At 34.6% G+C, this 72,089-nt stretch overlaps 1 long non-coding RNA gene, 1 other non-coding gene and 1 pseudogene across 2 annotated transcripts; all 3 read right to left on the bottom strand.

Moving 5' to 3' along the window:
• Positions 1-14,125: 14,125 nt before the first annotated feature.
• On the bottom strand, positions 14,126-20,556 carry LOC120214404 (annotated as a pseudogene).
• Positions 20,557-28,660: 8,104 nt separating this feature from the next.
• LOC120214380 lies at positions 28,661-30,074 on the bottom strand. Its single transcript, XR_005524857.1, has 3 exons — positions 30,025-30,074; positions 29,463-29,775; positions 28,661-28,698 (listed from the first exon to the last, which is right to left on the bottom strand). It is a non-coding gene; the product is annotated as an uncharacterized LOC120214380 (long non-coding RNA).
• An 8,355-nt stretch (positions 30,075-38,429) lies between these two features.
• Positions 38,430-38,597, bottom strand: LOC120214420. The gene has a single exon (XR_005524865.1). It is a non-coding gene; the product is annotated as a U1 spliceosomal RNA (small nuclear RNA).
• Positions 38,598-72,089: the final 33,492 nt, after the last annotated feature.

Genomic DNA, 72,089 nt, shown 5'->3' on the forward strand with positions numbered 1-72,089 from the left:
TAAGGTCTGGATATTATCAACTCAAAGTGAAAGACTCGGATATTCCGAAGACTGCTTTCCGTACCCGGTATGGGCATTATGAGTTTTTAGTGATGTCATTCGGGTTAACAAATGCCCCTGCTGCTTTTATGGATCTGATGCATAGGGTGTTTCGACCTTATTTGGACCAGTTTGTTGTTGTGTTCATTGATGACATACTAATGTATTCTAGAAGTGAAGAAGAACATGAGGAGCATTTAAAGATTGTTCTACAGACTCTAAGGGAGAATAAGCTATACGCTAAGTTGAGCAAGTGTGAGTTCTGGCTCAGCGAAGTGACTTTTCTTGGACATATCGTTTCTGCTGATGGTATTCGGGTGGATCCAAGCAAAGTGGAGGCTATTCTGAACTGGAAGCAACCCAGGAACTTTTCTAAGATTCGTAGCTTAGCTGGTTATTACCGTCGTTTCGTTGAGGGTTTCTCCCTTATTGCAGCTCCTCTGACGAAACTATTGAGGAAGGATGTTCCATTTGTCTGGTCTGAGGACCAACAAGCTAGCTTTGAGAAACTGAAGACTGTTCTAACTCAAGCCCCAGTACTGATTCAACCTGAATCTGGGAAAGATTTTTCTGTCTACAGTGATGCTTCTCACTCTGGATTAGGTTGTGTTTTGATGCAGGATAGGAAGGTTGTCGCTTATGCTTCGCGTCAATTAAAGCCGCATGAGGGTAACTATCCTATTCACGATCTGGAGTTAGCTGCTGTGGTCTTTGCTTTAAAGATCTGGAGACACTACCTCTATGGAGAAAAGTGTTATATCTATACTGATCATAAGAGTCTGAAGTATCTGCTTACTCAGAAAGAATTGAATTTGAGACAACGCCGCTAGTTGGAGCTTCTAAAAGACTATGATTTAGAGATAGAATATCATCCAGGGAAGGCTAATGTAGTGGCAGACGCCTTGAGCCTTAAGGCGATATCAGATCTCAGAGCCTTATTCGCCAACTTGAGTTTATTTGATGATAATAGTCTGTTAGCAGAGTTGCAGGTTAAGCCTACTTTGGTTGAGGAGATTAAGACCAAACAACTTTTGGATAGCTCATTGCTTTCTATTATTGAGCAAGTTAAACAAGGATCGAGTTCAGAGTATACTATGGATCAGGATGGTACTTTGTGTTTTCACGGTCGTTACTGCGTACCTAAAGATGATGATTTGAGGCGAGTTATTCTTTAGGAGGCTCATAGTAGTCCTTATACTATGCATCCTGGCGGAGAAAAAATGTACAATAATCTCAAAGAGTGCTACTTCTGGACTGGTATGAAAAAGAATATTTCAGATTTTTTGGCGAGGTGTTTGACTTGTCAGCAGGTTAAGGCTGAACACCAACATCCATCTGGATTGTTGCAGTCAATTAAGATTCCTGAGTGAAAATGGGAGCGCATTACAATGGACTTCGTTACTGGTCTTCCTCTGACTCCTTCCAAAAAGGATTCTATTTGGGTGATTGTTGATAGACTCACCAAGTCAGCGCACTTTATTCCTATTCGGGTTAATTATTCTCTGGACAAACTGGATAAGTTGTACATTTTTGAGATCGTTAGACTTCATGGTGTTCCGTTGTCTATCATATCTGATCGAGATCCGAGATTCACTTCCAGGTTCTGGAAAGCTTTGCACGAGGCTTTGGGTATTCGTTTGAATTTCAATACATCTTTTCATCCACAGACTGATGGACAGTCTGAGCGAGTTATTCAGGTGTTGGAGGATATGTTACGGGGTTGTGTGATTGATTTCCGTGGTAGTTGGGAAGATTTCTTGCCATTAGCTGAGTTTGTTTACAATAATAGTTACTAGGCAAGTATTTGCATGGCACCGTACGAGGCTCTGTATGGACGTAAATGTCGTACTCCTATATGTTGGACAGAGTTGCATGATAGAAAAATTTTGGGTCCAGACTTGGTTCAAGAGACTGAAGATACTGTCAGATTGATCCGTGATTGCATGAAAGAGGCATTTGATAGGCAGAAATCATACGCAGATAAGCGACGTAAGGATATCGAGTTTGAGGTTGGAGATCATGTTTTTCTCAAAGTATCTCCATGGAAGAAAGTATTGAGATTTGGACGTAAGGGTAAACTGAGTCCGCGATTTATTGGGGCGTATCGTATTTTGAAGAAAGTTGGACCTGTTGCTTATCAGCTCGAGTTGCCTCCCCAGTTCAGTCGTATTCATGATGTTTTTCATGTGTCAATGTTGAGACGATACCGTCCAGATCCAGATCACATCATTCAAGTTGATGAGGTAGAGCTGAGGCCTGATTTGTTATATGATGAGGAGCCTGTTAAGGTTTCAGAGAGAGATGAACGAGTTCTTCGGAATAGATGAATTTCAATGGTCAAAATTCAGTAGAGTAATCGTAGTCCCTCAGAAGCTACTTGGGAGACATTGGAGTCAATGGAGGCTCAATTTCCTTATCTATTTACATAAGGTAAATTTCGAGGACGAAATTTCTTGTAGAGGGGGAGAATTGTAACAACCCGGAAATTTGAAAAAAAAATATTTGTAATTTTAGGATTTAATTAAGTAATTTGGTGAAATTAGGGGACTAAATTGAAAGATTTTAAAAATTCATAACTTGTTTTAGAGTTAATGGAAATTCAGGGACCAAGCCCTGGATTTACCCTAAAATGTTAGATATGTGGTATTATATGCGTGAATTGATTTCTGAAAATCAGAAACCAATTCATCCCAAATTCCCTTCCCAGAGCCCATTTTCCAACCACAATCCCGACGTCGTCCGAATTCCGATCGTCGTTTTGAAACCACCATCGTGTTCGTTATCAAGTGAGGAACAATTCCCTTAAATTAATTGAAGCGAAACGCTGCCAAACGCCAGGAATTTCCAGTCAAAGCCTCGACGTTTTTTTTAGCTCAATCACCGAGAAAATCTTAAATTCATAGCCGATCGTTGCTCCGTTTACGACACCTCCGGCACCATCGTGTTCCTTGTGCCGTTCCGAGTCCACCGGTATCCTCCTTTTTCTCCAACGGCGACGGCACGTGTGGTGGTGAAGCGGTCAAAGTTTCCGATTTGATGAAACCGAGCTCTCTGCCGTTCAAAAATTTGAACCGATCTTTGTAAGTATCTCGAAATCGCTCAAAATAATTTTTAGAAATTTTTTCGTGAATTTTACGTAGCCAGAAGAGCCCCCACGCGCCTTTACGCGCCGCCACCGGTTTAACCGGTTTTCAATGGGTTTGATCGGTTTGACTGGTTCCGACCCGACCCGTTGACAGTTTGTTGATTATTTTGGTAATTATTTTAAAAAGGGTGTTATTTCTGTAAAATGGTTGACAGTTTGTTGACCTCCTTTGACCAGAACTTTGACCGGAACTTTGACCGGCTTTGACTGACCATTAAACAACCGTTAATCTTTTCCGATAATACCTATCCTAACATTTTTCGACGTTCAAAATTCGTTTTTGGTGTCGGTTTCACAAAATTCAAACCCGAAAGTCTTTGAATCGTCAGTCAAACCCGTTGAATTTGATTTTGACTAAGAATTTAGAATTTTGGAAGGTCATACTTTATGTTTTTCGACGTCCTGAATCTGATTTCGAAGTCCGTTTTATCAAATTCTGACCCGAAATCCCCGAATCAAGCATGTTAACCCAAAAAGGCTTAGTATTTTAGTATTTTGATTATTTATTTGAGAATTGGTTAAGGAATTGATTCAGTAAAATATTTTATGAAGGTACCCGTGTTTCACCTGAACGAAGATCAGTTAGGTCTGGAGTTGTTCGTTCGTCAGATCAGATTGAATCGCGTACTACAAGAATTACCCGTAGGTTTCCGTATATTATTTAAATAAAGATTATTTATATTAGGATTCCAATATGGATTTTTCCAATTCGTAGGATCTAGCGCTGCAGCAGAGCGTGATCGACAAACCCAGTGATAGGCTTCCCTATCTGATTTATCATACTGTTACAGGTGTGTTTCCTGATAGTGTTATATTACTGTTTTAAAGTATATAAATATATGAATATTTTGTATCTGATTTCTGATTTACTGTATATTTCTGATATGATTTCTGGTTACAGTATTTTATACCGTTTTTTTGAATACTGATTACCCAACATCTGAATTACCATACATTACTGATTTGATTTTTGATTTATGTATTTCTGTTTATGGTTTTCAAGCTTGAAACATTCTTATGTTTTTAAAGAATTATTCATTGTTTTACGCGCATACATTCATGTTCATTAGTATCATTAGGGGGAATATTATTGGAGGAAGATTATCTGCAGGCTCCTCGGTTGTGTGCTCAGGGCCTTACTGGTTGTGCGGGGTGTTTGGTTCTGGGGAACATACACAAACAGATTGTGAAAGGATGAGGGTAGTGTTCATGTTTTTAAAACATATTGCATAAACAAATTTTATTAAAATATTTTGTTAATATGTTTTTATACACTGTATGGAGCACACTGAACTTTTTAGCTCATTATATAGTTTTTACCATTTTTTAGATAACATCAGTCCGTAAGCTAGCAGATTTGGCATCAGGGGAGATCAATTACTTATTTTGTACGAACATATATCTCTATATGTTTTCCGTTGTATCTGGTGACATGTATTTTCTATCGTTTTGGATATATCTGTATTATTACTATTTTGGTTTGTATTAATATAATGTATTGTAAGAAAAAAACCTCTAAATGGGATATGTGACCACTTAAGTTTGGGTTTAACTTACAGACCGAGTCTGGGGGGTTACATGTTGAGATTTTGAATGGAAGCTGCATCAGTATTCTACAATAGCAAAAGAACATGTGATTTAAATTTGAGAGTATGAATACATAGAAATTCTTGAAGTGAGATCCATTAAATATTATGTTAGATTCAGAATTTTACGTTAGGTGTAAATTTTTAAGGATACAACGATACTCTTAACATCTTTCATCCGCACTTAAGGTAGATGGAGTAATGGCTACGTGGATCCAGGCATTGTAAATCATGAAAACTCTAATGTACTATTTTTCAACAAATTACACTAATTTGTAAATCATTTTCAGTATGTGTATATATATATGAGAAAGAACGTACAATATTACGTACCTCTTGCTTGGGCTGAACTGGCTGGTTCTTTTCTCTCTGGAAACTTGGAAGATTTTGCCGGGAAAGTGTTGGTGAAATTTTCTTGAGAAGAAAATGGTGGGAATTACCGTTAAAGGATGAGGAAACTTAGTGTATCTAATAATACATTTTACAGTCAACGTTGTTGTCAATGAGTGTTAACTTGGTTGAGATTCAGAAATTTGAGTTTGTAAGGCCAAGTTCGAATCCTACCATCGTCACTCTTGGTGAACAATCTGTAAATTCCTATATAAATTCCAAATGAGTCTTAGATATACCCTGACACTGAACTAAGAGAGTCACCATTGACCTCAACTTTATTCTTTAAAAAAAAAACACACACACACACACACATAGTCAATGCTGTTATACGATGAGGAACTTCATTTCTCTTCCCATAAGTATGTTGTTTAATGTATATTGCGCATGGTTTTAAACACGATGAAGTCTTTCCCTGACTCTGGTTGGGTTAAAACTAGGGATTGAGTTAGAATGAGCTTCAACTGTTCAAATCTCCTTTGTTGCTTCTCACCCTACACAAATGATATTCTCTTATGAAGTATCTTAGTCATTGGGGCAGCTATTGTAACACCCCAACCCGTATCCGACCCAGATACGAGTCTAAGATGTTACATTAACTTTTAAAAACGATATTCTTGCAAATTATCAAAACATTTGAACTCTTTTTAAGAAAATTCTATTAAATTATGTTTCAGTATAAAAATTCAAGTCAAAAACGTATTTATGAACAATAAAATACAGTATGAACATTAATGAACAGTGTCATGAACAGTGCCATGAACAGTGAAATATTTCGAATATGAATTGTGTATCGATGAACTGCTACAATACTGCTATAGTAACTTTCGTAAAAATGCGTATAAATTCATAAAAACTTAAGCTTTCATCCGTATAAATTACCATTTACATATACACGTTTAAAACCTTACAAACTCATCATATAATTTTACAAATCCAATTAGAGTATATCAGATTCAAATCTTTTATATTACATGCCAACTCAATTCTATATAACCAAATACGTGTAATTCAACTACATTCCTGATCTGATCTTCGGTAAGGAGAACTGACCTGTCTTGTTCCTCTTTACTTCTCTTTTTGCTTTCCAAACCTACGTGTGAAATAATCACACGCTAAGTCGATGACTTAGTGAGGCATATAAAACATATAATGGAAACTATAAACGTTTCATAAAGAAATACGTTTAACATTATATAATTCATACCAAATGCATGAACATTTATTATTATCATATCATAACAAAAACATATATAATTTCTGTAACATATACCCACATGCACATATATCCTTATCAACACGTTTAACATTTCATATTCAATATACTTATTAAATTTCTTTGTTAGCCCATGTACACTGTTGAGAACTCAAGGTATACAAATACGATAAGGTTGTGTACACTTATGTTGTCACCACATCTCATATAAAATCCACTAAGTTACATATGAAATCTGTATCCCAAAGAACCTATCTATATGTTCCTAAGAACATAGGTAACTGTCCATATGTCCCGAAAGACATATGTAATTCTGTCCATATGTCCCAAAAGACATAGAAAATAATGTTCATATGTCCCGAAAGACATAGGTAATACTGTCCATATGTCCCGAAACACATAGGTAATACTGTCCATATGTCCCGAAAGACAGGTAAAATTTGTTCATATGTCTCAAAGGACATCGGTAACCATCGACTCTTGGCATGCCAACTATACTTATAGCTCTCGTATCACATAACATAGGCATTCTCTTGTATATCATTTCACATATTACCATTCCTATCACATATTCATATAGGCTTACGATTTTTATCACCTATCATGTCATTTCGCATACACACTTTTATATTACATAAATCTATATCTTTTTATCACATAGCTTCTTATTATATCATTCCCGTCACAAAACTTATCTTTTGTGATCATGAAATCACATAACTTTGAATCATATTTTTCATATAACTCATATAATCCTTTCATATACTTCATATCTTATTGTAACAAATTGCATAACACATATACTATATTCACATACTTCACTATCATTGGACTTATTTCCCTCTATTACATTAAAACATAGACATGAAATCTTATGTGCCATATCAATACTATTTGTTCATATAATCTCCTTTATTTCATCCAAATTCTTAAGGCTAAGAATCATACCAAATTTTCCATGTAATCCAAACTTATTTCTAACACTTATAACTTATTATTCACACTTATGACAAGTCAAATCCAACTTTATTATTATGAACATTATTTCAAGATTTCATCTAAGAACCCCTAATATTTATTCTCTCATATACCTTTCATCTTGTTGTTTTAGAACAAATTAAGCTTTCCTTAAGCTTAATTAACACCTAAAGAACCAAAACCCTCTTGAAATTTCCAGAAATTAACCATAAGAAAATCAACTCACCTTGGCTATGAGGCTTCCCTATTGGAAGAAGAAAAGAAATTGAAGAAGATAAGCTGGAAATTTATCTCCTCAATTATGATTCACATGGGTATTATAATACCCACTAACCATTATTTAATTATTTCCTTGTTAAATGACCATTTTTCCCTTTCATTCTTTTAATAATTACCAATAACCCTTCAGATATTATTTTAAATAAGTCATTGAACTATTCAACTTTTCCACTTTAAATCACCAAATTCTGAAATTTTATAATTTAGTTACTAACCCGGTATTGAGGATATTACAGCTATCATCGAAAAACCCTTTACAAACTGACGATAGTACTTAATAAGACCCAAGAAGCTATGTACTTCAGTTACATTCTTAGGTGGTTCTCATTCTAGCACTACCTGAGTTTTCTAAGGGTCAACTCGAATACAATCTATTGTTATTACATGGCCAAAAATGAAACCTTGGTCAACTAGAACTCATATTTCCCAAACTTTGCAAACAATTGTCGGTCTCGAAGGGTATACAGAACTATGTGGAGGTGTCATTCATGTTCTTCCTATGATCACGAGTAAACTAAGATATCGTCTATGAAAACCACCATAAATGGTCCAAGTACGGATGAAACACTCGATTCACTAAGTCCATGAATATTGTCGGGGTATTGGTGAGACCAAACATCATCACAAGGAACTCATAGTGTTCATACTTTGTCCTAAATGACGTCTTTACAATATTAGCATCCTTGACCTTTGGCTAGTAGTACCCTGACCTCAAGTCTATATTGGAGAACACACACGCTCACTTAAACTGGTCGAAAGGGTTATCGATTATAGGGAGGGGATAACAATTCTTGATGGTTAATTTATTCAGTTGATGGTAGTTGATATACAACCTCATCGACTCATCATTATTCTTCAAAAAAAAAAAAAAAACTGAAGCTCCCAAAGGAGAAATACTTGGTCGGATGAAGCATTTCTTTAATAACCCTTGGAGTTGGACTTTTAACTCCTTGAGCTTCGTCGATGCCATACGATAAGGAGCAATGGACATCGGAGCGAGACCCAACAACACCTCAATAGAAAATTCTAGCTCTCAATCTGGGGGCTATCCTGATAACTCCTCCGGTAACACGTCTAAAAAGTCTCGAACAATTCAGATGTTCTCAAGTGTCAGAATTGCAACTCGGGTGTTGACCACATAAGCCACGAAGGCTTAACAACCTGCTCTATCATCCTATGTACCCTTACGTCCGATAAAATCCTTGAACATCCCGGCTTCTCGCTAACCATCATAACCTTGGTTCTGTCAACCTTCCTTCTAGTCATAGTCCTTTATTATTTTTCATTTTTCCAAATCATTCATTAAAGTTTTACAAAAAAATGGAAATAAAAGATTAACCCTGATGAGCGGGACGAAATATGAAGATAGTCTCTTTTACTTAAAAAATTGTGTATGATTAGAGGGCATGCGGCTATGAAAGAAAGGGATATATAGGCTCAAACATGTGTTTATGAGTGATTGAACCAAGGATTAATAAATTCATTCATTTTTATTAAATCTACTTCATCATTTGTTTTTCTTATCTCTTTTTTTGTTTTTTATTCATCTAGAATGCCCATTTGTGGGTTTTCACCTTAGAAGTTTTTCCACTGACAAGCTAGATTTAGAAACTTCAATTGACCAATGTCGTGGTATGAGATCATTTCATTTGTGGGAGTCTTTTCACATGCCCCTTTTTATCCTTTTTGTTCAAATTCGAGATCTTAACTTTTCGAGCACAGGTTATTCTTTTGAATCCTCAAACCTATTGTATCAGGTTAACCTAGAGATGTTTTATCTTATCATATTGAATTATCTTTACTCAAGTAAGAAAATTTTCTTTTGCCTTGCTCCCCAGTGTGGGGGAGTAATCCTTGGTCAGGGTTAAATACAAAGAAAGAATATTTAAGGCTCAAAAGAGGACATCAATGGATATATTTTCCCTTTTGTGAAAGGGATAATAAAACAATATCGTTCATCATCTCATACATAAAAAATCCTCGTGAAAGAGATATCCTCAGGGGATAGATGTTCAGAATTAAAATTTTATTTAAAAGAGTCATTATTGCATGATGTGTAACACTGTAATCCAGTCTGACCTGAAGATCAAAAGATTATAACGACACAAGGACCACCAAAGTGGCTAACCCAAAAATTCTTTTTAAAACAAATGGAAAGCATCATTTTAAACCATTCATAGAAAAAAATAAAATAGAACATAATAATTTGAGATTACAAAATATGAGGAGCTCCCAAACATCCAAATAATAAAAATACTAAGTTTAACAAAACAAAGTTACTACTGAATACATAAGGGTTTATAAACAGTACATGCCCTCTAAGAATAACTCGAGACGTACTATGGTGCCTAGGCTGGTCTAGAACTACTGGCGACGATAATACTCCTCGACTAGTCTCTTAGGAACCTGAGCACGAAACCACATTCCAAACGATGGGCATACAAGCTTAGTGGCACAATAATAATTGTATTGTACTACATGCATTCACTAAATGAGTATGCTAGTGGCATAGGTATGAAGACATGAGAAATTGTTGTTATGAACTGTTGAAGTAGGTATCATGGTGTGGCTAAGGGTTCTGCATCTCAGAGAACACACCCCTCTAACCTTCCTAGAAATATTATCGGTATTTGGGGTAAGATTCGGAACTGCATCGAAAATGTACACTCGACCCACTTACTCTGTCGAGTCTTAAGGCATCTGTGCCCATTCGGCAACTAAAGTGCCTTGGCACTGACTAGGATATATCTACTGAGACGATCATATTCTACTAAAGGAACTCAGGTGTCCTGATTGTTTCTTGTGCATCCAACAAAGCTAGTTTTATGTCATCCTAGCTATTATTGTTTCTCGTTGTTCTATACTTATTACTATTCTCACTTGTAGTATTATTCCATGGTAATATGATTATTGGGCCCATCAAACCTAGCTTTTAACCTAATGGATTTCTTATCCAAAACTATTCGTGGGTACCGATACTAAGCCCTTTAGTATCAGTACTAACCTCTGGGTATCGATACCGACTTCTGGGTATTGATACTAACTGGCTATCATGAACTGAGAATGAAGGGTAGTATTGATACTCCTAAACTAAGCTTCCTTGTTTTAAACCACTTTACGAACAATATTAGTATTGTTCTCCATGTACCGATACTCGTGCCTAGAAATACCCTATTTTAGGCACTAAAAAGATAACTTTCTTCCCCAAAGACCCTACTGAGGTTTCCAATTATTATTAAAGATTTATGTAAGTTAAGAGGGATTATAATAGGTCTGATAACATGCTGAAAACATTAAAGATGCAAACTACCATAAACATGTTTCATAACTCATGCAACTTACCAAAACTCATCAATGATCTACATGTGGCAGAGTTAAGTTAGAAGTTTGTTACCTTAAGTTCTAAGCTATTGAGAACTCTAAAAATTCAACCAAGAGCTAGATTCTCCTTTCCCTTGGCCTTGAAGCTTTCTCCAGCTTCTGTTACTAGACAAAACCAAGCATATAGGTTACTAGCATTGTTGTGAAGCTTAGGAAAGAGTTTAGAACATTTCTTGAGGCTTAAATCTTTCATAAACGAGCTGGTTTGCTATGGGTTTCTAAAACCCCCCACTAAACCCTTCTCTATGGACACTATGACCAAAACTTGTAAAAGTGGGTTCGAATGGAAGCTTGGAATGAGGGTTTTATGATTCTTACCTTAATATTCCCTTGCTAAACCTAGAAGACTCTAAAGTTTCCCCCTTTCTATCTTTGGCTTGAGGAATAAGATGAAGAGATGAGATGAAGTCTTTTGGTGAAAAAAATGACAAAGGATGGGGGAATGTAAAACCCAAATCTAATCCGACCGAAGCCCAATACGTTTAGATATTACAAACCACTAAAGTGGCTAGCTCAAATTTTCTGGAAACATTTTAATTTCATAATGTAAACATCCCATCAAATAAAGTAAGAACAAAATAGTTAAGTTTACAAAACTGGGGAGCTCTCAAAATAAATTTGGAATTCAAATAAAATGTCAAGAGTTATGACTCGATTTATACAAGGGTCTATGAAATGCATGCCTACAAAGAAAATCAAAACATACTTTACAATGCTGATATTTGAAATCAATTGTCTGGCGATAAGCTCCCGATATGGCACCTACTAACCTGTGAATGGAAACAATTTCGAACGCTGAGTTGCGAGCTCAGGTCACATAAACGACTCCACTATACTACATGCATCCATTAGCTACGAATGCTTAACAAGCCAAATCATGCTGCAAGGAAATGAATCAAACATAAATCATGGGAAAATATCGTGTATCACACATCGTACGAAAACATATCATGGCCTTTCCATTTTATTACGGAAATGCCTTAGCACTAATACAAAAGTACCTTAGCACTGATACGGAAGTGTATACGCACTGATACTTTTTTTTGCTCGATAAAAATATGATTTTATTAAAATTTAAAGACCGAGATAGGGGCCTCATTAAAAACCTTTCTAACCCTAAGTGAAGTAAAAAAGTGCACCCTATCAAGGCAAGAGAACAACACAACTCGAGATACAAAAACCCCACAACACAAGACACGAAAACCCTACAACGAAGGCCAATAACAAACACTATCAGAATCTGTTAAACATCCTCAAGGCAAACACTGGAGCACGTGAACACCACCACAACTCCTAACAAGTCATCCCTTAATTCGCTAAATGATCCGCTAACCCGTAACCTTCTCTTGGGATATACACGACCTTCACCCTAGAAATTTAAAATAACAACATATCAATCCCCTCGAAATAATCCTATCAATGCCAAGGCCTCAAAGAAGGTTTTCAAACCATTTCAAACGTTACTTGGGATTCTGAATCAATTTCCTTATCATTAAAATAAACCAAGAATAAAGATAACTTCTCCTTAAAACCTTCAAGACACACCTTCAATTTGCTCCTGCAGCCATATAGTACCAACGTGGAGAAATAACCAAAGAAAAGCATCAAACCTTAGCAACCTCCAAAATATGACAAACCAGCATATAAATATCAATCCCTCCAGATAAAATAAACCAAGAAAGACAACCTCAAATCTCTAAGAAAAAAAATCAGTCTAACAAAGTACCTACCCACCTTTTCTTCGCTTATCCTCCCAAAAAATCAATACCTATGATTGGCAAACTAAAATAAAGAAAATCAGCCCTACTTTAAACCATTCCAGGAAAACAAACACTCAACTGAGATATGCTATGAAACAAAGAAGAAAATGCATCCCAACAGTTATAACTAAAACACATCGGAACCTATAGAAGAGCTAACCTTATAAACCTCAACAACTCCCACTATATGTCAAGTTGAAACACTGTTAGAGGCTAACCTTGCTTTCAATTTATGAATCCTCTGAAGGTCCAAGACCACACAATACACCTTCCATCCCGTAGCTTAGAATGAAATCCAAATGCAATAGGAACCTACACATCCTAAAGCTATTATAGAGTTTCAAGCTGCACGAAATCCGCTATAATCTATTTTCTTTGTCATTTCCTGCATCATCACAACCAACAAACAACATTTCTCCTCAACAGCATCAGTTTAGCCAAATAAACTTTGCCTCGACAAAACCTAACAACACATGAAAATATGTCCTAAATGCAACTATATGCAGCTAAAATGCTATGTCAATGACTTTTAGGAAATTAATAACTTAAGTAAAAAGACATAAAATATAGTATTTTTTATGGGGTTATCACGATACTATAGACGTTCTTACTACACTTTCCCTCAATTCACCCTCGAATTAGAGGACAACTGCACGCTCAACATCCACTGATATTTTTACAGTACATGGCTCCACAATTTCGTAATCTGATAGATTCGTCATACTGCTTGTCAGTACATCTTCTACAACGGTCCCTCATTCTTAGATACTTGCTATGTGTTCGGTTGAAGAAACTTAAACGTATTACGCCTACTATGGTTACTTTGGTTATAACTCACTCGTACGTATGTTTTTAGGCCCCTTTGGCCACTAACGTTCCTCAAGGACTAAGTTTCACCATTTCAGATCATTCTTAGCTCTTATAAGCCTTGAAAAGGTCAAATCTAACCATCCAAAGTGACCCACTACTTATATGAGTCACAAGTCGAACCTTGGGTCGTAATTTCTAATTCGTCAAGTTGACGTATACCTAGTTCTCTTTCTTATTTTAATATTAAATTTTTCATTCCCAAATTTTAAATTACTTCATCATAACATTTTAAGTTCTTAAATTTTTTAAATTATTTTATCATAACAAATACCCTTAAGCAAACCAACACCATTCACCCAATGATCGTGCCGAAAGGGCAAATGCCATTCTTAACGTCCTCCCAAACCAAACCAAGCCCTCGCCAAAGGCAATAACAATTAGACAATATCTACAATCTATGAGAATGCAACCAAGTCGTCTACAGTTCAAAAGTAAATCTACCACTGATATTATTAATTTTATTCCGAGTTGAAAGAGCGAATGAAGAACATGAGAAACGGAAACAGATTGTAATTATATTACAATATCCTGTGGCTGTGGATGTGAATAAATTACAACAAAGTTACATTACATGAGACTCGACTCGAGCATTATGGCATCACAAAATTGGGGGGTCCCGTCACAGGGCTTTTAAAAACGTGGCCGTATATTTAAACTATACGTAATAGAATGGCAAAGATTTATCATAATATATGGTACACTAAAAAATAATACAATAAATAAAAACAAGGCACCCTTGGCCCTATACCTCATCTCAAACACCTTTTAGGAACCTTAATGAACCCTAAATTACTGACCTCAATATTAATCAGAGGCTGTTCGATCAACATCACCACCAAGCTTTTTAATTTGTCTGTTTGTTTCAAACCCTTCACTTTCTGTTGTTGGCCAATGCTTTATTTAATTGTTTCTCTAACTGCAACACAAGAAAATCAACTCAATCTCCACTCACTGATACATACATATATATATATATATATTGTAATCAATATGTGAACCAAAACTCTTTATTTTCTATGTAGTAATTGTGTAACAGTTGTATCCGGAACATCTTAAGAAATAAGTACGAGAATACGAATGTATGATAAGCTAGAAAACATTGAGACACCGGGTTTTGACACATACATGCGTGCAAGTAACATGGACTGAAACAACAAAAGTGATTGGGTATACATGAAAAATCCTTTGAGTTCATTAATTTCAGAACATGAAACCTATGTAACCCAACCCAAGGGTGAATGCCGGATACAACTATGCGTTAGAAATATGTATGCCGAAATTTGTCCTATTTGGGAGATCATACCATCATAGTCTCATACCCATATCTTAATGAGCAAGACACGTCAAAACAGACTTTCAAGGAAAAAGCACAAACCAGCATGTTCTTCACTTTCTGTCTCTGCAACTCCTCAACTAGATTCCCAATACTGACAAAAGAAATTAAGTTTTAAGTAACATGTGCATGAGGAAAGAAAATCCATACTGTGTGCTTCATTTCATACCTCTGTTGCAGCTGAAGAACCTGAGATTGCAGCTCTCTTTCTCTTGCAGAAGGTGGCGGTATCTGGAAATACAATTAGATAACTTGATTATTAATTAAGATTTAAGAAAAATAAAATCTTTAATAATGATATTCCTATACAAGAACCCGAGCATAGCTCAGTCCATTCTATCACATTGAAGTGGTGGTATTTAGCAGCGCTTGGATTCAAATCCCAGAATCCGCAATCTCCTCTCCTATCCCTAGGTCGAGACCTCTTTTATACCAGAAAAAAGGTTGCCTTTATGAGAGAATAAATCTCTGCATGAGCAAAATCCAACATTGGCATAACCGGAACCCATGTCATAAGAAAGGTCATATGGTTACTGAGAAGTTAGGGTTGATTAATTACCTGCAAAAGGTTATTGGTGCCTACCTCTGACAAGTCCCCGAGCTTACCTGTTTAAGATTTAGAATTTAACATCTGAATTTCTTGAAACACACACTCCCCACCCCCACCCAAAGCAAAAGGTAGAGGCACTACCAGAATTTTGCTCCATATACTTGAACAGTCTAATGATTTCTTCCTGTCAACAATCATCGACAAAGGAATTTGTTAATAGGATAGGCACTCTCTATGACATGAGATGAAAGGTAAGAAAACAAACATACCCTTTGCATGGTGTTATGTTGCAAAATGCCTTGTAGAGATGGGAGAACTGCACTTGCTCTAAGGTTTGGAGATGTTGGACAGGTTGAACCTCCAGTGGTCGGGTTAAACATGCAGTTAGTAGGTCCCTGAACGAGAGAAAATAATGGCAATGGTTACAAAGCCATTGCCTAATGATAAATTGCTAAGTTTCATCCTTCTTGTTCAAAGGTATAAGCACAAAATTTTCAAAGGTAGCAATCCAGATATTAATGGAGAGACTTAACCAAAAGCAATGAAGCCTTACACGAGAAACAGAATTTAAAAAGATTACACATATCCACAAGGATAAGAACACGAAATAGATAACCAACACAAGTCAACCATACATAAAGAAACAAAAAAGATATGAACTAACGTCTGCGGAGGAATCATTTAGAATATAGTCATAGCTCTTAAGTGGAAGTATGATTTATAAACAGATGATTGCATTAGATGCATGCCAGTATGTAACATGATGCCAAATAAATGGTGGTCAGTTGTGTAGATAATTATCAAGACAGAAGTTTCACTCGGAAAATTATAACAGGCACGGAGAGATATACTCTCCATATATGAGTATATTGCCAACTGTGCCATATATTTCAAGTAGAGACGGTTTATTAGTACAAAGTTGCATGTTATTGGCTTATAGCATAATATAGTAGAAGATTGTAACCAAACTGCTGCAAAGTTTCTTTACACAAAAGAGGTAAAAGTTTCAATGCATAGCAAATGTACCTTGGGACTGAGATCGGCTGAAGTCACCTTAAATCGTCCCCGCTGAACAACTGCTCCTTCTGAAGCATCCTCTGATACGCAAGAAGCAAAGATAACAAACAGAGTTCATTTGCGTACAAATAAGTAGCATCCCTTCTAAGCAGAAATGAAAGGTAATAAAACCAGGATATACCAGATGAAGTGTTATTTGCTTCTCTCCTCTGGCGGTACAATGGACCACTGTAGTTGCGTTCAGATGGAAATTTAGGCTGTGGGAAGTCCCTGCAAAACAAAGTTGATAAAATTTAATATAAATTGGCATACAAAGCTTTGCCAGTAAAATTAATGGTAATGATGACAGACAAATGTTCCTTTTAACTACAGAATATAGGAACAATAACCAAGTAGGAAAGTCCCAGTGTACCACATTATACATCTAGGATTCCTCTAGACTTGCAATCCACAAAATCCAGAGACTCATCATATCTAAAGCATGATAATGGGGAAAGAACATCCTCTATTTCACGAAAAGTCATTTCAAGCAATGTATGTTTGGTGATAACAGTTTAGGGTTCAAGGTAACTTCACTTAGAAGAAAGCTTACCTGTCCCCATCTCCAGTAACCTTGTTAGGAGAAAAGGCACTATCAGGTATTAGTGAACCGCTCAAGTACTTTTTAAGCTCTGGAATAACCTGACATGTGAAAGAGCCACTTTGCCCTGAATTCTCACCCTCATGTCTTCCAGCATCTTGGTCCATGGGTCTTGATGATTTTGTATCACTTTCCAATGGCATAACACCTTTACAATTTGGACCATTTGCACCCTCACCTTCACCAATGTCAAAACAGCCTCTGCACCAATTAAAAAGTTGCAAAAAGAGAAACTAATTACCCAAAAAAATTACACTGGCAACCTTTCCTTTTCAGAAAAAAATAGTTTAGTCTAATAGATAACACATATGTTCTTAAAATATATAAAAAGGATATGGCAAAAAGCAGATAATTTTAAAATTAAATGACACTTGTAACAAGACACTGCTTTCTATTTGAGGCAATTACAACTCGAAGGTCCTTTTGTGTGACAAACGCTAATAAAAATGTCCTCTTAATTATGTTATAATAATGAATTGTTTGCATCGTAAGGTCATGCAAGCTTAAAAATGTCATACCTGAGTGCCTGAAGTGGCTTAATAGGAAATGAAGCAAGTGAACTCTCCAGATCATGAAGATCATTAAGCCCATCCTGAAACAAGTATAAGGGGATGTAAATCTGAAGTACAGGCTTAAACAGAGCATCAAGTAACAATGGAAAGGCTGACAACTTAATTATATAGAAAGCATTTTAGGTTATAACTGGTACCTCCTGGCTGCTTGCAGCAATGGAATTAGTAGTTTCAGAAGACATCTTATCAACTGATAATCCAACGACATCATGCTGTTCCCTTTGTTTTCTGCTCCCATCTTGATATTCTGCATTTGGCGCATCATCATATTCTTGAATCTGCAGGTAAAACAGTAGGTAATTACGATGAGATTAAGATTATAGAGAAGTTCTATGACTACATTAAGATAATAATAACAAAAACTTGCATGGGTAATTGAAACTACTTACAAGTGCAGCCTGACTTTTTAAGTCCTCTAGGTTGAAATTCCAAGCACTGATCCCTTTTATATACTCTTGCTGCAAGGTGAAAGGAATTCTTATTCAATATGGTACCATGTAATCATGTAGTTTTTTATATACCATGGGTATTCACTAGTCAAAGTAAAGCTAGCTACAATAATTTCTTTTAATCTTAAGTATTGAGATGGATGTTGAATGAGGAAGACATGAAGGAAAGAAGATAGCACTATCAGCTTTTGTTGAGGAATGTGAAAGGCTCCATTATTCACCTGTGATAATTGCTCCTTGTCCTCGTAGAGAGCTTTATTCTGTACAAGAAGATCAGCTTCTTTTGTCTGAAACATAGAGGACCAGATCAGGGTTCCAAATTAGTTCCTCATCTTAACTGATGTCATAAGTTAAACAAAATGGGCAAGTAAGAGACCTTTAGCACCCTAAAACGTTCACCTAATGGAGGAAGGCTATCAAGAATGGTACGAGCTAGATAATCATATGAGCGTGCATGCTTAAAGAAATGATGCTTCAGAAGCTTCTCTGAAGTTGGACGTTTCTTTGGGTCCTTCACCAAGCAAGCAGCTACCAACTCCTTGAAAGACTAGAGAATTATAAAGCTCTCACAATGTTAATATCAGATACTACAAGTGATACCAGTCAGTAAGACACAACTGAAGAGCACAAACCTTTGAGAACCTCTTGTCCCTTTCATAGTCTAGACCAGGAGGAGAGTTTTGCAAGGTCATCAACAAAACCTGCAGAAGAAATGGGATTAAACAACCATACAAAGAACTAAAAAAGGGTAACATAATACTTATACATACAATAATCAACAGATATAACTATCAAGAAACTATGATATTTACTTTCATTGGTGGATACTTGGAAAATGGAGCATGGCCATGAGCCAGTTCAAGAGCTGTTATTCCAAAAGACCAGATCTGCTCTGTAAACAAGATGAAGAGGAAACAGAGTGATTTAAAGGGTATAACAAAGCAAAATAATTAAAACAAATGAAAAGGTACAATCAGAGAGGTAATCAACTCACTTGAAGTCATAACCATGCAACTGCTGCATAACTTCTGGAGCCATCCTGATATAGAAACAAGGAGACACATCGTGGTCATCATTAACTCTCGAAAATTGAATTTCAACAATAAAAATACATAAATAAGTAAAACCTCAAAGTTGCAGGCCAAGGGAAACAAATACCAGCAAGGAGTTCCAACAAAAGTATTTCTGGAACGCTGTCTGTCTCCAGTATCAAACATGCATGCTGATACTCCAAAGTCTGCCAACTTGACACTACCATTAGAATCAATTAGGATATTCCCAGCCTGAAAATAGAAGTTATAAATATAGATAAGAAAAATGAGAATTTCTGGGCCTGAGTAGGAAGAAAAACAACAACAGAATAACAGGCACTAAGCTATTGATACATGTAGCATAATTGGCATCCTACTTGTCAACCAAACAACAAGATATAATACTGAACTAATAGACTACCATTTATTTTAACCTCAATGCTACATGATACAATCTCATTAGAGCTAACCTCACCACCCATCTAAAAGGGCCTAAGGGATTCAAAAGTATGCTAACAGTAGCATAAGGTTTCACTACAGAATGAAGATGCAAGTTTTCCTGCAGTTCTCATACATTCTCAATTACATTATAACAACCACAAGTTATTCATCTTGATAGTTAAAAAAATATAGCTTAAGCTGCGTCTTTACTGAAGGCAGTCCAAACCTAAATGGCTTGGTGTCAGAAAACAAAATATTTGCAAAAGTAAACAAGAAAAAAATGACATAAAAATAAAAAGGGGCAATTAGAAACCTTCACATCTCTGTGAATGTGCCCATGAGCATGAAGATACACAAGAGCTTTAAGAACTTCACGCAACAAAGTAGCAATGACAGGCTCTTCAAAACCTTCAGGATAAGAAGATTTCATTATATGCAGGCAGGACCCCCCAGCCATGTATGGCATCACAACCCAAAGGTTGTGACCGCTAGCAAATGAACAATGTGACCGTAATAAATTTGGATGATCAATCAAACTCATGGTCTGGACCTCTCTTCGAATGCCATCCTGCATAATTCAAGAGCAGAAATTTTATGTTGATTTAAATATTTATGCCATAGAGTTGCAGGGACTTGCAAGAGAAATGCATAAGTAAATAAAATCCCCAAGCAATAGATTGTGAAATACCGTACTTACCAGGTCATTATTGCACCTTTCCAAATCAAGAACCTTGATTGCAACAATCTCATTAAGTGGAACGCATAAAGCTCTGTACACAGTGGCGCTGACACCTTCTCCAACTTCTTCATATAACTTATATCATTCGCATTGACTGGAAATCGTTTCTCTAGAGAATGCTCCATGACTTGTTTTCACAGCATATCATTACCAACCTCCCTCTTTACTCCTATATGTTCCGATTAACAAAAGCACACATTCAACTGAAGACTTGACTGTCAATCTATCGTGGAGCTTCTTCCAATCAGGTAGCATATTTTTTTTCTTTAAAACGCAGCAGTATACAAGTTCACTGACTTCAACAAGGTAATAGGCTTACCAAGTCTGTTTTCATGAACGCAGAAACAATTTAAACCCAAATCCCAGATAATAGCAGAGAAGACCTTGCATATCACACCAAGTACTCTGTCAGAGAAATATGAATGAGCAGAGGCTAGTTAGCAAAGCTTATGAGAAAAGTGACTTTCCCCCATATGGCAAATGAAACCTAAAGACTAGCAAATTTTGTATGGCACAAAACTAGATGCAGTCAAAATCTAATCAATAATCAAAATGCATGGAAGCTAGCTGGTAGGGTAGTTTTAAGTTTAACCGGTACAAACCCCAATAAAGAATTGAATTAATTCTTCTTTACAAAAAGACCCCCTTTTCCCCTTAAAGAATTAAAACAAATAAGCAAAAAATATCTTTCTACAGAAATCAAAACTATTAGATGCTATAGAAGAAAAATTCCAATAAAAAAACATGGAAATTTAACACCAATCTTTACAAAAATTAATTTTATGAATCAGTATAACAACTAATTCCTTTTTTCAGATTTTAAACAACAATTCAAAAATATCCTAAATTGTAGCTATCACAGCAAATTCTAACTGATTAACCTATAAAATAACATCACATTCAAAGAAAGAAAAAAAACCCTACAAAGCTTCCACATTTTCTCTACAGAACAACTAATTTAATACTAAAAACACAACCAAAACTCATCAAGTCAAAACAGCTAACTAAAATTTCATAAATATATATACATATATAAGTGAGGTTAACTTATTCACAGATTTGATACAAACCTAGGGTTTCAGCAGATTCAAATCAGAGCTGAATCGGAAAACACGAATACAAAATTTGCATTAAACAAATCGAAACTCAATCACCACAACCTCAAGTCGATTTAGGACTCCCTTCAATTTTCTTCTTCTTTCTCTTTCTCCACTCCTCCTTCAAAGACGACTCCAACAATGACGATTTGGCGATGATAATTATTGGTCGACAAATATTATAAACTAATAAATAATTATATTAATATTTATTTTTTAAAAAAAATGGGAGTGAAACAAGAAGAGAAGCTGATTAAAGGAAGAGAAATATTAGTAAGAGAGAAGAAGGTCAAGTTCAATCATGGTTTTCATAATCGGATCGGTCAACGAACTGGTCGTGCTACTTAGGGATGTAAATGAGTCGAGTCGAGCTCGAGTATTGTCGAGCTCGACTCGAACTCGAAAACTTTATATGTAAGCTCGACTCGACTCGAAAACTGGCGAGCCTAAAATTTTTAAGCTCGACTCGAACTCGAAAGAAAATATTGAAACTCGACTCGAACTCGAAAAAGCTCGAACTCAAAAAAAATTTAAGAGCTCGATTCAAACTCGATTTTGAGCTCGATTGAAAAACTCGATGCAAGCTCGATTGAGAAGCTCGATTAAAAAGCTCGATTTTAAACTCGATTCAAGCTCGTTTCAAGCTCGATTCAAACTCGTTTCAAGCTCGATTCAAGCTCGAAAACGGGTTAATTTTCATTTGTTGAAACTCATCCCCTTTTATACACACACTTTACCCCTTATTCCCCAAACACCACCGATGTGGGATATCAACTCACATGACCAACTGGCATCCCCCTAAACGAAGTCGAAAAGCTTCATCTCTCTGTGCTCAATACCAATGTATTGCCTTTCGGACAAGCCACTCTTTACATAACCATTATTGCTCAGGTATTGTACGATTTACAGGTTAAAACCCTTGACTTAAACCTCAAATATTCCATGGTAATTAACTTATTATCGTCGACTCGTCGTCTGCAAATGGAAGCTGAGTTTTCGATGACAGTGAAGGATCTCGTGAAATGCCTACAACTGGCTTTGCTTAAGTTCATCTGATATGAACAACTGCAAAACAAGATTTTTACATATTTTTTTTGGATCAGTGATGATTTTATATAGTTTATATTTGTTGGTGTTTTTTTCCTCAAACCTTAAAGAGAGAAACAATAACCAGTGACCTGCAATTATATTCAATAGCTCGGAGGATCAAGGTTTTGAAGCAAATGAGGGTTTCCATGTGTTTAGTAACTATATTTTTTTCGTGGAGCTCACCACGTTTAATTTTTCCCTACTTGGCTTGGCTGTATTTGGATTTTCCACCATAGCTATTTAGCTTCAAGAGGTTTTTGAGGGGTTTTGACCTGAAATTATGTAAATGACCCCTCTTTCCCCTTGCTCTTCTTCTTCTTCTTCTTCTTCTTCTTTACTTGATGAGCTGAATAACAAGCTTCTTCTTCTTTTCCCTTTCTCTTCACTTAGATATCAATATATATTCTTCGGGAGATAACAAAGATGAACCAAAGTAGGATAATAATGAACCGAGTCTTAAAAATTTGAAATTATCAAAATTAGTATTGTTGGACAATCGTTAGAATGGATCGAAGTATTAGTATATCAAAATTTTAAATGAATTTTCATCGATTTTGAGTGAATTTCAAAGAAAATATTTCCATGAGAATAAAGAAGAGTAAAATACGAATATTTTGACACCGATGGCGATTGTATGATATTGATGTTAACCTCTTGACTAGGGTATGATAAAATATGATCCCATCGTTTTAGTTGTATTTGTACATCAAATCTCCGTTTACATTATGTCGTCAAGTCAGCTCTTGAAATATTGTGTTGGTGAGTCAGTGTTTGAAAGCAATGACAGTGTCGATAATCATCATTAAGATATGATAAAATCATGTCTTAATCAACAAGTTGTGTATATTTATTTTGCATGTTGATATGTTTATGTATAAGTACGTGAATAATTTATTTAGGAGTCACATAACATCATTTTGCATAATTTGTATGTTACCTTCATGTGCATAATTTAATCTCTATCACATAATCGGATTTAGGGTTTAGGATTTAGGGTTCATTACAAATACATTAATTAATAGACTTGGTACCGATTTATGAGGTAAGTACAATATAGTATATTGATATTAAATACTCAAACCCTTAATATTTATGATATTTGAACTCGAAACCTGAAAATACAACAACAATTTTAAAAATTAGTTATTTAAAATATTATCATTAGAAATATATTAAATATTTGTCATTAGATAAATATTTTTTTATTAATTTAAAATAAATATAAAAATAATTTTTAATCATTTTCAATTCAAGAATATTTTATTCATCAATAATGTATTTTTAATATATTTTTAATAATGTAATTTTAAAAAATCAAAAATATAATATAATATTTTTTCGAGCTGCTCACGAGTTTTTCGAGTCGAGTATCGAGTAGCTCGTTTCTGCTCGTTAAAAACTCGAGTCGAGTTCGAGCTCGAGTCGAGTCCATTCGATCCGAGTATTTATCGAGCCAAGATCGAGTCGATCTCGAGTAGCTCGTCTCATTTACAGCCCTAGTGCTACCGAATTACTGGTTTAATCGGTCGAATCGATCAGATCGATCGTAAGAATCAGACGACGTTATAATTATTTAAAAAATTAAAAAAAATATTAAAAATATTTAATAAAAAATCAAAAAAATTTAGGTTGAACCGGTTCATGGTCCAGTCCGATTCGAGAGGTTCAAAACCGATTCCTTACGGTTCACTAGAATCGATTCAACTGGAGTAGAATGGACCGGACAAGACAACAGTTTCTAATTAAACCGACCGATCCGATCCGATTTTCAAAACGCCGAGTTCAATGCAAATTGAAGTGGGACCGACCCGAGTGGTTTGAGATTTTTGTTTCAGTAGGTGAAAATATCGTTATAGGGCGGGTCGTAATTTTATCGGATCAATTTATAATTTAATAAATTTAATTTAATTTTATTAATTTTAGTCTTAAGTTAATGTAAGAGTATAGGTATTTAAGTTTAAATTTTTATTATATAAAATATCATAATGTGTGAATTTTAATTTTATTGAATATATATTTTAATTATTAGTTTGATTGTGTTTCGTAACGCTTAATTCTAATGATAGTATATTTTGATATATAATTTTTGTGCAATTATTCTCATGATTGTTATTTGAATATGTATTATTTATATTTATGATTATGATGACAATTTATATATACTTTTATAATTTTTAAAATATTAAAAGACAAATTTAATTCTATATAAAATTTAACATTTCAATCGTATACCTCAATATGTGACTTCAACTTCTACAAGAACAAGCGTAATGAACTTATAATTTCATCAGGGTTGGGTAATAATAATGTCAGGGTACCTTGACACCCCAAGTTTTAGGAAATTTATATTAAGCCCTTCAAATATTTTAAAACTTTTAAAGATATTATCTTAAAATTTTTAAAAGTTCTACAAGTTTTGAATATTTTCTAACTAAGCCCCTCAAAATTATCAAATGAAATTTTTAATTTTTTTTGAAAAAAATAATAATTAGACTCTCGTATTAAAAAAAAATCTAATTAAGTCCCTTAAAAGTGTTCTTTTTGACTTTTAAGTTTTAATTAAATATTAATTATATTAAACTCTTAAATTATATTAAAAACGTACGTACATACTCAGTAATAGAATTATTTAAAGAAATTAATATCAATAATTTAATATATTGATAATATAAATTAAGTAATACAATTTAATAAAATTAAACAAAAATTTCAAAAAGGATAAATTATATGTTTAGTATCACAACTATTATTTTTCTTCCATTTTGGTTACTCAATTATTTTTTTTATTTCAAAATATACTTAACGTTTATTTTATTTTGGTCACCTAACGTTAAAAAATTAATGATGATACCAATGTGTCACCATAAGATAATGTTATGTCATCATTGAAAAACTAAAAATACCATGTCTTCAGTTATATTAATTTTTTAACGATAGGTTACTCAAATGAAACTAAAGTTAAGCTTTTAAGTATGATTTGAAACAAAAAAATAGCTTGGTTACTAAAATAGAATAAAAATGATAGTTGGGGTCGTAAACTTGTAGTTTACCCTAAAAATGACTAAAAATGAAATGGTCACTAAAATTAAGGAACTACATGTTTAGTACTTAAACTATCAGTTTTGGTCGTTTTAATACCTAAATTATCAATTTTTTACAAAATCATACCTAAAGTTTAGTTTTTGTTTAATTTTAGTACTCCACTATTAAAAAAAATTAGTTTTTTTTTTTCATTTTAGTATATGTTCAAAATTTAAAAGTTTTGAAAAATGTTAAGTTTAGGTATTGAAACGGACCAAAATTTATAGTTTAGGTACTAAACGTGTTAATTTTTTAACAACATGTACTAAAATGAAAACTAAATTTTAGGTATTATTTTTAAAAAATTGAAAGTTTAAGTATTAAAATTAACTAAAACTAATAGTTTAGATACTAAATATGTAGTTTACCCCTAAAATTAACTGCTCTTAACTGGAGTGTTAGGCATTTTTAATGGGCTAATTTTGTACCAACTTCAACTAAATCTCCACGGCAAAATTAGCCCAATTGGCTAGAAGGAGAAAAAATTAACCAATTAAGTCATCTTCAAAATTAATTTAGAATCTACTACAAATGATATAGTGTAGGATATATTCGTCACGTTCATATGACGATTTTGCTCAAATAATATTTTTTTTATTCTAACCGTCATGTCAAAATGCCAAATTCTAATAAAATACAATTTTTATTAATTTTGTCATGTCGAAGTGATAAGTTCCAATGAAAAATATATTTTATTGGAACTCGTCATATCCATGTGACGAGTATCAAGTGACTATAACAAGTGTCGTAGTTCCTAAAATAAAATATATGGTGTCATATTGGACGAAATTATTAGTCCGCCTACACTATGGGGTCATTTTTACCAAATCTTCACGAATGATTATTGGGCTGCATTCATTAGTCCGTCAAAGTTTGAGATAAATAATTTTTTCCTTTTATTTTATATATATAATAAAAGGAATAATTACTAAATTAGAAATATATATAATTAATTAAATAATTATAATGAATTATTTCATATTTAATTTTATATTTTTTTATTAAGCTAAGACGATTATAAAATTGTATTTGTTCTAAATATTCTCAATCGTTTGAGAATGAAGGCTCAATCACTTATACTACAGCCGTCGATGTTCGAATTCAAAACCTTTAGGAATAATAAATATTCCCTTAATCACTGAGTTAATTTGGTTCGTGTATATTTAATTTTATATTAAAATTTAGTCAATTAAAATCACTCATACTGCAGTCGTTCGAATTCGAAACATTTAAGAATAATAACTATTCTCTTAACTGTTGAGTTAATTTGATTTGTATATTTAATTTTAGTATTAAATTTAATCAATTAAATATACACAAATTAATGGGTCCATCCAATTTAAATAATTAAAAGCGACAATCAAATCATATTAATTGTCTAAAACGAATAAAAAATAATAAAACTTAAATTAAATCATTTTAACTCAGTCATTTAATTTGGTTTAACCTATTTTTTTTTTGTCCACCTCTAACTAAACGTATCAAACTCAACATATTATCAACATATCCTCTATGACGGGTGTTATACATATATATTAAAGTATAAATATATTTTAATTTTCAAACATCCATTGACAACACATATATACTCTACAAACACAACTGCTCGAACCTAAAACTTCTGAGAAAACAATATTCAATTTACTATTGAGGTTACTTGATAAGTTCACATATTTGTATATGTTAAATTTATATTTCTCTACTATAATATTAAATTATATGAACCAATATTATTACGTTCCATCCACGCTTTGCTACATAATATCCACAATACTGGGTCGCCCCGGATTCCTTAGAACCTTGAACATTGGAGGGATCAATATCGATGCCTCGGTTGATTTCTGAGACGGTCGACGACCATACAAGAATCTTGGTTATCATGGTCTAACAGGAAAGAATCTTGATTTTAATGGGGGAAAAGAACCATAATTATAGACGTTTCTCTTGTTTTCATGAGTTAGATTGTCGATCGGGTCACTATCGTACATTCCGAAACCACAAATCCCGGAAGTCGAAAGATGTGCTTAGGAACCAGTAAAGAACTCGCGTGCTTCCTGGTAGCGATCTGATACGACATTATAGAGGGGATGGATGGGTTCCAGAAGATTTGAATACGGACCTAACAAGGCACGAGGCAAAGGCGGAGAATCCTCGCTTTCCGACCAGCTACGTTGACACACGCAAATGCCACTTAAACAGTAACATGTGTGATAATGGTCTCTCGACTTACCGGGTTTGTCTCTCAGTCCACCATTCAGATCCTGATTTCACAAACAACAGGTACATGTGAATGAGGCTTAAGTTGATTCCATGTTCAAGGACTAAAGTTTTGACAAAATAGAAATGAGAGATTGTGCCTCACAATCCCTACACTACAATGAAGTTTTGGATTTAGTCCCTTCACTTCAAAAGTTCCTTTACATATTCGATTCAAAAATCACAGTCCAATCACAGACGATATTAGTTTTTTTTTCGTAGAAAGTTGCCACCACGCATGTGTAATCATACCAGCTTCAGAAGCAAAATTATTACAAGCTCGGCAAGCATATCTTAAAGCAAACAAATTAAAAGAGGAATAGAATATCACCCACCAGAGTAACAACCATCAACCAGTTTATTAGTTCTGCCCTGAAATCCACCCTCTACTCCTCGTCGGAAAACCTCCCAATCCTATAGAAGAGCTCGGATTACAGAATGCTACCAAAATTTGTATGAAGGTAATAAACTTGATGAATTGCAGTGAAATGGCCTTACAATTAGGCTAGACAAATCCAGACGATAGACCTCTTTGATTAGAATCATTGTAGCCAACCCACAAAAGGTGTACCTGACAAACAAATTAACAGAACTTCAGGAGGCTCTCATACTGGATATCGACAATTCCAGAGCAACATATTAGTATATAGTATACATGAAGTACACAAAGAATCAAATTTCAAGGAAAGGTACTAAATTTATAATTTGAGAGCTTCAGAATCAGGTTCCCCAGAAATGCCACCTTCGTAAGTCTGGCAACTTCAAAGAGATGAAAAAACAATTTCAGTCGCATGGATGACACAACAGGAATCAAGACACAGCTCGGCTATACATTAAGAATATGCATTCAGACCAAGGCCAATGTATTCCATGATATTATTTTAACTTTTATGCCGAAGACCAAGTCCAGTGATGCCATTGAAGCAGAGTGACAATGGTGTACTAATAAGGACACTAAGAGCTTTCTTTTTTCTTTCTGGTATTTAAGGTTTTGAGGAATGGACCCTGGTCACTGAAAAAAGTGGCTAGCACTCTATGAACAGACAACACAGCTATTGCCAACACTAAGAGAGTATGAATTTTCCTTGGTAATAACAGTATATTCACCCTAAACGAAGCACATCACTCAGTCCCGAGAAGCATCCAGGTTTACCACAACTTCAGAACAACAGCAAGTGAAGAATACAACAAAAACACATTGAGGCTCTAGTCTCTCTTTGCACTATTAAAGATTATGAGACCTGACTCATTGATTCTTTCCTGAGATGTTCAGATAAAGCAGTGGTACTGGAGAATGAGGAATATGAGTAGAGCTTCCAACCAACCTTGAAGCACCTAAGACGAGGGTTTAACAAATTTTACGCATGCCACATCCATAAATGCTCTTTCTAGCAGCAACAAACCTTAGAAAATGGACATTGAAAACAATTAAACCTAAAACAGATTTTAAGACGAAGAATTGGAAATAAAAATTAGCTACCTTAAATAAGTACCTCTATAAAAGGTGGAAGCTAGATACTGACCATAAGATGTAATTTCCAACATTTTCACCAAGTTCATCATCCAAAATATTCGGAAGACTTACAACCTGGTCAAGAAAAGATGCTGGCTTACCGCAAAGACAGAATAACGTTGAAAAAAGTGGCATATAATTTATAAACAGAAACAGGTTACATATATCATAAATGCAACCCAAAGGAAACAATAGATCTATAATAATTAATGGAGTTTTCCAAACAAAAAATAGTGATAGTATTAACTTTTCAACATCACTGCATACTTACTGAGATGGCTGTATAACATGCTCGAACATCAATTTCTCCACCATCATGCCTTCTGCGAAAAAAATGATCAAGAAAACTTAAAATTACAATCTGAACAGTGTTTCAAGGAAAAGGATGGGAAAAAAGTTGCATTTTCCTCATAGAAAGAACTTGATGCCATGTACTTAAATGTAAGTAGATTCAACTGTAAAGAACATGAACCTCCAAATACAAAATCATTCTTAACAGAGTAACTTCAAAGACGAAAGCAAATTACAATAAATCTGTTAGAAGGTGGCTTCAAAAAAAGATAAAATCAAACCTGAAACCCCCACTATCATCTTTCATTTGCCGCATAAATGAGTATAGCTTTTTCTCTGAAGGAAATTATAAATTTCTGTTAAATAACTTTCAATAAAAACAAATGAAGGAATATTAGAGCTTGTTTTAAGAAAAACAATCTCTAGAGTGGTAAGTTTCTAAAGAAATCACAGATTTAGTCTCACTAGAGATTGTTTTTCTTAAAATGAATATTATCTCATTTAAGATTGTTTTTTCTCAAAACAAATTTTGTCTTTTATGAGATAGTTTCCTTCGAAACATAAATATTAAGATCATTTCACAGGAGATTATTACTAATGAAACATTTTTCCTCACTCATAATATTTTTTTTAGCTTTTCCTGAAATCCCTTCTTGTGAAAATCAAATTATATCTCCCTTGATATAAAAAGATCATTATCAGCCTTACATGGGGCCATCATTTCTAACAAAAAGTAATAAGTAATAGAAAAAAATATTCATACGTGTTAATCAAGGACAATTGTGTCTTTTGCAGGTTAAAACCCATCATAGAAGAAGATGTATCAATATTTCTAACGAGGAGTTCATAATGAGAAGAACTCTTCCTAATTGGAAGGAGAAGTTCATGATGAGAAGAACTTATTCAACCTGCCCGATTCTATCGCAGAATAAGGTGGATCACTATTTCCATTAAAAGAGTTCATAATAAGAAGAACTCACCCATAAAAGGAGACGAAGTTCATAATGAGAAGAACTTGTTCAACTTGTCTAAATACATCACATAAGGATATGGATCAGCATTTCCAATGGAAGGGTTCATAATGAGAAGAACTCGTCTGATAAGGGAAAAGTTCATAATGAAAAGAACTTACCCAACCTTTGTTCGATTTAATCACAGAAAGAGGTGGATCATTATTTCTACCAGAGAGTTCATAATGAGAAGAACTCATCCGATGAGGGAGAAGAAATTCATAATGAGAAGAACTTGTTCAACCTTTACTCGATTTCATCACAGAAGGAGTTGGATGAGCATTTCTGGCAGATAGTTCATATGAGAATAACTCATCCAATAAGGAAAAGAAGTTCATAATAATAAGAACTTGTAACTCAAGAATTCCAGCAAAAGCCGGATAAAAATTATGCTTATTATCTTTGCTTCATTCCTGTTACACAACAATAACCAAAGAGGGGCAACTGTAATCACCATTTTTATCCTCTAAAATTATTTATTATTATTATTATTACAATAAACCAATCCAAGCATAAAAATTAATTAAAATTACAATAAGGCCAAATAATAGCCCACATGTGAAAGGCAAAGAGAACTGGGGTTTCACCCTTTAGCTCTGGCGCCACCACATATCTCTGTCGTTGGATTAGATTTAATCCAACGACCCAGATCGACCCATAATAGAGTTTTACCCTAACCCTTGGTGTAGCCACTTGTCAAATTCGTTTGTTCACACGCCCAAGCGCCAAACTGATAAACTATCCATGACTCATTATCGGTTCCCCATACAAGATGCTGACATCACCACCTTCAGATCCTTCGTCTGATTTGTCGTCGGTCACTGCAGGAAATGACAAGAAAGGCCTCGGGTAAAAAATTTTACCCACCTCTTCCTCGCATCACCACCCCTCGATCAGAGATCCCATAAGTAAAAAAGGGAAAAAAAGAAAAAAATTAAGATTTGACGCTTTCCATTTGCACGCAACACCAAAGGTAAAAAGGGGGCAATCTTTTATTATAAAATGAACAAAAAACCGATGCTAAGGGGAGGCCTTTTTTTTACGGAAATAAAGAAAAAAGAGGGGAGCCATTTTCAGAAAGAGAAGAACGAAAAGAAAGAAAGAAAAAATGAGAAGGTTACATTGTCTATAATCGGAAAGTCTAAACTTTACCGAAAGGTGGTGTAAATCCCTAGATCTAGGGTTTCCGTGGGTTTTTAGGCTTGAAGAGGTTCAAATTTGGGTCCAGGAGAAGGAGTAGGTCCTTTATTGGTCTCGATTTGAATGGTGGATAGAGGCTCTGTATCTCTTTCAGTGAGAAGAAGATAAGAGAGAGTTGAGAGAAAACTTGTTTCTCTCTTTGGCAAAAAATGGAACATATGAGAAAAATGACCATTTTCGGCCATATTTTAGGGTTTTATACCCATGTCTTTCAGGAATGGGAATCATGTATTTTAGGGTTGGGTTAATAGCAGTTTTGGTCCTTAGGCATTTGTAGACTTTTCATTTTGATCCTTAATTAAAGTTATTTCTCTTTATGATTTGTGCGTTGTACTTATTTGTTTGTTCATTTTAGTCACTACATATGGTCGTACATGCTTTGGTCGAATGTTTAATATGGTCCTTAAATTTTAGATTTGATGCATTTTAATCCTTAGTTTATTTCAAGTAATATTTATGCCTTGGACCCTTCTAGATTTATTATGTATTTATTTGGATCATTATTTCAACTAGGTTATATGAATAAAATATGGATTTATTGACGATAGGTCCCTAAAGTTCTAGTTTAGTCTTGATTTAGTCTTTTGATTTATTTATTTAGTATCCATGTTTGTTTTAATTTATTAAGTATTAATATGACCCATGTGCCCTAAATATTTTATTAAAATGGTAAAAATGTTCTTATACTAAGTAATAATGATCATTAGATTATATATATATATATATATATAAAAGTTCCTATCAATTTTCAAGAACACATTTTGTAGAATATGCGTGAAAAGTGCAACCTATCGAGGTAGTACAATTCAATAAGAGACGAAAGCGAACTTGAAAATAATCGAGTATACTTTGATAAAAATGAAATAATAATTGTTTTATTTTAATGACAACAATGTCTTTTTGAAGGCATGCTGCTTAAATATTTTATTTTGTATTTGATTCATGACCTTGAATAGATAATAAGGGATATTCCCATATAAAGAGAAGATAAATGGGGTAGCCTTCCCTTTGGAGAACGTGTAAATCCATAGATCTCTTCTCAAAACAGAGAATGTTCCTTTACAAATAATTCAAATATAAATTAGTAAATGTTCAATAAAAAGATTATATTTTAAATTTTGACTCTAATCTACAAGTTCCACTCACTATGACAACATATAAGTGATGGGGAACCAATTTTTGGCGTTGTGGGCGTGCTAATCATTCCTCACACGTAACCGACTATCGAGCCCTTAAAAATGAATCTTTGGTTGTCGTAGACTAATTTTCGTCTTCTTTAAAATGATTTTTCTTAAAATAATTTTTCTTAAAATAATTTAAAAGACGTTTCTAGGTCGACCTATCTAACCCAAAGGTTGATGGTGACTCCCATCATTATTTTAAAAATGTCAAACTATATTTTTTATCTGGTAAAAAAATGGTGTCGACAATCATAATTTCTTAACAAAAGATAGAATTTGACCCACATTTGATCAAACTAAAACTGACTATGAAAAATATGAAACTTAGTTGAATTGAAAGTAGTAGTTTATTTTCTTTTATGTTGATTAATAGTAAAAAATCTAATTTGAGTATATTTAAGTTTCTTTTGTAATTAAATAACTATCTCTAGAGTAAATATGGACGATTAAGGTTAGATGAGAAGTTGTTTCTCTAAATTCCTTTTGTATTCTTCTACTTTCGATATTTGTAAAAACTATCCTCTTTTGTCCATAGTTTTTCTCGAAATAATTTTTCATGTAAAATCTTGATGTCTATTTTATTGTGTGATCATTATATTTTTGTTATTCTTTTACAAATCATGTCAAAGGGATTATGGTTTCTTGTGGTGTATAATGACAAAAGGGTATGTGAGACCTACTTTCCAAAAAATCAATGTGGCCCTCGTTTTTTTTACATCCAATTTGGCCTTCAAACTTAGAAAACAAACCTAATGTGTCCCTTTGACCAATGGTTTCCGTTGTTGACCATAATATATTTTTAATTTTTTTATTAAACATACTTCTATTGGAAATGAGTTATAATATTCTTTTTAAGAAAAAACAATCTCTAGAGTGGTAAGTCTTGTTCTTGTGCACGAAATCGAGAAATGAAGTCTTTTGAATTCATGTCGAACATTTAAGACTTTGTAAAAGAATAAATGTTTATGCTCCTATTGTGAAAATGCCTAAATATGCATAAATGATGTCATTCTAGTGTTGCGGTCTCCACTGTCTTGTAAATCTTTACTTTATTCTCGTTGTCAAGTTATTTACCTTTACTTGGGCCTTTTATCCTTTTTGAATCCTGAACTTGCTTCTCAAAGTTTTACTTCTAATTTCTGGTTAACATTTTGAACATCGTATGAAAACATCATGCCCGAATGTCTTACAGATAGCTCGAAGGACTTATCAAGTAAGGAATTTTGAAAATCACTTTCTTACTTTTCAAAATTTCTTTTTCAGAAAAGGTTCAATGAGAATTTTTAAAAATTATCTTATCATTGTCTCAAAAATCATATGAAAACATCCTGACCGAAGGTCTTACAGATGGCCCGAAAGACTTATCGCCTTGCTCGAAAGACTTATAGATGGCTTGAAGGGTTTAATAATCTTGCTCAAAATACTTTCTGATGGCTCGGAGGACTTAGCACTCTACTCTAAAGACTTACAGAGGACCCGAAGGATTTAAGCATCATGATCGAGAGACTTATTGATTGCCTGAAGGACTTATCAAGTAAGGAACTTTGAAAATAGATTTCTTCATTTTCAAAAAAATATTTTTCAGAAAAGGATTACTGAGAAACTTTGAAAAGCGTTTTCTCCTTCTTTCATATAAAAAATATCATAACAAAACATCATATATCTCGGGAAAAATGACTCACTTCAAAGTAATGATTCTTCTTGATTGTGTTCCTCGATACTTAAGGCTTAGCCACTTTGAACATAATTCCCTTCATTCGAGGCTTGAAATATTCTCTTTCTTCACTCTCTTCTTTTTCTGTAAAAGATCTATAAAAATATGCATGAAATGTGAATGCAATTGTAATGCATGGGGTTTTTGTATACAGAGATGTTGATCATCAATATTTTTCTAGCTTTCAAGTGGAGACCTTAATCTTCCTTTACTCTATCATTCTTGAATATATCCTGCCCCAATATCAATGTGGCAACTTCTCAGCTCAAGCTTGTAATCTTCAGGAGAACAATTTGATTATCTTGTACAATCATGTTTTTCATACCTTCTATCCCATGGTTTCCTCATTAAATCCTTAGAATGAATATTCTCTTTTGAATTTTTCTTCAGTCAGGCATAAGGTCTTGACATCCTTTCTGTCCCTGATTCAATTTCTCAATAAGGATTATTTCTTATGACCCCTTAACCATATGAAGCATGAATGGTTTACCCTCTGAGGTAAGTTTTCCTTATCTTTATATCCTTCCCATACACTATAAGTGGTGAAGCTCATTCTCAATGTTTTCTTGATTTGATTTATAGCTTCTAAGCCTAAGCGACCTTTGCCAATGATTTATTCCCCTAGAGAGAATATCTTATTTGAAAATGTTTTTTCTTCCTCTTTCATTCTCCAAAATGTGAAAAATTTTGATGAAGAAGTTTTGAAAACAAAATGCCACTTATTTTGAGCTCACAATTGAAGCAAATTTTAAAACAAGATTCTATTGAATATCAAGTAAGTCAACTACTCTTTTTAATCATTCAAAAATTATAACCCTTTGACAATTATCAAGATTGAGGCTAATTTTGAGGCTTAGGTTGATTCGGGGAGGTAAAATGTTTCAGGTTGGATTATTTGATTAAAATCCATCATTTTTTGCTTCCGGTGTTCTGATGAAGTAGTCACTATGCTCATTTTTTAGAAATGCACTGGTGCCTAGCTCTTGTGAGTATTTCCAAGTGGTATGACGACTTATCAAAAGATATATAAGATCACCTACTATGCAACACCTGCATAATGTTCATATTCGAGCCACCTTTTCAGGTTTTTAACTCGAATTCTCCTTTTATTTCAAGACATCTTTTACAATTTACGTCTTGAACCCCCTTTATTATTTTTTCCTATCATGCATTAAAGATTTTAGAAAATCCTTTTTGTGAATAAAAAGATTAAATCTGAGAGGCGAAATGAAATCTAAAGATAGTATCTTCCACTTAGAAATCCATGTATAATTAGAAAGGATTTTTCAGGCACGTAATATAGGCCAGGGCTCACGGTTATGAAAGAAATAGATAAATATGCCCAAACAAGTGTTTAAGGGAGATCGAACTAAGGATCAATTCATTCTAATGCCTTTAATCTTGTCTTTCCCGATTTGAATCTGCTTGCAACTTTTTTTTGGATCACTCTAGACTGCCCATTTATGGGTTTTCTCCCTAGAGTTCTTGACCTTTCCAAAAATATCACATCTAAAACTCTGAACAAGTTGAATGTTTAATTTTGAAGATAACCAAACACAAGAGACTTCATGCACATTCTTCTCATTCTATTTCTTTTTCTTATTTTCTTTTCATTTTTTTTCTTTTCATTTTTTTTCTTCTCATTTTTTCTTTTTCTTTCTTTTTATGAAATCAGAACCTCAATGTCTTACAAGCAGAAGTCACTTCCTATTTATTGAAACATGTATTCTCGTTCCTTGCCTATAGTTTACAAGGCTTCATCCTCGTATTTCGATCAAAATTCACTTTCCATGTGAGCAAACGTTTTCTTCATCTATGCCCCTAGTGTCTAATAAAATCTAGAATGATTTTATTTACTCATACGAGCATATTTCCTTCACCTTTCCCCATAGTGTAAAAAGTGATCCTTGCTTAGAGTTGAATCAGAAAAAGAAAAATAATTTAGGCTCAAGTGAGGATAACAAGGGATATATATTTATTTTTTTGTGAAGGGATAATGAAAAAAACCATTCATCAGTTCATACATAGTAATCCTTGCAAAAGAGGTATCCCAGGGGGATAATTATTCAGGATTAAATTTTTTTCACATGAAAACAATGTAATTAATGCATAATTGAATTATTTCAATTATTCCCTTTATTTCTTCTTTTTCTTCTTCTTCTTCTCATTCCTGGTATGCCCGATTATTCAATCTTATCTTAAAAACTTGATCTAGGAGGCTCCATTTCATTTTTCTTGAAGGAAGATTCACACATGGATAGATGTCTTGTATTCAATATCTTTGGGGTTTTATTGAGGTTGATTTTACGTCTAAAAATGTGAGAGTGTGACTTTGAAGTCATATCTTTGGAAAAAGGTAATGTTATGGAAAAATCAGCTCTACTTGAGAAGGTAATAGTATAAACTTGTTGCCTCAAAAAAGAATAGAGTATGGCTTCGGGATCTGGGAGAGATGTCACCTCAAGATTCAGCCTTTTGGTAGTGATCATAAATTATTTGAGGTAAAAAGTCAAGTGATTGTACTTTTGGCTTTGAACAAGATACGAGAGGTTTAATCTTGCCACATACCAAAGATCTATAATTCTTGAAGAATTAAAAGAATATTTAACTTATTCGATATTTAAAGAACTGCAAGATTAAAATGTTTTATTGCTTATAACCTTAGAAAGTGACATATGTTCGATCATCAAACATTTTTATAAATATTTATGTAAATAGAGAAAGAAAAGGCAAAAAAAAGTTCAAACAAAATGAAATGCATTTTCATGAAAGTGCGGCAAAACTTCATGGTGGAGGAAATAACTACTTTTTGGTTCGCCTCAAGATGCCCCCATTATTCGTCAGTGGTGTATGCCCTTAAATTAATTAAGTTTTGGACCTTGTGCTTAAGTACCCCATAATTCTTTGTAGTGTGAATAAGATAGCACGATTAGAACCACTAGCAAAGAGTCCTTCATAGTTTAACTCTATGTTTTCATGATCGAATACATGTAAAAAATGCTTAAATAAATGGTAGTGCATAATGTATAGATACAAATACAAAGATGCAAATGCGGGATACAAATGAAAATGAAAATGGAGTTAATCCCAACGATGAATATCATAGAAAAAGTTTCATTGGAGATCAAAGTACTCGCTTTACAAAGTAGTCTGTTTTACAGAGATGCCTTTGCCTGAGCGCTTGGTCTAAAATACAATGATGTTTTATCTTGGTGCTTTGTTCTCAAAGACTCGATATCTCAAGTGCTCCATGATCCTTTGAGCTTATGTAAAGGCTTTCTTAAAAGTATTGATCATATCGGATGATGTCCCTTTGATACCCTTTAATCTCAACTGACATGCCATTGATTAACTTTGATGCATGATTCTTCGAGCTAGGGGTGTAAACGAGCCGAGTCGAGCTCGAGTATTGCTGAGCTCAATTCGAACTAGAAAACTTTAAACGTAAGCTCGAATCGACTCGAAAACTCAAGAGCTAAAAATTATCAAGACTCGAACTTGAAAATGAATATTAAAACTCGACTCGAACTCGAAAAGGCTCGAACTCAAAAGAATTTCAAGAGCTCGATTAAAGCTCGAGAGTCGAGCTCGATTGAAGCTTGATTCAAGCTCGAACTCACCAACTACGTCTCTCCTATAGTGGGGGACTGGGGAGACCTTAGGTGAGCGCCCCTCCCAAGTGCAATGGAGATCGCTTACCTAAGCCATGAACCTTGATGATCGTCCATTGACTCCGTCCAGGTAAGTATGTTGAAAGGAGGTAGGTGCTTTTTATTTATAATTCCAAATAAATGGTCCACTCATGTACTTCCCCAATGTGTGATATTGCTTCAGGGTATAGTAGCTTCACTTAAAGAGCTTCGTGCAGATTATAACCGGCTCATAGCAGTTGAGACGATAGAAATGTTGGAGGTTTTATCCATGCGCTATAATAACATCAAACAATTGCCTACAACGATGACATCTTTGACAAACCTGAAGGAACTAGATGCCAATTTCAACGAGCTGGAGTATTTGCGTCAGAGTTTATGTTTTGCCACCACACACGTGAAGATGAACATAGGCAACAATTTTGCTGATCTCCGATCCCTACCAAGGTCTATTGGGAACCTTGAGATGCTTGAGGAGTTGAACATTAGCAATAATCAGATCTGGGTCCTCCCAGATTCTTTTAGGATGCTAACACGCCTTCAAGTTCTACGTATGGAAGAAAATCCCCTGGAAGTGCCTCCTAGGTCTGGGTCTCTACTCCACGCTCCATGTTTGTAAAAGAACGAGTAATGGTAGATACGAAGGGGACATGGACAACTGTCAAGGCCAACACTTATATTCCAATCTCAACTAATATATTGTTATACTCAATTAATATAATTTTTTCTAACGATGGACATATATTAACAATACAAGCTTTTATGTGAGTAGACATAAATGGGTTTATGTGTTAGGGTTTAGGGTTTATGATTTAGGGTTTATAGTTTAAGGTTTAAGGTTCATTACAAAGACATTAATTAATCGACTTGGTACCGATTTATGAGGTAAGTACAATATAGTATCTTGATATTAAATGCTCAAACTCTTGATATTTTTGATATTTGAACCCGAAACCTCAAAATATAACAACAATTTAAAAAATTAGTTATTAAAAATATTATCATTAGAACTATATTAAATATTTGTCATTAGATAAATAATTTTTTTTATTAATTTAAAATAAATATAAGAATATTTATTCAAAAATAATTTTTGAGGGTAGTTGTATTATAGAATTTTTAATATATTTTAAAAATTTTATAATTATCAATAGTGTATTTTTAATACATTTTTTAATAATGTAATTTTAAAAAATCTAAAATTATAATATAACATTTTTTTTCGAGCTGCTCACGAGCTTTTCGAGTTGAATATCGAGTAGCTCGTTTCGGCTCGTTAAGAACTCGAGTCAAGCTCGAGTCGAGTCCATTCAATCTAAGTATTTATCGAACCTTGATCGAGTCGATCTCGAGTAGCTCACGATCTGTCTCGTCTCATTTACAGCCCTACTTCGAGCGAGCTTTCTACTTATTTTCTTTGAGCTTCTCCAAGCAGTCGATGCATGTCCGTGTATGATACTACTTGATTGAAAACTTTTTTCTCCTTTGAAACATTTCCACTTTGATATTTAATTGTATATTAACATCTTTTCATTATGTCGTGATGATGTGATGCAAAAAGATGAAAATATCATAAAACAATAAGAAATGAGTCAGTACAAGTAAGGTAATTGATGAAGGTAAAATATGTTATTCAGATATGATTTTAGCACCTACTTCATCATTGTATCGACCCAACGTGTTTTTATTAGATACCAATCCTACCCAGACATGCTTTGTACCCGACATGCTTTATTTCAAGAAATTAAACCTAACTGCATGGTATCTAGTTCGAATGCTTTCATTCTAAAAGAAATATATTCTATTAATTAAAAAGAAAAGGGTAAAAGTTTAGAGTCGTTCCTCTTTTTTGAACACCTATTTTGGTACCTATTGACAGACAAAGGTTCAGTATGACTCTATATAGGGTGACCAGTCTATGGTTCACTACATACATAGTTTTGGCTTTATGGGAAAAGGGTACTCAAATTATCCTTGATGTTAGTCCCCCTTGGGTTGTCGAACCCTCGATCCTCACCCATTACATGCTTCAAATGGAACGAGTTCAATTCAAGGAGATCTCATCCCTGTATCTATACGAGGAAATAAATTCCCACAGAGGTACAAGGCATGTATCTTAGAGGCTAGTAGCTATATCTCATATGGGGAATAAATTCACAATGAAAGCATAGTGTTCACCCTTACTTAAAAAGGACAGAGCTCGGGTAAAGAGCTTATGTCATGCTAGTGCACATGATGTGCGTGAGAAGGAACTCACAAACCTTAGACCAGACACAAAACAATGATAAATACTTTCGGAAAAGAAAATTCAATGAAGCTGCAAAAATAAATTCAAATATTAGTATAACAATTTACATGAAGAATGAAAAATAAACTAATCAATGTTCAATAAAAAGGACCACAAGTTAATTTTGGACTCGAATCAACAATTTCTATCACTAAGATGACATATAAGCGACCAACATCCTGACTCTCTAATTTATCCTCAACAGAGTTGTCAAGCTATTGATACCATTTTTTACAAGATAAAAAACTATAGTTCGACATTTTGAAATGATGATGGGAGTCTCATCGACCTTTGGGTTAGGTCGGTTGAATACTTAGAAATTTCTTTTAAACTAATTTTAAGAAAAATAATTTTAAAGACGAAAATTAGTTTACATCAACCAAATATTCATTTTTAAGGGCTCGGGAGTCGGTTACATATAGGGAAGAATTAGTACCCCACAACGCCCAAAATTAGTATCTGATCGCTTATATATTGTCATAGTGGTGGAAGTTGTAGATTAGAGTCGAAATGTAAAATATAATTCTCTTATTAAACATTGACTAAGTTATATATAATTATTTGTAACGGAACATTCTCTATTTTGAGAAAATATCACAAGATTTACACGTCCTTCAATGGGAAGGTCACCACAAAAACAAATACATTGTCATCTTTAAAATAAAATAATTATTATTTCATTTTTTTCAAATTATACTCGATTATTTTCAAGTTTACTTTCGTTCGAACGTTGTACTGAATTATACTACCTCAATAGGTTGCACTTTTCATGCCCATTCTACAAAATGTGTTCTTGAAAATTGATATGAACATATATATATATATATATATATATATATATATATATATATATATATTAACTAATGATCATTATTACTTAGTATAAGAATATTATTACCATTTTAATAAAATATTAGGGCATATGGGTCATATTAATACGTAATAAATTAAAACAAACATGAATACTACATAAAAAAAAATCAATATACTAAATCAAGACTAAACTAGAACTTCAGGGACCTATCGTCAATAAATCCATATTTTATTCATATAACCTAGTTGAAATAATGATCCAAATAAATATGTAATAAGTCTAGAAGGGTCTAAGGCATAAATATTACCTAAAATAAACTAAGGATTAAAAGTCATCAAATATGAAATTTAAGGACCATATTAAACATTTGGCCAAAGCATGTAAGACCATATGTAGTGACTAAAATGAACAAAAAAATAAGTACAGTGCGTAAATCATAAAGATATATATATATATATATATATATATATATATATATATATTAACTAATGATCATTATTACTTAGTATAAGAATATTATTACCATTTTAATAAAATATTTAGGGCATATGGGTCATATTAATACGTAATAAATTAAAACAAACATGAATACTACATAAAAAAAAATCAATATACTAAATCAAGACTAAACTAGAACTTCAGGGACCTATCGTCAATAAATCCATATTTTATTCATATAACCTAGTTGAAATAATGATCCAAATAAATATGTAATAAGTCTAGAAGGGTCTAAGGCATAAATATTACCTAAAATAAACTAAGGATTAAAAGTCATCAAATATGAAATTTAAGGACCATATTAAACATTTGGCCAAAGCATGTAAGACCATATGTAGTGACTAAAATGAACAAAAAAATAAGAACAGTGCGTAAATCATAAAGAGATAAAACTTCAATTAAGGATCAAAATAAAATGTCTACAAATTCTCGATGACCAAAATTGCTATTAACCCAACACCAAAATACATGATTCCCCCCTTTTAAATGATGTGGTTTGGAATAGAGTATAAAACCCTAAAATATGGCAAAAATGGCCATTTTCTCTCCTTTGTTTCCTTCTTGTTTTTTTTTTGCTAAAGAGAGAAACAAGTTTTTTCTCAACTCTCTCTTCTCTTCTCCTCACCGAAGGAGGCACAAAGCCTTTGGCTGTCGCACGCCAGTCCTGCCGCCGCCCGTCCACGATGTCCGACACTTAATCGAAACTTGAAAAGGACCTACTCCCCTCCTAGACCCAAATCCAAACACCTTCAAGCGTAAAAACCCACAAAACCCTAGATCTAGGAATTTATCTTCGGAAAACACCACCTTCTGGTGACGTTTATACTTTCTGGTTATAGACGAGGTAAGTTTCTCCTTTCTTATTCCTTCATTCTTTCTTTTGTCATTCTCTTTATGAAAATGGCTCCCCTCTCTTTTCTTTCTTTTCTAAAAAAACCCTTCCATTAGCTTCATTTTTTTGTTTATTTATAACAAATAATTGTCCCCTCTTTACCTTTGGTATTGCATGTTAGATCTTTTCCCCTATTTTGGTTATGGTCTCTCTAACTGAAGGGGCGATGATGGGAGGAAGAGATGAGTAAATTTTTTTACTCAATGCCTCTCTTGTCGTTTCCTGCAGTGATCGAAGACAAATCCAATGAAGGATCTGAAGGCGACAATGTTAGCAGCTTGTATGGGGAACCGACAATGAGTTACAAATGACTTCTCGATTTGGCGCGTGGACACGTGAACGAACAGAGGCAACATGTGGCTACACCATGAGTTAGGGAAAAACCCTAATCTGGGTCGATCTTGATCCAACGACAGGGAGAAGTGGTTGTGCCAGAGCTAAAGGGTGAAACCCTAGTCCCTTTTCCTTTTCACACATGGGCCATTATTGGGCCTCATTGTAATTTTAATTATTATTTTTTGGCTAGGATTGGTTTATTGTAATAATAATACTAATAATAATAATAATAATTTTAGGGGATAAAAATGGTGATTACAACAACCAAAGAGAAATCAACGTAAAATAAGACATGCAAAAAGATAAGATTTAATGTCGTTCAACCTTGTCTACCTCCACGGATGAGAAGAATAATAATCCACTACAAATATAGAGATCACGAATTGTAAAAATATATGATACCTCATGTATTCTAAAATTTGGTATCTATATTAAAACCTAGAGTATCCTAAATCACCCTCTCATTATTGTTAGAAAACTAGACCCGAAATTGACTACCTAAATCGATTTACCCGATCTAATACTTGATATTAACCTGAACATGATGATCAATTTTGATCAAAAAATCGAACCATACCTGACTCGAACCATACCCTATTCAAAATTTAGTTGACCCATTATGGACCCATATCCAATTTGACCCGAATCGAAAACAAATCGAACCGAAATTAACCCAAATCGAAAATAATCCGAACCGAAAGCAACTCGAACTGAAAGTAACACGAATAAAATTTAACCCGATCCGAAAGTTACCTAAACCGAAATTAATCTGAAGTGAAAGCAATATGAACCGAAAGTCTATATATGCTTGATTAGATTTATAACTAAATTAAGCCTAAATGATAAAATTAACAAACAATAAGATTTTTTTTGCAAGAATATATTAATAATTCTATATATATTTGATTAGACTCATAATAAATTCAAATCGATTAACCTTATCTAAAGGTTAACACAAACATAAAATCATCCGATCTGATATTGATCACACTTTGTATTCACCATCAACCACACTTGCATTTTAGGGTGTAAGACTATGACAACTGTTGAGGCAACTTTCAATTGACGGGAACAAAAACAAATGAATGAAAGGATCTTTTTATGAATATTCTGGAATTAATCTTCCTAATCCAAATCCGGAATACATAATATTCGAGTTTAAATGTGAGTTTTTAATACGATTATTTTAATCCAATTAATATCATTATTATTATTATTATTATTATTATATTTCTTTGATATAAAGCACTTATTTTCTCATAAAAGGTTTGACTTTGAGTGGGACCAATTGGCAGTTAATATGGCTATTAATTGGTAGTAATTTACTTTTATGTTTTGCTGTTTTTTTTCAACAAGTTTCAACTTTTTTACAGTCTTAATTACAGTTAAAGCTTAGACTACTATGTTATCCTATGAGGTCCAAAAAGTCACTGGTCCCAATTCTAAGTCTATTCTTTTTATAATTATTAACAATTAATTTATCAATTATTTAATTTAAATCAAAACATCATAAAATTAATTATAAAAATATTTTTTATTTTTTCATTCAGGAAATAAAATTTAAACCTCTTATCTTATCTTGATATTTCATTAAATATGATATTATTTAAACTTGAGCAAATTTAAAATATTGATACCCATCAAGAATAAAATTTCATTTTTTTGGTTCCCTAAATAAATATTTTTTCAAAAAAGTATCTATACAATAAATAAATATATTTATCTTTCTATATAAAAATATATATTCACATATTATAATCACATATTTATATTTAAACATGTGGATAAAATATAAATATTTCAAGGAAAAAATGGAGTAAATATAATGTGATTCATAAAGCTAATGCTCATAGACATGTCATCACTCTCACTCCTCCTAAGGGGTGGAAACATACAGTGTAAGTACGGATATTTACGGATATTTGAACTTTTTTTTTTTAATTTAGAGGTTGTAAATTCAAATAATATTTGGACTTAAATATTTTACATTATTATCCATAGGATGGGAAACGGATAGGGGTGCATATACCTATTTCTCTATATCTATATTTATCTAATATTTTTGTATTCATCATTTACCCACCATCTACGTTGAATACAATTTTTAAATTCACGCTCACTCACGCAAGTATATTTTTAAATTCATCCCCCCACACTACTAACTAAATATCACAACTCATCCCCTATCTGATTGTAACCGCCCATACTCACCAATTTGAGATATGATAAATGTCTTCAATTCTAAAAATGTTTATACCCTAACATCTGGTTAAATTACAAGTAATATCCTATAAAATCTTAAGATTTACATAATAATCTTTGAAATTATACTTAAATTTATAATGATCCAAAATTTACATGGTGGCTAGTTAGTAGGCGGACAGATAAAGTCTCAAACTTATCACCCACCCACTACCCACGGTAGATATGACTTTTTACATCCATATTGGCTCACTACTCACTAAACTTATATCCATCCCCGCCTCAATTGAAGCGAATACTGTACAAAGTCCATGAAATTTTACCATTTGTTATCCTTAATTATTCATAATAAATTTTATACAGTTAAGGATGATAATCAATATATGCCTATTATTTAAATTTACTTAACTATTAAAGATAAATATTCTGGTCTGGATATTTATTGCTCTTGTATTACTTTATAAATAATGAATTCTGATATCTCTTTGTATATAGTTGAATTAATTTCTACCTCCAAGATTTGCGTATATCAATATCAGGTGATGAAGTGGAGAAGAGAGATGTAAAGTAACCACAAGCAAAGAGTTCAATTTCATTTTCTCCCTCAACTCGATCTCAAACCGCAGATTTTAAATAATATATCTGATTTTGCCGCTTTCAATGAGACAAAGCGAAAAAAAAAAAACTCGTGTTGTTATCTTCATTTCATAATCAGTTCGCCAGAACTCTCTGCTCTCGGTAAAGTTCAAATCTATCAACTTCTAGATTCAAAAGTAATTTTGCATCAATAATCTTACCCAGCACGCCATCATTGGGCTCCAATTCTACTAACGCACCCAGCTTCTGTTTCGATTCAAAGGATGTCATTCGTCGATCTCTACAGAGCTTTTGAAACCACACATCAAACCCCTCACTCACAAAACATAATTTATCTGGGACTAAATCAGAGGACTCATGACAAAGTTTAAGATCAAATATTTAGATATCTAAATCTGAATATAAAATTTAATTTGACAAAAAATTATGTTTTATATTTTGCGATTTAATGTAACTTATTCGACACCTTTACTATATTATATATATATATATATATATAATTACTCACATATAATAAATAATTAAATATCCTAATTTTTATTGGGTTAGAACTTTAATGAGTAAGCAAATTACTTATTTATTGAGCTAAAGGGTATCTAAAATTTAAAAGCCCAATTTTTTTTCATATTTTTAGATAATCCGAAATTAAAATTTATTCGATCTGTATTTGATCTGATTATCTGAAATTTTTTCAGATATCCAATCAAATTATTCAAAAATAATAAAAAAATTGAATGTCCGAATTTTCGGATTAGGACACCAGATTAATGGATCGAATCGACCAATTTAGATCTTTTTGCACACTCTTAAAAGGCCCACTAGGAGCAGAATTCTCAGTGGAGGAAACAAACACCCTCGAGGTAACTCGTAAACGTTTCGCACCATCAGATTTATTCATGGGATTCTCCTCACCAACAACAATCATGGTCACATCCTCCCCAACTTGTCAATTGCCATGGTCCCTACCCAATTGTAGAGCCCCTTGCGCTCGTGGTGCAACTCAATCGCCATTAATCCCAGAACCGTAATCCCTTACGCTACCTCTTTCCTCTTATCGGAGCCCTTGAGCCCTATATGCACCATTAACACCGTATGAACTAGGGTTGTTTATGGACGATTATGAAATTTTTCTAACTGTAATTTAATAATTAAGAAACGACTAATCGTTAATGGTTAATCATTATTAAAGGTTTGGTTACGGTAATCTATTACAATTATTTGTCAAAAAATTTCATAATTCGTACTACAAAAAAAGTGCATCACTTAACACATATTTATATCTGTGTAAGTGAATAAAATAAAAAAAGTGTAACACTTAACACATACTTACACAAGTGTAAGTTTGTACATTTCCCAATATTTTGGTACCTAACGATAAACACATAATTATATTGGTGTAAGTATGTTTATGTATTTTCAAAGAAATAAAAAATTAAAAATAATAAGAAGTATATATTAAGTTATTTGTGTACAAATTTTATTAATATACATGTATATATATATTAGAAATAATAAAAATATATATATTAAGTTATTAGTGTAAAAATATAATACATTAGAAATATAATTATAAATTTAATTTATTAATGGTTAACCGATGGTTAACCGTTTATCAAAATTTTGTAACTGTGGCCTTAACCGTTAATCATCATTTTTAGCAGTTCGGTTAACCAGAGCTGTTTAGTGTTAACAATTTGGTTAATTAAACGATTAAATATACGGTTATACTGGTCATCGATTACGGTTAACTATTACGGGGTTTTTTTTACACCCCTGTTGAACTAATATTTTTGATATAACATTATTGCAAAATTGATTTTGGACTCAATTGAATTTGTCAAAAATTTATCAAAAATAATTCAAAGTCCAAATTAACTTGAAAAACATGTTTTTAAATATTTTCGAACTTAGTCGAACACTTTCAAAAACATACTCGATCCTTTTCGTGCTTTAAAGTTAACTTTCCAAGGATTTTTGGTACAAAGGATCAATCCTCTAGCAAAAGGATTGATCCCTTTGACCAAAGGATCAATCCCCTTGAAAAGGATCGATCCCTTGGATTCCAGTGATGATTGATTCCTTCACCAAAAGGATCGATCTCTCGATGAAAATGATCAATCTATTTCCTTAAAGGATCTATCACTTTCTTGCAATGGTCGAATTATTTAAAAAATGATTGATCCCTTTCACCAAAGGATCGATCCCTTGTGAATTAAGTGTTGTTTTTGGTTGTAGGTAATGGCTATAATGATCCTCAATTGCTCCAAACGGCTAGAATTAATGGAGAAAGTATAAATTGAAGGTCAAAGCTTCCCAAGGTCAACAAGAATCATATTGAACCAACCTACCAATGTCAAAGTTTTTGTTTTGTGCTTAATTTGTCAAATTCATTGTTGTAAACACACTTGTGATCTACATTATTTATTTTGCTCAAGTGTGCATTGAGTGAGTGCTTAAATTGTGCAAACTTATTTGCCTTTGTGAGGTTTTTCTTTAGTTTTCTAAATTTGTAATTACTCTTTGGAATAGTGTGTACTCAAAGGTTTTGGGGCATAAACCTTGAAGTGTTTGTAAGGTTACACATTATCCTTGAAGGTAAGAAAATCTAGCGGATTTGAGAAATCCTTAGTGTGGATGCTAAGGTAGTGGATGTAGACTTGGTTTAGAAGTCAAACCACTCTAAATCGTTGTGCAATTCTTTTAATTTTTCGATTGCTGCCACCAAATTTTTTAAAAGGCTAATTTACCCTCTCTTGGCATATTTCAGTTGTTCATAAGAGCTAAAAATTGGAATCAGAGCGGGTCTATATCGATGGTTTAACAACCTTTAGAAGGTCTTAGAAGAGCTCTATTAACTTATTAAATCAACTGATAAAGATGGCTTCAACCTTCGACTCCTACTATATTGAAGATTCTTAACCGATCAATAAACCACCTTATTTCAATGGAGCAAATTATGCCTATTGGAAGAATAGGATGATGATTTTTATTCAAGCAAGTGATATAGAGGCTTGGGAATTTATAATGATGGGTCACTCTACTCCAACCAATAGGATGGAAGATTGGAGTGAATAAGAGAAGAAGAAGTTCCAACAAAATGCCAAGGCCATGCACATTCTATTTTTTGCATTAGGCCCAGATGAATTTGGAACAATCTCCTCTTGTTTAAATGCCAAGGAGATTTGGGACAAGTTTCAAGTCACTCATGGAGGAATCGGTGAAGTAAGGGAAACGAAAATCGGTCTTCTCAACCATATCTATAAAGATTTCAAGATAAAACCAGATGAAGACATCAAAGCTATGACAAATAGATTTTCCGTGATTGTCAATGGCCTCAAGGGATATGGAGAGATCATCCCTATTGAAAAACTTATGAGGAAGATGATTTATTCTTTTCCAAAATCTTGGCAATCGTAGGATACACCAATTATTGAAGTGAAGAACCTAAAGTCTCTTACTATTGATGATTTTATTGGTTCCTTGCTCACTCATGAGTTGATGGTAAAAGAAGAAGGGAAAGAAAAAGAAAAGAAAGAGAAAAAGAAAAAGATAAAAGATGTAGGCATCACTCTCAAGTCCACCAATAAATATATAGAAAATTCAAGTAAAGAGGTGGATGAAGAAAATGAGATGGCTAAGCTCTTTAAAAGATTCACAAGATTAATGTTTTCCAAAGGAAAATAAATGAAGCATGAATTAAACAAGAAAAAGGGTCCCTCGGTGTGCTATGAATTCCAAAGAATGGGACATTTTAAATATGAATGCCATCTTCTAAAGAAAAAAGGATCAAGTAAAAGAAGGCTTTTATTGCTACTTGGAGTAATGAGGATATTACCAATGATGAAGAGGATGAAGTAGCCAACCTTTGCCTTATGGCTATCGAAGAAGATTCATAGGTATCTTTTAACTCAAATGAATTAAATTCATATTCTTTTGATGAGTTACAAGATACTTATGAGAAATTGATTTTGGAATTTGAGACCATGAATTCCAAATACAAGAAAATAATTTTTAAATTTAAAAACGAAAATGATTCTTTTTAAAAATTAAATTGGATTTTGAAAGCAAAAATGAAATTTTGAAAAAGGATTTGGAGCTTTCAAAATTGAAAAATGAAAATTTTGAAAAAGAATTTTTTGATTTGAAAATTAAGATTGATAGCTTAATAAAAGAGAAAGAAATTATTTATAACAATTCATTAAAGTCAATAATGGCAAAATGTTCACATTGTCATTATTATGGTCATAATTCCAATACTTTTCCTATAAAGAAAAGAAAATCTTATAAAATAAGGCAAGTATGAGTTCCTAAGGGAACTAGAGGCATTGAAACTAACAATTAAGAACCCAAAGCAATTTGGGTACCAAAAATCAAGTAAGTGTCTCTTATAGGAGTGTTAGAGCAATGGTGAGTAATGTCAACCTATTTGGAGGCTCTAAAACACACAAGGAATATCACTTGAAGAAAAGGAAACAACCTTAATTCAAGTGGTAACAAGTTTTAATTTCATGCAATTATGTTCTTTATATGATTTTATATGTTTATATGCATGATTAAGTGTCCCCATATAGTGCTTAACTACAATTAGTTAAGGGGAGTTAGTTTTTGCATGGGTTGCAATTTTATTGCCTTATATGCTTATGATGATGATTTTGGCCTTAAATTTGCAATACTTGATTGTTGTGATAAAATCATGTTCTCTATGCTTTGTATTGATTATATATGTTGATTTTGAGAACATGATGTTTAAATGTAGCAAAAATTAAAGATATGCATGTTTAGGATCTTTAGAGCCATTGTATGTTTGTGTGACTTGATTTGGACTTTAGTTGTGCAAATTATGGACTAAATTGATCAATAATAAAAATTTTGCATATTTTGATGTATCAAGTTGACATTCATGCACATTTAGTATTATCTAGATCATTAAAATTAATTTACTATTATTAATATGACTTAGGTTGCATCTAATTCGAGTCTCATGTCATCAAATTTGATCATTGGAATAAAAATGCAATTTTCCTGAAAAAGGATCAGTCCCTTTAATAAAGGATCAATCCCTTGCATATTCCTGAAAAATGATCGATCCCTTTTTGTGATAGATCGACCCCTTTAGGCCAAATTTACGTAGAAATACCATTTTAAGTCTGTTTGGCCGTATTTCAATTGCATCTAGCATATATTTCGAACCAAAAGCACTAAAAAAAACCTCTCAAATCCAATTCTCTTCAAAAATCTTCAATCCAAATATATTTCAAGTGGGTTTTGTGCGAAATCTATCCTTTAAGCTTTCATTCAACGAATCATAAAAAATATTAAAGGAATCATCACATTTTGGTAAGATTTTTCAAAAACCCTAACTTTTCAATTTTTTAAGTTTGGAAAAATTGGGTTGAATTAGGTGGTTAAAGAACAAATTTAAAACTTTTTATAACTTGTTTTGTTGCAGTGAGCTTTACCCATAACCAATTTCTATCTTACACCTACAAGGTGTTCGATAAAAGTCCCCAACCAAAACCACCATTAAAACCATTCGGCCATACCATCCTTTTAAGCTTAAAATTGGTTTTTAATAAATTATTTTTGAGCATCCTTTAAACATTCTTTTTAGGTCAAAATCACTTCCTCGACATTTTTTTTCAAAATGCCAAAAAGAAAAACCATGGCGTCAAATGGGCCATCCTCGAGCAATCTTACCATTAACTCTTGGATGGACCAATGTTTTCGAAACAAAAAAGCTCGTGAGCATTTTGATTCGATCTTTGCATATTGTCCTTCTAAAGAAATACAAAAATTTTATTTTGAATTTTTAAACAATTTGAGTTTTCCTTACGAATAAAATTTGAAAGATATGAAGCTTTTTACTTTTTTTAAACTTCAATGGTCCTACTTATCATTCATTGGTCTGAGTTTTTTACTCAAATGTTCATGTGTCATCCGCTTCTTGTGATTGCACTATCTTTCGGACCATAGTTTCATATCTTATAGGTCATATTGTCATTATTATCGTTGATTTCATTGTCCAATCTTTTGACCTTCCTCTTACCGGCGATGATAATGAAAAAGGCCATTTTCCTACAGAGATACACCTCAAAAACATTAGATCTACCCTTTTCTCCCTAAACAACCGATTGCTCCATCTTATTGTCTCTCATTGTAGATATGTTCGTGGCACAAAATTCTCCACCGTTTGTGAGAGAGACTATTGGTGGATGTTTTACATCCAACAAAGTCACAAACTTCACCTTGAAAGTATTATCTTCAAAGAAATCGTGAACATTATCAAATCAAAGGCTTGACCGAACCTTGTCTATGGGATGTACCTAAGTCACTTGTTCAATCTTCTTGACGTCAATACCTCACACGAGCCCTGTACGTACCCTTCCGATGAGAGGACTATTGGTTGAGGCACCATGGCAAAGATTGGTTACTCGGAAGAGCCCGAGGGATCTATGCATTGGGTTTGTCTTCGCCATAGAGAGTACATAGAGGATGAGCACGATAGAGATGAGCACATGGATGATGCAAGTGATGACGACACTGGCGAGGAGCCCAAGAGAGTGCCTCATATAGACCCGACAACTCCCACGGATTCCTTCCGAGGCTTTGAGGAGATGATACTTCAGTCTCTCAATTCTCTCCAAGCTCATGTCGATTCCCGCTTTGATGCGATAGAGAGTCATCAGGATGCTATGATAGAGGAGGTTTAAGCGATCCAACATTAGCTTGACGAATTTTCCTTCCATCTTTCATCACCATATTAGATCATACATATCATATCATTTTTATTGCATCTTTAGACTTTGCTACATTTTGGATATTTGACTTTGAATGTTTAGTATTATGAACCTATGTTGATTTGCCATTTGGTCGATTTTAATGGATATTTGAACTTATATGAATATGATATTTTGGGGTAATCATACTTTTAGTACCTTAATATTCTTATTGTTGATTCTAGTTTATTTTAATTACTTTTTTCTATTGTTATATGATACTAATATTGTTAACTTACTTTTTATATAACAAAACGGGGGAGAAGTAAGTATAAAATGGAAAATAATTTTTCAAAATTAAAATTAGAGCTTAAAATTTTTCACAAATTCTTAAATTGTTTTATTATTTTTCAAAGGGGGACATTTTTCAAAAACAATTTTTCAAAGAGTTTTGTTATATCAAAAAGGGGAGATTGCTGAATTAAGTTTTTTATATAACGTTAAATTGCAAAATTGATTTTGGACTTAATTGAATTTGTCAAAAATTTATCAAAAATAATTCAAATTCCAAATTAACTTGAAAAATATGTTTTAAATGTTTTCCAACTTAGTCGAACCTTTTCAAAAACATACTCGATCGTTTTCATGCTTTAAATTTAAGTTTCCAAGGATTTTGGCTCAAATGATCGATCCACTTGAAAAAGGATCGATCCCTTGGATTCCAGTGAGTTTGGGATCGATCCCTCTAGGAAAAGGATTAATCCCTTGACCAAAAAGATCAATCCATCGATGAAAATGATCGATCCGTTCCCTTAAAGGATCGATCTCTTTCTTGTAACAAACGAATTATTTGAAAAGGGAACGATCTCTTATGCATTAAATGCAATTTTTTGTTGTAAGTAATGGATATATATAATGATTCCCAACAGCTCCAAACCACTAGAATTAATAGAGAATGTATAAATTAAAGGTTAAATTTTCCCAAGGTCAACAAGAATCATGTTGAACCAACCTACCAACATCAAAGTTTTGTTTTGTGCTTAATATGTCAAATTATTTGTTGTAAACACACTTGTGAGCTACATTGTTTATTTTTCTCAAGTATGCATTGGGTGAGTGCTTAAATTGTGCAAACTTATTTTCCTTTATGAGGTTTTTCTTTAGTTTGTTAAATTTGTAATTACTCTTTGGGAGAGTGTGCATTCAAGGTTTTTGGGCCTAAACCATGAAGTGTTTGTAAGGTCCTTTCCTTAAAGGTAAGTAAATCTAGTGAATTTGAGAAATACTTAGTGTGGATTCTAAGGTAGTGGATGTAGACTTAATTTAGAAGTCAAACCACTCTAATTTGTTGTGCAATTCTTTCAATTTTTCTATTGTTTTCACCAAATTTTTTAAAAGACCAACTCACCTCCCTCTTGGCATATTTCAGTTGTTCATAAGAGCTAACAACCCTAATATGAATTATCCCTAATAGGGGAGGAATTACCAATAGTAGTATCTATAGTCATCGCACTACATGCTTCCTCCCCCCTCAACCAAGGAGTAGATGATATCCCTCTTCTACGAGGTGGAGCCTGAATTGAAGCATCCTATTGTAGAACAAAGTCTTGTTTTTCTTGTAACACACACAACGAATAAAAATTCTCTCCATGACCTAATTTTTTACATAGAAAACAAAACTTTAACTTTTCATATTGAAAAATAACATAAGTGTGCTTACCATTGGGGAGAGCCAATATTTTCAATGTTTAGGCTTCCAAATGTCCACTCCCACTCGGATGTGCATTCTTCAACTATAGCCCAAGGTAATTGTTAAAATTGCAATTACTAGATTGAATAATACCTCATATTGATATGAATAGGAATATTACAAATATATATACAACTCTAATCGAACTAACTAACTGATAATTAGTTATAACTGAAAAACAGAAATAACAAACTTAACTTCTTAACACCCCCTTCAAGTTAGTGGGTAGAAGATATCCTTTACCCCCAACTTGGATACAAGATATTCATGTTGTTGTACTCCTAAAGCTTTAGTAAAAATGTCTGTTAATTGTTCTGCAGAAGATACAAACTTAGTCTTGATAAACACTTCTTGTATTTTCTCCCTTACAAAGTGACAATAAATTTCTATGTGTTTTGTACGCTCATGAGAAACTGGATTTGCTACAATCTGAAGAGCAGCCTTGTTATCACAGTATACCTTGACTGGACATTTTCTTTCTAATCCAAGCTCATTGGCTAAACCATTCAACCATGTCAATTCTGCAGTTGTAACAACCATGCTTTTGTATTCTGCTTTAGCAGATAATCTGGCTATGACATTCTGCTTCTTAGATTTCCATGAAATCAATGAATTTCCAAGCTTAAAGCAAAAACCAGAAACATATCTTCTTGAAATAGGACATGCATCCCAGTCTAAATCACAGTATGCTTTGAGTTCACTGCTGCCGTTTGAGTCCATCAGAATCCCTTGACCAGGATTCCCTTTTATATACCTCACTATCCTCAATGCAAAATGTAAATGAGACTCATTTGGCTGTTGCATAAATTAGCTCAAGTAATGCACAACAAAGGTTATATCAGGTATGGTATGTGTGAGGTAAATAAGTCTTCCAATGAGCCTTTGATAGACACTCTTGTTAACTAACAACTTATCATTTTCTTTACTCCCTTTTGTGCACATCTCATCATACTCTATTGTAGTAAGCCTAAAATTTTTCTCAAGAGGAGTTCTTGCAGGTTTTGAACCACTCATTCTTGATTCCTCAATCAATTCTAGAGCATACTTATGTTGATTAATCAATATCCCTTCTTTTGATCTCATAACCTCAAACCCTAAAAAATACTTCAACTCACCAAGATCCTTCATCTTAAACTTTTTGTTCAAAAGATTCTTCAAATAATTAATCAAACAACTATCATTGCCAGTAATTAACAAGTCATCAACATAAATCAATAAAACTACAATATTTTCATCCTTTCTAATTGTGAACAAAGAATAATAAAATTTACTTTGTTCATAACCAACCCCTAAAAGAGCCTCAGTAAACTTTAAATTCCATTGCCTAGATGCTTGTTTCAAGCCATAAAGGGATTTTTGCAGTCTACACACTATATTCTCCCCCTGACTGCAAAAACCATGAGGAAGTTCCATATATACCTCCTCAGACAAATCACCTTGTAAAAGGGCATTATATACATCAAGCTGAAACAAAGGCCAATAAAAAAACAGAAGCAATGGCAAGGAGAAAACGAACAGTAACCAATTTAACTAGTGGTGAGAAAGTATCCATATAATCCACACCCTCTTTCTGACTATACCCCTTGGCCACCAAACGAGCTTTATATATTTCTATAGTACCAACAACATTGTACTTAATCTGATAAACCCATTTAATACCAATGGAAACTTTTCCAGAAGGTAAAGAAGCAACTGACCAAGTTTTATTTGTTCCAAGAGCAAGAATTTCATCCTTCATAGCCTATACCCATTCAGGATGTTGAATGGCCTCAAGATAGGATTTAGGTTCAACATAATTTGAAATAAAAGAAACAAATAATTGTGTACCATAGGGAAGATGATTGTAAGAAATGAAATCTAAAATAGGATAGTTGGAGGTGGAAACAAAATTGCAAATAAAATCACTTAACCATTGAGGTTGCTTAGGAACCCTAGTAGATTTTCTAACCAAGACTGGAGCTACTGGAACCGTGGGAATTTCTAACTGTTGTGATGATTGCCCAAGTTTAACAATAGAAGGAGAAACATGTGGAACAACAGGAACATGTTGCTGACCAAAAGAAAGGTCTAAAAACTCAGAATCAGGAACAAAAGGAGTAGAAGGAAAAAAAGAATATGTTTGAACATGAAAGTGAAATGGAAACACTTGTTCATGAAAAATAACATCTCTATTAACAAAGAACTTCTTAGAAGTAAGATCAAACAAGAGATTACCTTTTTGAGTGTTATAATAACCCATGAAAACATAAGGGAATGCTCTAGGGGCAAATTTGTCAGTTGGTTTAGGATCAGTAGCATAGCACAAACAACCAAATTTTTTTTGAATGGACATGTCAGGAGCTTTGTGATAAAGAAGTTCATAAGGGGTTTTCCATTGTAAAACAAAAGAAAGGAGTTTGTTTATAATGAAACAAGCTGTTAATACACACTCACCCTAGAATTTAATAGGTATTTTTGACTGAAAACGTAAAGCCCTAGCTACCTCTAAGAGATGTCTATGTTTTCTTTCTGCAACTCAATTTTGTTATGGAGTCTGAACACATGAACTTTGGTGCAAAATGCCAAGAGAATAAAAAAAAGGAGAGAAATGAGAATTAAAAAATTTTGTACCATTGTCACTTCTAATAACTTTAGTGATAGAAGAAAATTGAGTAGAAGTAAAGGAAAAAACTGTTTAAGAAACAAAATAGTATCAGTTTAACCCTCAAGAGGTAAACCCAAGTCATTCTTGTGCAATCATCAACAATAGTCAAGAAATATCTATGACCACTATGAGTAGATATTCTATAAGGACCCCATAGGTCTATGTGAATTAGTTCAAAAGGTGTTGAGGATCTAGTATAACTAAGAGGGAATGACAACCTGGTTTGTTTTGATAAAGGACAAACATTACAAGTGTAAACAAAATTTGCATCAAACTTATCAGAAATATAAGAAGAAAGCTTTCCCATAGTAGAAGAAGAAGCATGCCCAAATCTAGCATGCCAAAGTCTAGTTTTATTAGAAACAGAAATACCATGTACAAAATGAACACAAGAGGCATCCCCAGTACTAGCCAAAGAATTGGAAAACAAACTAGTAGCTCATTTAGACTAAAAAATGTAAAGGCCATTAAACCTTCTACCAATCCCCTTGATCATGCCATTGTAGAGATCCTGCAAGATACAAATGTCAGGATGGAAGGAAATGATGCAAGCATGATCTGTAGCAAGTCGAGAGACATAAATCAAATTATGGGAACAAACAAGACATTGGAGAGAACAATTTCAGAATTTAACCTATGAGATCCTATATGAGTTACAATTTCAGTATGACCATTAGGAATATGAACAAAACCATGGGTAGAACATAAAACAGGAAATTGCAAGCCCTTGAAAATAGACAAAATGTGATCAGTTGCACCAGTATCAATTATCCAACGAATACAAGAGTTACTGGAAGCAGGTAAACTACAAGCAACAATACCTGCAAGATTCGCATTGGAATCTAAGGTTGAACTCTTGCTCAACAAATTTAATATTTGATGATAGTGCTCAGAGGTGAAAGAAGGCACTCCTAAAACAGTAGAGGAATCCATCGAGCCATTCTCAGTTTCTCCATCAACAGCACGCACAGAGTTAACTGCCATGGTAGCCTGAGGAACCTTTTTTGTTGAATTTAAAGTCTGATGGAAAGCCAATGAGCCTGTAACACCGATCACGGCTATGGCCCTTGATTTTACAGTAATCACACGTTCCACTGAAACGTCTTCTGTCATTTTCTTTGGAGGCAGTTATAAACATCACAGAAGCTTCAATAGGCAAGGCAGACAGTTGAGCTCGATGCAACTCCTCTTGAATAATCATGGAGTAGGCCTGATTGACAGTAGGCAGGGGCTTCATGAGGAGAAGTTAACTTCGAATTGCAGAATAGGTTTCATTGAGGCCCATCAGAAACTGGAACAACTATTGTTGAGCCACATGAGACGAATTCTACTGAGCAGCGTCGCAGTCACAAAAGGAGAAAGGAACAAGCGTCGTGTACTCGTCCCATAAAAGTTTGAGATGAGTGAAGTAGACAGAAACATATGAGTCACCTTGAACGAGAGTCACAATCGAGTGATGTAGGAAAAAAACCCTAGAGCCATCGATTTTATCGAATCGCTCCTTGAGGTCTTTCCAAACGGCTTCGACATTCGAAGCAAATACTATGCCAGCAGAGAGATCCTGACTAACAGAGTTCAGGATCCACGAGAGAACGAGTGCATTGCAACGCTCCTATTGAGACTGCAACAAACCTTCATAATCATCCCTTTTACAGCTTACATCGACAAAGCTAAGTTTGTTCTTGGCAAGAAGCGCGATGTGCATGGACCTGCTCCACAGGCTGTAGTTCTCGACACCGGTAAGTTGTTGCGACACCAACTGAACGCCCGACGTATCTGAAGGATGCAAAAAGAGGGGGTGATTCGAATCAATCGTTAGAGCCATGAACCCTAAGAGAAATCGATTTGGGGAAAAACAGAGATTGAAACTGCTGAAAGAAACGGGCCACAACACTTAGAGAAGTATGGGCCAAACAGGAAACCCAAGTAATGACGGCCTGGAGACTGATACCATGTTAAAATTGCAATTACTAGATTGAATAATACCTCATATTGATATGAATAAGAATATTACAAATATATATACAACTCTAATCTAACTAACTAACTGATAATTAGTTACAACTGAAAAACAGAAATAACAAACTTAACTTCTTAACAGTAATAACCCTTGTATCATAAGCCACAAATTTCCCAATGAAATCCCCAGTTGCTTAGCCACGAGTTCTGAGAAGAAACCCATCGATAAATTATTGATCAAAACCCATATATTAACCATTTGCAACACTACTAACAAGGATCATCCCCTTGTTTTAGCTGATGTATGAATTGCAAGTGCAAATTGAATACCAAAGTCCTTCAATTTCAATACGATCAGCTTCCAATTTGTGATAAAGTCAAAATAGAAAGTGTCCCTCCCCTAACTCCATTATAGATAATCCTCCTACCGGATGTCAGACATTAGCGAGTGTCAAATGTGTAGCTTAAAAATTAACAACACTGAACGTTAAGAAACTCCCCCACAAAACAATTAACAAAAGATATGGAAGAACTTTGCCCACTATGATAAATCGAGAAAGCCTCCTCTTTCTCATCTCCTACGTTCAAATCTTCCAGATCAGTTTCAATATTCCCCATCGCAGATCACTCATTGAAAGTAGACTTAAACAAAAGAAACATTGAACAAAAACAAAAAACAATTTATCCCCAAAAACAAGAAACCAACCAACAACGAGCAAAGACTTGAGACAACCTAGGAGTCGTACCACAAAGACAGAAATAACGTACCAAATGACAGAGAAAAACAATGTGCCAAGAAAACGACAGAGAGAAAACATGTCAATCGACAGAGAGAAAATCCTTATTTCCAGGTCAAAAATTACAATTATACCATATCACACTTGTTAAATTTACGCAACTATTAAATATAACATATTCTCATCTGGATATTTATTACTACTGTTTTACCTTATAGATAATGAATTATGATATCCTATTTGTATTTAATTTATTTAATTTTTTATCACATTAAATTTAAATATTTATCATATATCAAATATGTTACATGTTTTTTCATTTGAATAAAAATATTTAAATTTGATACAAATTATTAATGAATTCAAATTTAAATAATTTAATGGAAATACTATATCTTTTAAATGTCTTGGGTTCGAGTAGTTGTGTTTATTGGGTGTGTGCATTGTTAATGGCCAAAAATGATTCTAAACAGGGGTGGACACATGATTATATATTAGTGGGATGAACATATAAAATTTTAAGAGGAAACAAGATTATAAAATTTTAGGGGAGACGAAAACAAATTTTCAATATAAAATATAAAAAATAACTAAAACATATATAAATTTAAAATTTTTAGACGATAGATTAATCTCCAATTCTAAATAAATATTACCCTATAATCACTCCATTATATTAAAAAAATATTACAAAAAAATCATAAAATATATGATTCCTTAAGGTCACATCCTGAAAATTTTTCTTTTGTAGAAGCATCAAAAGAAATCATGTATGATGAAAAACACGAAAATGGGATCCAACTAGGTTATCATAAAAAAAGGTTTAATTATGTTTTAGTCTCTCTTTATGTTGAAGTTTGAGATTCGATCCATTTATTTTATTTACCACAATTTGATTACGCTATTTTGATATTATATTAATTAGGGACGGTGCCTTTCATAGGTTGATAAGGGATAAGTGTGAGCAAAACTCAACAACTCGACTCGAATTGAGTTCGAGTTGCAATTTCATAAACTCGACTCAAATAAAAAAAAATTCAAGTTAAAATCGAGTTGTAAAATGCAACTCGAATAACTCAAAATTTTTAGTAATTATTATATTTATTTTCAAGTTTTAGTCGAGTCATTGGACTTTGTATGATATATGTATACAAGTATGAAAAACAAATATGAATAAATATATTTGCATTGTATATATTGTTATATAAAGTCAATTAAATTGGAATCAAATAATATTATAAATATTTACAATTAAATTTAAACAGAAACTCAAAAAACCGACTGGACTCTAATTTTATAAATCCGACTCGACTCGAGGTCTGAGTTGTAAAATAGGATTCGTTAACTCAAATAACTCGAAATATTTTGACTAGACTCGGCTCGATCGAACGCTCACCCCTAATAGGGGATGTGACCTCCCATTTTTTTTGTATAGAAATAATTATATTTTTAACTTTAAATATTAATAAAATATAATTTTTTGTCCCCTCAATTTTAGGTTTAAATGCTTGTTAAATTTTAATTTTTTAATATAAATAATTTGACGCCTCAAAATGTTTGATTTTAACTCTGTTTTTCGTATCAATGGATGTAAATTTTAACGCTGTAGACACTAATTTCCGTCCATTTTTTTTTATACATATATACACATACATATTATGTAGTTTCTAAATTGTTTTTGAAAATACATATATAATATATAGTTTAAAACATTTTTTGAAAATATGTATATTATATAGTTTTTAAAATATTTTTGAAAATTATATAATATATAGTTTTGAAAACGTTTTTAAAATATATATATATACTTTTGAAAACGTTATGAAAACATTTATATAATATATAATTTTTTAAAAAAAAACCATTTTGAAAATATATTTTTTGAAAATTATATAATATATAGTTTTTGAAACGTTTTTAAAAATATATATATATACTTTTGAAAATGTTATGAAAACATTTATATAATATATAATTTTTAAAAACCATTTTGAAAATATATATAATATATAGTTTTTTAAAACATTTTAAAAATTTATATATTATATGTTTTTGAAAACGTTTATATATATAATATTATTATTATTTATTTTTATTTTTAATTTATTACTTTTTTTTTTCCTTTCTCATTTTGTCCCAGGTCCAGTCCAATAGTCCAGATAACGGGCCTGAACCAGCCCAAACAGATGAGGGTTTCCTGCTTAAGGGAACCACACAGTCAGCGCCGCAAGGAGAGAATCAAGGGGACTGGTGCAAAACGGCCGGCGGAAATCCGGGGACTGACCCATCCCGGGATAGCCGGTATCACAAATGACATGCACGGGGAAACCGGAACGACCCCCTCATTTCGGGGCCAACAACCACCCCACCGGGGCTATAAAAGCCCCCGGTGAGACATGAACAAGGGGGGACCCCTGAGCATCAAGGATCGAGAACAGTACACAACAAGACCCAAACCAGAACCACATTGAATATCACAGAACCGGGAGATCAACAACCATCGAGAGAACCCGAGAGATACACAGTATCAACCCAGCAAACCAAAAACAACAGAAAACACCATCAAGATATCAAACAGTGAGTCCACAACCATCATCGAGCAACATAACATACTCGAGAAAAAAATGATCAAAACAGAGAACATCGAAAGCCATACCACAGTACCAAACTCAGTACCCAGAGAACCCACAGAAAATCGAAACAAACAGTCGGTACCAGAACAGTGAGCCAACAGTCGAACACGACCAACACAACTCTATCACGAGACCATCATCTAACAACAAAACAACAAACACAAAAAAACGCAACACATCGAAAAAAAGCCGAGAAGAAGATAATATTGTCCAAAGGCGAAGGCTCAGAGTGCATCTTATCGAAGGAACCATCGGAAAAGTGAAAGGCCATCAAAGGTAACGTTTGCTGGGTGAGGGTTTGTAAAGATTTTGTGTGTGTGGGTTTTGTAACAACCCGATTTTCAAAATAATATTTAATTGAAATTTTAGAGGTTAATTGTGAAAATTGGTAAATTGTTGGTGACTAAATCAAAATTTATGAGAGTTTATAGGCCATTTTAGAAGTGAAGAAAATCCAAGGACCAAGCCTTGAATTTACCCTAAAACTGTCGGCAGCTTTGATTATAAGCGTGCATATGGTTCTGATTTTCAGAACCAAAAGGCTTCCAATTTTCCTTTCCCATACGCAGTTTCCAACTCCGATTCCGACGCCGTCCAAATTCCGATCATCGTTTTAAACCCACCGTTGTGTTCATCATCGAGCGAGGAACAAACCCTTCAAATTAATTGAAGCGAAACGCGGCCAAACGTCGGGAATTTCCAGTCAAAGTAGCGACGGTTTTGTTAGCTCTATCGCCGAGGAAATCTTAAATTCACCGCTGATCGTTGCTCCGTTTACGACACCTCCCGCACCATCGTGTTCCTTGTGCCGTTCCGAGTTCACCGGTGTCAACCTTGTCCGCCGTAGACGGCGGCGCGTGAGGAGGTGGTGCAGTCAAAGATTCGGCCGATTTGAAATCGAGCTCTCCGCCGTTCAAAAATTTGAACCGATCGTTGTAAGTATCTTGAAATCGCTCAAAATAATTTTTAGAAATTTTTCCGGGATTTTTAGGGCCCCGGAGGACGCCTCACGCGCCACACGCGCCGCCGCAGGGCGAGTGGCTGCTGGAAACCGGTTTAACCGGTTTTCAACCGGTTCTGACCGGTTTGACCGGTTTCAACCGGTTCGAACCGGTTTGACCGGTCTGACTCGGTTTGACCGGTCTGACCCGACCCGACCGTTGACCCGACCCGACCCGACCGTTGACCCGACCCGACCCGACCGTTGACCGTTGACCGTTGACCGTTGACCGTTGACTTTCTTTGACCAAAACTTAAAATGGCTTTGACCGAGCATTAAACGACCGTTAATCTTTTCCGAGTATACCTATCCTGATAGTTTTCGACGTGCCGAATCCGTTTCCGTGGTCTGTTTTGTCAAATTCGAATCCGAAGGTCTCCAAATCTACGGTCAAAGTGGTTGACTTTGACTTTGACCAAGAATTTGAATTTTCAAAAAGTCATACTTTATGTTTTTCGACGTCCTGATTCCGATTCCGTAATCCGTTTGGCCAAATTCAGACTCGAAATACCTCAAATTGATAGTCAAACCCGAAAAATGCGTATATACTTAAGAAGTTTAGCTTTGAACAATTAAATAGGATTTGAGACTGATAAATATTATTGTTTGAAGGTACAAGAGACTCTCCGGATCGTTCGACAGCTCGACCCAGCTCTTCTAGATCAGTTAAACCACGTGTGCCAGTATTTACCCGTTCGAAAACTGTAGCAGAGCGTGGTGAAACCAGCAATCAGTAGATTTGTTATTTGAATCTATTGTCGAGGTGTGTTCCCTACTTATTATTGAACTGTTTTATTGGTTTTAATATGTGGTACACCGAATTCATTGGCTATTGTTTTATGGATGCACCAATTTAATGTGACAATTTATGGAATATGGCTGCTATCTAATTTTTGTTTTGAAATGGTATATGATTACCATGTTTTTGGATTTATGGAATTTATGTCACGGTGCAATTGAATTTTGGAATTGAAATACGATGGAATAGCTCTGATCAAGCTAATTGGGCCTAATGTGACTCTTGAGGGCCCCAAGATGTTTCATTAGGTCGGCTTTCCTTTGCTGTGTGCTTAGGGTAAGCTATATGGACTTATTGACTTGGGCTTAAGGATACAAGCTTCAGAGCCTATCCTTAAGTCGGCTTTCTTTTTGCTATGTGCATAAAGTAAGCTATATGGAAAATAATTTTGGGAACTACTGATGGTGTACCAGAAAAGGGTTTAAACTATGATTTTCAAAAAGTTAAACTCTGTTACGAATTTGTGAGATTTCTGGACTATGATTTGTACCTATTGTGATTTTATGGAAATGTTGGGACACACTGAGCCTAGCTCACCTTTTGAAAATGTTTTCCCCTTTCAGATACTGTTGGGTAGATACCTTGGTTCAAGCACTTGGAGGATCAACATATCTCTTGAAGTAAATCAGATTGTAATGTTTTTATCTGGCAAGTTTACTTTATTTTGGTGACATGGACCTTATTTTAAAATATCGGATTTATAATGATAACACTTTTGCTACTACTGCTCGGTTTATTGTGATTTTGAATTTGAAGACATGTTTTAAATTAAATTATTATTTATTTGTACTATATTTACGAGTTGGTTTTTGATAGTATAAATTGTTTATAATTTCATGTTTTTATAATGTGATTTATATTGATGGAATAACGGTTGCGAAAAATGTCTTTAATAATTATAATGTGATCCACTAGACTTAGTCGAAACGCATAGGCCGGGTCTAGGGGGTTACATTTATTGGTATCAGAGCTTTTGGTTTTTAACCCTCGGACTGTGTATGAGTCCACATTGAAAATACGGTTTTGAAATATTTTACAAAACGAGTTACTAAGGCCATGTCACAAAGTTATTAAGATTTTAACTATGTTTGAGACTCCAAGTGCTTATCTAACCCTAAGTTTTATCTTCTGTAGTAAACTTGAGATCCATCAAAATGAGTGCTAGACGTGGTCGTCGAACTAGCCGTGGACGAGGTCGAGTGGCTAGATTTGCAGATCCGATCGATGAGATACGAGTAGATCCCCCACCTCCGATAGGTGATCCTGCTCCTACGACCCCAACGAATCTGCCTTCTACCGATGGTATTGGCATGACTACACCGATCATAGGAGCGACAGATATTGAGTCAGAATCTACCGGAGTTGCTTTGGATGAGACTTTTGGTAGACAATTTCTGCAGTTGATACAGGGAGCAGTCAGAGCTGCTGGTGTTGTATCTGAGGTTCCTATTTCGCAGACTTTGATTGCCAATGGAGTTAGAACTTTTGGGGGACAGATAGGTGGAGCTCCTACTGAAGCTGAGGATTGGCTCCAGGATACAGAGAGACGCATGGATCAGTTGGGTTTGGACTCAATTAAGAGATATCAGGGTGCTGTGGCGATGTTAGATGGCAATGCCTACACTTGGTGGGAGTCAGTGACCAGTAGTGTTCCTACCGATCGTTTGACCTGGAATTTCTTTAAGGATCGCTTTCGGAGCCGTTTTCTGGGAGAGCGCTACTTAGCTCAGAGACGACAACAGTTTCAAGACCTGGCTCAGGGAGACATGACTGTTTCTGAATATGAGATCGAGTTCCTGAAATTGCTGAAGTATGGATTCAGTATGGTACCGACGGAGAGAGATCGATGTCGTAAATTTGCCCTTGGACTCAGATACGAGCTGCGTAGGCAAGTTGTAACCCATCAGGATGAGATATTTGATGTGCTGGTGGGCAGAGCCAAAGATGCGGAAGAGGTGGAGTTTTTAGCTTCTGGTAGAGAGCGTGTTGATCAAGATCGATCTAAGAAATTTTCAGGCCCGATGGAGTCATCAGCACAGTCCGGAAAGAGGACTCGTACTTCAGCTCCTCAGAGAAGCAATACACGTTTCAGGCCTGCAGCATCCTCACCTTTAGCTGTCAGTCGAGGAGGTTCCTCGTCGTATTATAATGGGCCCCTTTGTGAGTATTGTGGTAAACAACACTCAGGAGAGTGTCGTAAGAAGATGGGTCTTTGCTATCAGTGTGGATCTAGTGGTCATTATCGGAGAGATTGTCCTCAGTTAGTTTCGTTTGAGCAGACCACTACCCAAACTCCTGTGCGTTCGCAGACTACAGTACAGACCCCAATTAGAGATCGTAGTCAAGGAAAGACTCGAGGATCAGCGTCCAGGACAGACAGTAGAGCCCGACCTCAGCAAAATAGAGGGCCAACAGCTTCTGAGGCTAGACAGCCAGCTTTGGTTTATGCAACTAGACGTCGTGATGACAGAGATGAGCCTGAGGTTATTGCAGGTACATTTACTATTTATTCTATCCCATACTTTGCATTACTGGACAATGGCTCCACTCACTCCTATGTATCGAGCTCAGTATCTCGAAACCTTCAGATTCCGATAGAGAACACTGAAAATACTGTTACAGTTACGAGTCCAGTAGGACAAGCAGTATTAGTGAATAAAGTATTTCGGTGTTGCCCTCTCGAGGTTCAGGGAGAAATTTTCTCGCTGATCTTATGGAGCTTCCTCTAGAGGAGTTTGATCTAATTCTTGGAATGGATTGGTTGAATAAACACAAGGTAAAGCTGGATTGCGAATACAAGCGGGCTACTCTGAAGACTTCAGATGGTCGGACTGTTGTGTTAATTGGGGAACGGCGTGGCTATCTCTCCAATATAGTTTCAGCGATGGAAATTGATCGTATGATCCGAAAGGGATATGAGACCTTCATTGCTTGTATTTGAACACCAAAGGTGCATTGTCCACGATCGAGGAGATTCGTACAGTTAGCGAGTTTCCTGATGTTTTTCCGGAGGAGTTGCCTGGGTTACCTCCTGATAGAGAGGTAGAGTTCGAGATTGAGACTTATCCAGGATCTTCACCTATTTCTATGGCACCTTATCGTATGGCTCCAAAGGAACTTAAGGAGTTGAAAGTCCAATTGCAAGAATTATTCGATCGAGGATTTATCCGACATAGTACTTCACCATGGGGAGCTCCAGTTCTATTCGTGAAAAAGAAGGATGGGTCGCTAAGATTATGTATTGACTATCGGAAATTGAACAAGATGACGGTCAAGAATAAATACCCATTACCCAGGATTGATGACTTATTTGATCAATTGCGAGGAGCTACTGTATTCTCTAAAATTGATCTTCGTTCGGGGTATTATCAATTGAAAGTTAAAGGATCTGATGTTGCAAAAACGGCCATTCGCACTAGATATGGTCATTATGAATTTTTAGTGATGCCTTTTGGTTTGACGAACGCTCCTGCAGCTTTTATGGATTTGATGAATCGGTGTTCCGACCATATTTGGATCAATTTGTGGTGGTCTTCATTGACGATATTCTAATCTATTCTCGTACTGAGGCAGAGCATGACGAGCATTTGAAGATCGTTCTGCGGACTTTGAGAGAGCATCGTCTATATGCCAAACTAAGCAAGTGTGAGTTTTGGCTTCAAGAAGTGTCATTTTTGGGGCATATTATTTCTGCGCGAGGTGTTCAGGTTGATCCCAGCAAGATAGAGGCTATTATGAATTGGAAACGACCTAAGAACGTATCTGAAATCCGCAGTTTCTTGGGCTTGGCTGGTTATTATCGACGTTTTGTTGAGGGCTTTTCGATCATTGCTTCTCCTTTGACAAAGTTGTTAAGGAAGAATGTGTCGTTTGACTGGGGCGAGGCACAACAGAGAGCTTTGAGAAATTAAAGGCGGTTTTGACTCAAGCACCGGTGTTGATTCAACCACAGTCCGGGAAGGATTTTACAGTGTATAGTGATGCTTCACATTCAGGACTTGGTTGTGTTTTAATGCAGGAAAGTAAGGTGGTGGCTTATGCATCCCGTCAGCTGCGACCGCATGAGTGTAATTATCCTACTCACGATTTAGAGCTGGCAGCAGTAATTTTTGCCTTGAAGATTTGGAGACACTATCTTTATGGAGAGAAGTGTTACATTTTCACAGATCATAAGAGCTTAAAGTATCTTCTGACCCAGAAGGAACTTAATTTGAGACAGCGTCGCTGGTTAGAGCTTCTAAAGGATTATGATTGCGTGATTGATTACCACCCTGGTAAAGCTAACATTGTAGCAGATGCTTTGAGTCGAAAGACGGTATCGGATTTGAGGTCTTTAATGGCCAAGATGAATTTATATGACGATGGCACTTTGTTAGCAGAATTGCAAGTTAAGCCGACCTTGGTTGATGAGATCAAAGCTAAGCAGCCCCTTGATAGCTCCTTGCTTTCCATCTTTGAGCAAGTAGAGCAGTGGACAAACACAGATTACGCAATTGATCAGGATGAAGTTTTATGCTTTAAAGGTAGATATTGTGTGCCTGATGACGCTGAATTGAGGCAGACTATCCTTACTGAGGCTCATAGTAGTCCATATGCTATGCACCCCGGAGGAGATAAGATGTACCGGAATTTGAGAGAGAGGTATTATTGAATGAAGAAAGACATATCTGACTTTGTGGCTAGGTGTTTGACTTGTCAACAAGTTAAGGCAGAACATCAACATCCATCAGGTTTGTTACAACCTATCAAGATTCCTGAATGGAAATGGGAGCGTATTACTATGGATTTTGTTACTGGCTTGCCTATGACTCCTTTGAAAAAAGATTCAGTTTGGGTGATTGTTGACAGACTTACAAAGTCAGCTCACTTCATTCCTGTGCGAGTAAATTATACTTTGGATAAGCTGGCAATATTGTATATTTCAGAGATTGTCAGATTGCATGGTGTTCCATTGTCTATTATTTCTGATCGAGATCCGAGATTTACTTCGAGATTTTGGAAGGCGTTACATACGGCTTTGGGAACAAGATTGGATTATAGTACATCCTTTCATCCACAAACTGATGGTCAATCTGAGAGAGTAATTCAGATTCTGGAGGATATGTTGCGGGGTTGCGTAATCGATTTTCATGGTAGTTGGGAGAACTTTTTGCCGTTGGCTGAATTTGCTTACAATAACAGTTATCAGACCAGTATTCGTATGGCACCCTATGAAGCACTCTATGGGCGTAAATGTCGCACTCCGATCTGTTGGACTGAGTTGCGTGATAGGAAGACGTTGGGACCTGAGTTAGTGCGAGAGACGGAGGACACAGTCAGATTGATTCGTGACCGTCTGAAAGAGGCATTTGATAGGCAGAAGTCTTATGCAGATCAAAGAAGGAAAGATATACAGTTTGAGGCTGGAGATCAGGTCTTTTTAAAGGTTTCACCCTGGAAGAAAGTATTGAGATTCGGGCGTAAGGGTAAATTAAGTCCAAGATTTATTGGACCATTTCGTATCTTGAAGAGGGTAGGACCTGTTGCATATCAGCTTGAGTTGCCTTCTGAGCTAAGTCGTATTCATGATGTCTTTCATGTATCAATGTTGAGGAGATACCGTCCAGATCCAGGTCACATTATTCAAGTTGAAGAAGTAGAGCTGAGACCTGATTTGTCATATGAAGAGGAGCCCATTCAGATCTTGGAGAGAGATGAACGAGTTCTTCGGAATAGACGAATTCCAATGGTCAAAGTTCAGTGGAGAAATCGAGGCCCCTCAGAAGCTACTTGGGAGACATTGGAGTCAATGGAGGCTCAGTTTCCTCAACTATTCTCATAAGGTAAATTTCGAGGACGAAATTTCTTGTAGAGGGGGAGAATTGTAACAACCCGATTTTCAAAATAATATTTAATTGAAATTTTAGAGGTTAATTGTGAAAATTGGTAAATTGTTGGTGACTAAATCAAAATTTATGAGAGTTTAGGCCATTTTAGAAGTGAAGAAAATCCAAGGACCAAGCCTTGAATTTACCCTAAAACTGTCGGCAGCTTTGATTATAAGCGTGCATATGGTTCTGATTTTCAGAACCAAAAGGCTTCCAATTTTCCTTTCCCATACGCAGTTTCCAACTCCGATTCCGACGCCGTCCAAATTCCGATCATCGTTTTAAACCCACCGTTGTGTTCATCATCGAGCGAGGAACAAACCCTTCAAATTAATTGAAGCGAAACGCGGCCAAACGTCGGGAATTTCCAGTCAAAGTAGCGACGGTTTTGTTAGCTCTATCGCCGAGGAAATCTTAAATTCACCGCTGATCGTTGCTCCGTTTACGACACCTCCCGCACCATCGTGTTCCTTGTGCCGTTCCGAGTTCACCGGTGTCAACCTTGTCCGCCGTAGACGGCGGCGCGTGAGGAGGTGGTGCAGTCAAAGATTCGGCCGATTTGAAATCGAGCTCTCCGCCGTTCAAAAATTTGAACCGATCGTTGTAAGTATCTTGAAATCGCTCAAAATAATTTTTAGAAATTTTTCCGGGATTTTTAGGGCCCCGGAGGACGCCTCACGCGCCACACGCGCCGCCGCAGGGCGAGTGGCTGCTGGAAACCGGTTTAACCGGTTTTCAACCGGTTCTGACCGGTTTGACCGGTTTCAACCGGTTCGAACCGGTTTGACCGGTCTGACTCGGTTTGACCGGTCTGACCCGACCCGACCGTTGACCCGACCCGACCCGACCGTTGACCCGACCCGACCCGACCGTTGACCGTTGACCGTTGACCGTTGACCGTTGACTTTCTTTGACCAAAACTTAAAATGGCTTTGACCGAGCATTAAACGACCGTTAATCTTTTCCGAGTATACCTATCCTGATAGTTTTCGACGTGCCGAATCCGTTTCCGTGGTCTGTTTTGTCAAATTCGAATCCGAAGGTCTCCAAATCTATGGTCAAAGTGGTTGACTTTGACTTTGACCAAGAATTTGAATTTTCAAAAAGTCATACTTTATGTTTTTCGACGTCCTGATTCCGATTCCGTAATCCGTTTGGCCAAATTCAGACTCGAAATACCTCAAATTGATAGTCAAACCCGAAAAATGCGTATATACTTAAGAAGTTTAGCTTTGAACAATTAAATAGGATTTGAGACTGATAAATATTATTGTTTGAAGGTACAAGAGACTCTCCGGATCGTTCGACAGCTCGACCCAGCTCTTCTAGATCAGTTAAACCACGTGTGCCAGTATTTACCCGTTCGAAAACTGTAGCAGAGCGTGGTGAAACCAGCAATCAGTAGATTTGTTATTTGAATCTATTGTCGAGGTGTGTTCCCTACTTATTATTGAACTGTTTTATTGGTTTTAATATGTGGTACACCGAATTCATTGGCTATTGTTTTATGGATGCACCAATTTAATGTGACAATTTATGGAATATGGCTGCTATCTAATTTTTGTTTTGAAATGGTATATGATTACCATGTTTTTGGATTTATGGAATTTATGTCACGGTGCAATTGAATTTTGGAATTGAAATACGATGGAATAGCTCTGATCAAGCTAATTGGGCCTAATGTGACTCTTGAGGGCCCCAAGATGTTTCATTAGGTCGGCTTTCCTTTGCTGTGTGCTTAGGGTAAGCTATATGGACTTATTGACTTGGGCTTAAGGATACAAGCTTCAGAGCCTATCCTTAAGTCGGCTTTCTTTTTGCTATGTGCATAAAGTAAGCTATATGGAAAATAATTTTGGG

Source organism: Hibiscus syriacus, unplaced genomic scaffold, assembly GCF_006381635.1.
Source record: "Hibiscus syriacus cultivar Baekdansim isolate YM2019G1 unplaced genomic scaffold, ASM638163v2 tig00110059_pilon, whole genome shotgun sequence".
Taxonomy (NCBI): Eukaryota; Viridiplantae; Streptophyta; class Magnoliopsida; order Malvales; family Malvaceae; genus Hibiscus; species Hibiscus syriacus.